The sequence below is a fragment of the Symphalangus syndactylus genome, chromosome 24 (genome assembly GCF_028878055.3).
Source record: "Symphalangus syndactylus isolate Jambi chromosome 24, NHGRI_mSymSyn1-v2.1_pri, whole genome shotgun sequence".
Classification (NCBI taxonomy): domain Eukaryota; kingdom Metazoa; phylum Chordata; class Mammalia; order Primates; family Hylobatidae; genus Symphalangus; species Symphalangus syndactylus.
In genome coordinates this window covers 41,097,165-41,156,887 of record NC_072446.2, presented here as the reverse complement: position 1 = coordinate 41,156,887, position 59,723 = coordinate 41,097,165, and the positions used below count along the sequence as shown (strand labels likewise).

Genomic DNA, 59,723 nt, shown 5'->3' with positions numbered 1-59,723 from the left:
CAGCCTGGGCAAAAGTGTGAGACTCTGTCTCAAAACAAAAAAAAAAAGTTAACCTCTCTGAACTTCAGTTTCCTCTGCTATAAAATGGAGGCAATAATATTTCACAGGGTTGATGTTAGGATTAAATGAGTGATTACACATTAGGCACCTAGAACAATACCTGATACTTGACTTCAATATAAGTATGTGGTGTTATTATTGTACTAGACCAGAAGTTCCCAACCTGGAGGTTCCAGGCATTTCCTCACTACAGCTCTTTTCAATATTTCATAAGCCCTCTTAGGAATCCCTGTTTGCAAAGGACTGCCCGGGGAGTACTGTGATGACTCAGAAAAATGGCCTTGACCAACGTAAGGAGAAATTGAAAAAGATGATTTAATTGCTATAGAACATTTATATGTCAGTATATATTTGTGTTGTATTTTGTTTATGTGTACTTATGTGTATATGTGTAGATTTGTGCATGTTTATATACTCACATTTTATGTATTTATGCATATTTTATGTGTGTTTATATGTATTTTGTGTGAGTACTTGAATGTGTATGTGTACATACATTGATTCTTGCATTAGTTTGCATGTAGACATGTAGGACATGTGTTTCTGTGTTGTTTAGTACCTGTGTACATGTGCATCTGTTCTCAGATCTCCAAATGCCGTAGCCTGAGCTCCAGTGAGCTCAGTCCCTTTGTTCCTCTCAGGTCTCTACATCCTGTGACTCTGGAACATGACAGTTGCTTGATGATTCTTCTATTCAGCTAAGAGATCTGGGCCAAGGCTAAGGGAAGTATGGGGAGCATCGTGGCCAAGAAGCAGAGGCCACTAGGGGAAAACAGGCCGGGAGATAAGGGATGAGGGGAGTCTTAGTCAGAGAGCCAACTTGGCCCATAATTGCTGCCTGGTATCTCCTGGGGCCAACCAAGACTAGAACAGACTGTAGCCTCAGCCTTTGTAATGCCTCCCACATGGGTACAGCCTGGCCTGGCCAGTTCTGAAGACTGGACACCACCCACTCCCTCGAATCTGTGCAGTTGCTTTTGTAAGTCCTTGAAAAGCCACCCACTCCCTGCAGCCTAAATTCCACAGTAGGGAGAGTAGGGAACTATTCGTACTAGTTATCAAGTTCCCAGGAAGGAGTTCACACAGGCCAGGTATTTTTACCTTATCTCGTTTACTCCTCCCACTAACCTATTAGGTTAATAATAGGACAAAAAGATGAAAGAAATAAGAGTCATAAAGTCACAGCCTTTTATGGACATCTTTCACTTCCATCCATTTACACCATCTCCTTCCTTTGCCAGTGAGGTAGGAAAAGTTTCCAGGCAAGGGTAGGTGGCTCAGAGAAAGAAAATATGAGGACCAAGTTGGCATAAAAGTGTGATGCAGCTATTTTAGAGCGGCCGGATTTCAGAGAAATCCTCTACGCCAGCATATCCCCAACTGTGTCCTGTTTCAAACAGTGTTCCATGGAAAAAATAAATGCTAATGAGAATATTTATCCTACAATTTATTAAAATATTAACAGTCACATACCAGCTATGAATGCCCCACACACTCAAGCCTCAGGAAATGCTGTAATTACTTGTTTATTTTAAATGCAGCTCCAAGACACTACTTGCCAAAGTTAGTGAGATGTCCAATGTCGGTTATTATTGGGATTTCATGCCATCCTCCACTTGATCCCACTAAGACCCCATGGTTCTGGGAAATGGGGAAGGATCTGGTCCTTATTCCATGATGATGATCTTTATTTCCTTGCTCTTCATGGTTGGGATATTGCTGATGGACTCCATTGGCTGTTCATTGAGTAGTTTGTGTGTGTGTGTGTGTGTGTGTGTGTGTGTGTGTGTGTGTGTGTGTGTGGTGGTGGTGTTGTTGTTGTTATTGTTTTGTTTTTTGGTTTTTGGTTTTTTTTGAGACAGAGTTTCACTCTTGTTGCCCAAGCTGGAGTGCAATGGCATGATCTTGGCTCACTGCAACCTTCACCTCCCAGGTTCAAGCAATTCTCCTGCCTCAGCCTCCCAAGTAGCTGAGATTACAGGCATGCACCACCACGCCCAGCTAATATTTTGTATTTTTAGTAGAAATGGGATTTCACCATGTTAGCCAGGCTGGTCTCGAACTCCTGACCTCAGGTGATCTGCCCTCCTCGGCCTCCCAAAGTGCTGGAATTACAGGCATGAGCCACCGCGCCCAGCCCTCTGGGTAGTTCTGGGCAGCTGGAAAATTGCTCTTCACCGTGGCTATCTCCACCAACCACCAGCACAGCCATCGAGACCTTCGCTGCTCCTGCCAGGACTATGGCCACAGTGGCTGCCTTCACAGTGACTGCCTTCCATGCAGGCAACTCCATCCAGCACCTGCTACCTCGGGGTGCTTCGTCAAACTCCCTTGGAGCCAAACCCCCATCTCCTCTCCCAGTTCTGAGGAAATTCAACACCCTTAGATGCCATGACATTCCTCTCTCTTGCCCTTGAAGCTAAAATTCCTCATCTCACTTCTCCTGAAATGATACAATTTTTTTTCTTCCAAAAGTTTTATGCTTTTTGAAATTTTATTTTACTTCAAGTTCTGGGATACATGTGCAGAACGTGCAGGTTTATTACATAGGTATACGTGTGCCATGGTGGTTTCCTGCACCCATCAACCTGTCATCTAGGTTTTAAGCCCTGCATGCATTAGGTATTTGTCCTAATATTCTCCCTCCCCGTGCCCCCCACCTCCCAATAAGCCCAGGTGTATGATGTTCCCGTCCCTGTGTCCATGTGTTCCCATTGTTCAACTCCCATTTATGAGCAAGAACATGCAGTGTTTGGAAACCACACAATTTAATTGCCCTCTTTGTGCCTAGTCCTCCCGAATAAAAAATGGTAAGGGTTGTCTTCAGGGGAATCCCTGACCTAAACACACACACACACACACACACAGTTTCAATTCCCCAGTAGAAAAGGAAGGCCAGGATTTAGAACACAAAGTCCTGACTTACTTTCCAAAAATAGGATAGAAAAATATCTTTTCATTCTTTTTGCTGATGTCTGTTCAAATAAAATGAGGAAAAATTATGAGGTAATTGCTACACTAAATTCTTGATACATCACCCTGCCAAAATATTTTTTTAAAAATCATTAAATACATGTAGTTGATCTGATTAATACACAAGACTGAGCAACTTACCATGTGTCCTTGCTTTTTTTTTTTGTTTTTTGTTTTTTGTTTTTTGAGATGCAGTCTCACTCTGTTGCCCAGGCTGGAGCACAGTGGCCTGATCTCCACTCGCTAAAACCTCCACCTCGTGGGTTCAAGCGATTCTCCTGCGTCAGCCTCCCGAGTAGCAGGGATTACAGGCTCCTGCGACCACGCCTGCCTAATTTTTTTGTATTTTAGTACAGACGGGGTTTCACCATGTTTGCCAGGCTGGTCTCGAATGCCTGACCTCAAGTCATCTGCCCGCCTCAGCCTCCCAAAGTGCTAGGATTACAGGCGTAAGCCACCATGCCCAGCCGTATCCTTGCTTTTAAATGAGAATACCAGACAGTGAAGGAAAATGTTGCCTAATTTATGAAAGCACAACTTTTTTTTTTTTTTTTTGAGATGAAGTCTTGTTCTCTCACCCAGGCTGTAGTGCAGTGGCATGATCTTGGCTCACTGCAACCTCTGCCTCCTGGGTTCAAGCAATTCTCCTGCCTTAGCCTCTCAAATAGCTGGGATACAAGCACACGTCACCACTCCTGGCTAATTTTTGGTTTTTGTTTTTGTTTTTAAGACGAAGTCTCGCTCTGTCACCCAGGCTGGAGTGCAGTGGCACGATCTTGGCTCACTGCAACCTCCACCTCCCAGGTTCAAGCAATTATCCTGCCTCAGCCTCCTGAGTAGCTGGGATTACAGGTGCATGCCACCATACTCGGCTAATTTTTGTATTTTTAGTAGAGACGGGGTTTCACCATATTGGTCAGGCTAGTCTGGAACTCCTGACCTTATGATCCGCCTGCCTCAGCCTCCCAAAATGCTGGGATTACAGGTGTGAGCCACCATGCCCAGCCTAATTTTTGTATTTTTTAAATAGAGACAGTATTTCACCGTGCTGGCCAGTCTGGTCTCGGACTCCTGACCTCAAGTGATCTGCCCACCTTGGCCTCCCAAAATGCTGGGAGTACGGACATGAGCTACCACACCTGGCACAACTCTCAATCTACTCATTGATAATGAAATCATTGACTGGTGACCATCACAGTGATGGACGTGACCACCACATATTTCTGTTAAGTTTCTCGTCTTATATTTTTAATATATATTTTAGTATCATTCTGTGCTCATTGCGTATCAAGCACTCTTCTAATGTGAATAAACCTGAAAGAAGGAATTTTCTTGTGAGGCCATTTCTGCTGTCTATTTTACACTAGTTATATATCTCATTAGCCCATCAATTGCTCAACTAATATTGGTTGACTATGCAATTTATGCCAGATTCTGTTCCAGGTACAGAAAATCAATCAGTCATGGTCTGTGTCTTCATGGAGGTTACAGTCTGTCATGAATATGAACACTAAGCAAAGGTTAAGTACAGGTGCAGTGGGTGCTGCAAAGGTGACGTGCAGGATGCAATTGGCAGGTCTGGGTCCAGGATGAAGTGAGAAGTGCAACAGGTACCTAAAGGGTGACATTTAAGGAGGCATTTGCATGAGCCTGAGAGTGAGTGCCTCCTTACGTGTCACACCCTAGGCACCTCCCTCTCCTCACCCTAGTCCTGACCCTGGCTATCAGAAAAGTGAAGGTGGGGTGGAAAATATTCTGGTGTAATATTTGGGGTAACATTCTCTGACAGTTGTCATTTACTGCATCTTTGGACACTCAGTATCTGACCTCCTTTCCATTAGGGAAGCTAGTCTCTATTTTTGTGGACTTGGTGGAAAGGAAGGCTGATCTTCAACTACAGAATACCCTAAAGGCAAATATTCTCTTTTGCCACCTTGAGAGTTAGCAGACAGGTGCATGACCCAGGCTCATCCAACTGGGTGCTCCAACAAAGGACTTGAATCTTAAAAGACTAAATCCAAACCACAGGGAAGATGGAGGAAATACACAGTGGCAGCAGCAATGGCAAAAGTCCAGGTGTGATACTGATGCCCAGTGCTCTGGCAGCAATGCTCGTGGTAAGATCTTGGCAGGCTATTTCTGCTGCCCACTCTGTCTCGGTCTTTTCAAGCCTGATTGTCCAGACTTCTGGTCAATTCTATGAGCTACATGTTATCCTTCCAAGAAATTATCCTTTTTGCTTAAATTGCTTTCTAATGAACTCTTACATTACATCCAATAACAAACGTAAGGTGTTTCATCTTCAAATATGTTGAGGGAATGTTGCTATATTCAGTAAGGACCTCTTGTGAGATTGGGTGCCAGAACGTGGGACAATCTGACCTGGCAGAGAGATTAGAGGGACAGCAGCAAAACTCAGGGTAGAAGGCCTCAAATATGGGAAAGAGGAGGGAGACTGCTAATGAGGGACTGAGCTGAGATAGCAGTCCCAAAAACAGTGAGGAGAGTAAGGTTTGCACCAAAACATCACAGAGGAAGAATCAAGGGGCCTCGATGGCTGACTTGATGTGACAAGTCAAGAAATGAACATATAAAGTCAGTCTCAAGGTAGCATAGAGCTGCCATCAGATTCTTTTTTTTTTTTTTTTCGTTTTTTTTTGAGACAGACTCTCGCTCTGTTGTCCAGGCTAGAGTGCAGTGGCACGACCTCAGCTCATTGCAACCTCCACCTCCACCTCCTGGGTTCATATGATTCTCCTGCCTCAGCCGCCCAAGTAGCTGGGACTACAAGTGACCGCCACCACGCCCGGCGAATTTTTTGTATTTTTACTAGAGACGGGGTTTCACCATGTTGGCCAGGCTGGTCTTGAACTCTTGACCTCAAGTGATCCACCTGCCCCGGCCTCCCAAAGTGCAGGGATTACAGGTGTGAGCCACCGCGCCCAGCTGGCCTTCAGATTCTTGAATGACTGTTCATACACAGACAGATCTTTGTGTACTCAAAATATAGAACAAAGGCTTCATGTAAATTTAACCAGAATTTAGATAAGTCCAGTTTGGGCACAAACAGTATTTTCTACCCCTCCCTTCCCACCCACTCCCCATTGCTGGATATGTTCTATAATGTACTCAAACCCCTGAATGCCCAGATTGAAGAAAGTCCTTTCTTCTTGAATCTAATGTTCATCAGAACCTCAAAAAGAAGCACTTGGATATCTTAGACTGCCCCCTTCCGTACGCTCCCATAAACTCACGCTGCACCACTCCTCAGGACATCCACATCAAGGAAAGAGAAGTTTTACTAAATCATGGAGAGTAAAACGTGGGTGGAAAAAGAAGGCTTGAGTTTCAGGCAATGGTAAAACACAATAACTTGAAAAGAAAAATCTGTTTGAGTGGGAAAGTGACCATCCTTGGAGTTTAACTATTCATATAGGTAGCAAATACTTATTGTGTTCTGACAGTGTGCCAGGCACCATGGAATGGTGAGCAAAACCAACAAGGTCCCTGCAATCATAAAACCCAAATTCTCCTGGAAGAGAGACAAGAAACAAGTAAATGAACAAAATAATTACTGATTTGTGAGAAGTGCTAGGACATACATTTGCATAGTGATATAAAGGACTTCATTAGATATAATAGTCAAGAATGACATTTAAATTAAGGCCTGGAGGATGGGACAAAAACAGTCATATAAACATCAGAGGCAGAGCCTTCTTGGGAAGAGGGAACAGCATGTAGCAAGGCCCTGAGACAAAAAAAGAGCTTGTTGACATCAAGGAACAGAAAGGAAACCTGGGTGACCTGAGTATAAGCAGGAGGCCAAAGAGGTGAACAAGGCCTGGTAGGGCAGGGCCTCCCAGTCCATGGCAGAGTCTGGATTTTATTCTTAATGAAATGGGAAGCCATTGTTTGGTGCAAAACAGAGTAGTGATAGGATATCATTTACCTTTCTGGATTTAGGACTAGATCTGAAAAAAATGAAAATAATTTACCATTTGGCTGCTATGTGGAAAGTTAATTAGAGAAAACAGTTAGGAGACTATTGTAAAAATCAGATGAAGATGACAGTGGCCTGAACTAGATGGAGAGAAATGGATAATTTTGATATGTGTTTTGAAGGTAGATCCACAGCATTTTCTGAGAAATTGAATGCAGAGAGGTGAAATGAGGAATCACACATGACTTGTAGGTTTGGTGCATCTGGGCACATGTTGTTACCATTTACTAAGAAGGGAAATAATAGGGTACTAACAGGGCCTGGTGAGGTGAGGTCCCCATTGGGAGTTCCATTCTGATATGTTAGGTAACCAGATGGAGATGTCATTTAGTGGGGAAGATATACCAGTTTAGACATTAGAGAAAGTTTAGGGTAGGAGCTATGAATTTGAGAGTGATCAGCATATAGAGGGTAGTCAAAGTACCCAGTGAAAAAGAGCAGAGAGAAAAGACAAAAGGAGCCTAGAAACAAGTCCCTGGCCTTTGGAAAGGGAAGGAGGAGCCAGGGCAGAAGACTGAAAATGAATGGCCCATGTGATCGGAGGAAAACCAGGAGAGTCTGCCATCTTAGAAGGCAAGAGAAGAAAGCATTTCAATGAGGATGTCATGGCTTCTATGTCAAACACCTCTTCAGGGGTCAATAAGAGGAAAACAGGGGTGCCTGTGTTGGGTTTGGCAACACTGGAGATAGTTGGTAATCTTTACTAGAAAAGGTTCAATGGCACAGTCAAAGCCAAATTGAACTGAGTTGAAAGGTGAATGAGAAAAAATGGATAAGGTGAAGGCAGGCAACATTTTGAGAAGTATTTTTTTAAGCACTGCAAATAAAGGAGGCATCGTCCAGAGAGGAATGTGGGACTCAGGGATCTTTTTTTTTTTAATCTGGGAGGTCCTCGAACTTCTTTTTATGATAGAAATGATCTGGCAGAGAAGGAGAGAATAAGGAGAATAAATGAATATGAAGTTCTTGAGTAGGGGAGAGGAGACAAATGTGGACAAGTAAAGGGGCCAGTTTCTCAGGTGTAGACATCATTCTTCCACTGTAAACAAAAGGAAGACAGGAGCTGTAGGACCCAATACCGGAGTGTCTAGACTTAGTAGAAAGAAGATGAAGGAGTTGCTTCTGATGGCTTCTATTTTCTTGAAATATGAGGCAAGAAGTGATATTTTGGTGGGGACAGGGAACGGTAGAAGATTGAGGAGAGAGGAAAAATCATGGACTAGTCATTTCAAAGAATGAGAAATCAAGCTTCTTAGGGAAAAACAGGAGATTAGCTGGGCAGTGTTGAGTGGTCTTTGAGGTTGGAGGCCGTGAATTTCCAGTGAAATCAGTGAGACCAGTTGGATTATTTTTTCTAAGAACAATCAGCTGCTGACCTATAGGTCAGGCACAGTGGCTTACGCCTGTAATCCCAACCCTTAAGGAGACCAAGGCAGGAGGATGATCACTTAAGTCCAGGAGTTCGAGACCAGCCTGGGCAACATAGCAAGACCCCCATCTCTACAAAAAAAAAAAAAATTTAACTGCCAAGAGTGGTAGCACACACCTGTAGTCCCAGCTACTTGGGAAGCTGAGGCAGGATAATCCCTGGAGTCCAGGATGTTAAGGCTGTAATGAGCTATGATCACACCACCGCACTCCAGCCTGGGTAACAGAGTAAGCTCTTGTCCTGAAAAATAAAGTTTACCTATAGAGAAGGCAAGTAGGTGGTTGTATTCTACCATGGTTGGGAGTTTGGCATTGATACCATGCAGAGTAGAGCAAGGGAGCTGAGTCTGCAAGAGAAATATTACAGGGTTAAACTGGACAGAAATTGAGTCAGGAGGGTAAGACAATTAGTGAAAAAATGGTAGGGTACAGGGCTTTACTTCAACTTTAAGAGTTATTAACTCTGAGAAGTAGGAGTTGGTGGCAACGTAGCGAAGGAGGATTTAACTTTTTCCAGGCAAAGAATTGCTATGCAGAGCCTAAAAGTAGAAAATTACAAAATGAGATCTACCTAGATTCTACTTACATTTATCAAGAACTGAATGTGTGCTAGATTCTGTGCTGGGCACTTTCCTGTCTGTGATCTCATTTAATTCTCATGACATCCCTATGACTTGAGTAGGAAAGTTCCCCATTTTAGAGACGAGAAATAGAGCAGAGAGGGTTAAATGGTTTGCCTAGGGTCATGCAGCTGACATGTGATTAAGCAAGGATTTGACCCCAGATCTTCTGATCCTGCATTGAACGCTCTTCCTTAGACAGCTTTGGTGATACTTAGGCACTGACACTGAGGCTGAAGTTTGTCATCAGGAAGGTGAACTGGGGACATAAGGCTGAAGCCAGGTCAGGACTCCAATATGAAAGGGCTGAATAGGAGGCAGGCGACTCCAAATAGAACTTTTCAACTCAAGATAAAGAATCAAATTCTTTTAGATTAGTCAGATAAGCAGCAAGAGTTGGGGATATTTGGGATCATGGGGCTGAATGTGGTAAAATTCCTGTCGTCTCAGTTCAGGGTCAGTCCTGGAAAATGATTAGCCAGCAGTTTAATGTCCCATGGCCACAACTAGAGGGAATGGAAAGAGATGGAGCAAGGATCCACAGATGGCCTGATGCCAGCACTGTCCACCACAAGGAAGACTCATAAGAGGCATTGCCCAAGAGCCCCTGAGGGGCAGAACTGCAGGTATGATCAAGGGAAAGTTATAACCTTTGGTGTGGGAGTAGAGAGAAGCCATGGGCCAAGAATGGGTTCTTGTGTTCATCATGGGCTCTTACTTGCCACCTGGACTCCCCTAAAATCCTCATAGATTGAGACCCACAGCCTGGCTCAGCCTAGACTCTAAAGCCATTGCCGTACAATACAATCACCACTAGCCACATTTAGCTATATAAACTTAAAGCTAGATTGAATCAAATTAAAACTTCGGGTCCACATTCACACTGGGCACATTTCAAGTGCTCAGTAGCCACATGTGGCTAGTAGCTACCATATTGAACAACACAGATAGGAAATATTTCCATCATGGCAGAATGTTCTATTGGCAGTGCTTGTCTAGAAGAAAACAGGAATCAAGTAGATATAATGAATATTCTTTAATTCATATCCTCTGGGAACAGCTATGGGTCAGCAGACTAGGAGCTATTTGCAAGGTTTAGATTATTACCACCTACTGGTCCATCCTGTTCTTCCTAACGTGCACACCACACACACACACACACACACACACACACACACACAACCTTTCTTCTTTATTTACTTGTTTCTAAATATAACTAGGTGGAACTATCAGACAGAAACAGGATATTGCCAAGAATGATTTAATAGAACTGCAGGATTCCATGATGTTGAGACTCAAGGTTGGAAGAGAGGTGTCAGACTGCAGAAGTTGATTCCAGGCTTGTATTTGTGTCTGTTAATTTTGGTTTTACAGGTACATACTTGGGATCCACACAGCACTTAGCCTCAGTTTTGCATAATATATAGTATACTTCACTTTCTTCACATGTTGCTCTGCACCTGCCTGACTTACCCCAACATTTCATGACTGAAAACAAAAGGGAAGAAGAGAACAGGGTCAGTTTTGAAAGAAAGCAGAAGGGTGGGAAAGGAAGACACTAAAGCCCAGTAGAGGAATAGGAGGGAAATGAGGAGGTCTGTGGGGAAGAAGCTCTTACACAGGATCCCCCAAGTTTAAGTGAGATTACAGACCACTACGCTTTCTTCCTTCACTTGTGCCCCCTGTTAGAACTCCCAGAGTCCCCCCAACTCAGTGGCATGGGACCTACTGGGTAGCTTCCCCTCCTCGGCCAGCTCCTTGGTGGGGGGAAGAGGACCCTTCTCCCAAGGCTTTTATCTCCCCCATATTATAATGTACCCAGGTGCCCAGTAGCAATTAGCCACCTTTTCTCATTGTTCTTTGGTACCCCCTCTGACCACATAAATGAAAGGTGACAGGAATATTAAATAAACTCATCTGAACATCTATAAGCGCTGTAGGGCACCTGTAAAACTCCCAAGAATATCATACTGCCTTCTTCACAACATCCTGAGACTTTTCTCTGGCCCCAACCAGTCAAGGGAATTAGGAACAGCTACTCCAGGGAACCTACAACCTAAGGAAACCCAGATAATTTGAGGTTGCATTAAAAAGTGGAATCAGAATCCTCAAACAGAAATTGGAGAACCATTTTCCTAGAGGCAACAATACATCAAAATTCAAATCCTTTCAATGAATGTTTTTGAAAAAGTCCCCATTTTCTCTACACTCCATACCCAAGTCTCTCTCTTTACACCCTATCCCTCATATTCAGCTTTTCCAGAGCTAACCAGAGATAAGGTTGGAATGGTCAAGTACTGGGCACTGGGAAGACCATTTGGTACCAGAGAACTCAAACTTCCCCATGACTAGAGAGACTACCTAAAGGCCTCAATGAGCTCTTCCAGGCCATTCTCCCAGCCCAACCTGTCAGACACCCCAAAGTTCTCTGAACATGCATCGGGTTCCCTGACTCCCATCCCCTTCTGGAAATCCTGTTTACCTGGGGTGACCTGGGCCAGGAGCAGGGTAACAGTCAAAAGCAGAAGAAGGAGCTTCATGAATGACGAGTGATCAGGGAGGGATAGGAGGCTTCTCAACTGGTAAAACAGACAGAGGACTCCATTCTGGGCAGTCCAGACTGGTATTTATTGCCTTGAGGAGCATGGCAGAGCCAAGATCAGCGAACCAGAACGGGAACAGTCATTTGAGAGATCAGACAGGCAGGCAAGGAAGGTATCAACCACACTGACTGAGGAGGCTGGGAGAGGGGGAGGGGACGTTAACGAAGACAAGATACGGCCTTGCCTTTGAAGAATTTTATAATACAGCTGGAGAACCAAGAAGGGGAAAAATATTTTCATCACTAATTTGTTTTTCATTAATGAGAAAAAAAGAGAGAGAAAAAGAGATAAGACAGAAAAGGAGTGATACTTCGGTGCGCCTTGGGTTCTTCCCAGCAACAGGGACATCTTAGGATGCCCCATATGTTGATGATTCGTTATAATACCAAATGAAGGGCAGAGCAGGGGAAAATACCTTAATAGCTCCATGGCCATCACCACTGGAAATCAGAATGTCAGTATTCATGGAGTAGAATGAGCAGGAAAGCCATAGCCCTAACTTTTAACAGTATGTATTTAATAGGAACAAGTAGCACCCTCATAGGTAGCAAAAGAAAAGCCATTTATTATTGTTGTGGTCTTTTTTTTATTATTATTACTTTTTTTTTGAGACACTCTTGTTCTGTTACCCAGGCTGGAGTGCAGTGGCACAATCATAGCTCACTGGAACCTCGAATTCCTGGTCTCAAGCAATTCTCCTGCCTTGGCCTCCCAAAGTGCTAGGATTAAAGGCATGAGCCATCATGCCCAGCTTGGTCTTTCTTATACGAACTGGTAGATTGCCCCAGCACTTTGGGAGGCTGAGGCAGGCAGATCACAAGTTCAGGAGGTCGAGACCATCCTGGCTAACACAGTGAAATCCTGTCTCTACAAAAAAAATACAAAAAATTAGCTGGGCGTGGTGGCGGGCCACTGTAGTCCCAGCTATTCAGGAGGCTAAGGCAGGAGAATAGCTTGAATCCGGGAGGCGCAGTTTGCAGTGAGCCGAGATTGTGCCACTGCACTCCAGCCTGGGCAACAGAGCGAGACTCTGTCTCAAAAAAGAAAGAAAGAAATGGTAGATTGCAATCTTGGCCCTACTTCTTCACCCCTACTTGAATTCACACATTTGTCAAGGTCTCATCCTAGGAGAACTCTATTTGGTTTTCCCTTCACTTTGGCCTTGGCATGTGATTTGCTTTGGCTAGTGATATGTGGGCAGAAGTGACGGTGTGCCAGTTGTGAGCCTAGGTTTTAAGAGATGATGAATGTTTTCATTTGCCCTTCTGTGCCTGACATCATTATGAGAAGAACATGCCCCAGTGGTTCAAGGAGGATGAGAGATATGTGGGGCGGAGCTACTCCTGGTGACTCACAGATCTGCAGTGAGAAACAGAGCTGCCCCGGGCACTCCAGCCTCAAGCAGGGCAATCTAGCCAAATATAAAGGATTGCTGTATTAAGCCACTGAGTTCTGGAGTGGAACATTACATAGTAATGGCTAACTTATACACAAGGCCAGCAGATAAATCAGGAAAGAGCCAAGTGCTTTTTAGGACAATAATGGTAAGGTCTATCTTTCTTTTCTTTTTCTTTTCTTTTTTTTTTTTTTTTTAAGACAAAGTCTTGCTCTGTTGCCCAGGCTGGAGTGCCGTGACACCATCTCAGCTCATTGCAACCTCTGCCCCCCGGGTTCAAGCAGTTCTCCTGCCTCAGCCCCCCATGTAGCTAGAACTATAGGCACACACCACCACACCCAGCTAATTTTTGTATTTTTAGTAGAGACGAGGTTTCACCATGTTGGCCAGGCTGGTCTCAAACTCCTGACCCCAGGTGATCCACCCATCTCAGCCTCCCAAAGTGCTGGGATTACAGGCGTGAACCACTGCACCTGGCCTAGGTCTATCATTTCAAAATGGACAGAAATAAAGACATACTAACAAGAGGAATATCTTCTTTCTAACATGGAAGAAAACAACGAGCCAAGAGCAGAGGCTCCTGCCTGTAGTCCCCACAATTCGGGAGGCTAAGGCAGGAGGATTGCTTGAAGCCAAGAGTTTGAAACCAGCCTCGGCAACATAACGAGACTCCATCTCTACACACACACACAAAAAGTTTTAAATAGCCGGGCATGGTGGGGCAAAGCTGTAATCCTACCTACTAGGGAGACTGAGGCAGGAAAATCATTTGAGCCCAGGAGGTCGAAGCTACAATGAGCTAAAATTGCACCACTGCACTCCAGCCAGCTCAACAGAGACTCTGTCTCCAAACACAAAAAAAAGACAAGATAAATTTTCTTGTTGTCTGAAGAAAAATTGATGCTCCAGAGGTCACCAGACTTTTTCTATAAAGGCCAGATGGTAAATACTTTAGGATTTGCTGGCCACAACTATCACAACTACTCAACTCTACAGTAGTTATAGGACAAAAGTACTCACAGACAATATATAAGCAAATGAGTGTGGCTGTATTCCAATAAAACTTATTTATAGACACTCAAGTTTAAATTTTGTATAATTTTCACATCTCTAAATGAAATTTGATTGTTTTCAACTATTTAAAAATGTACTGGCTGGGCATGGTAGCTCATGCCTGTAATTCCAGCACTTTGGGAGACTGAGACAGGTGAATCACCTGAAGCCAGGAATTCGAGACCAGCCTGGCCAACATGGTGAAACCTCGTCTCTACTAAAACTACAAAAATTAGCCATGTGTGGTGGCGAGCGACTGTAACCCCAGCTATTCGGGAGGTTGAGGCAGGAGAATTGCTTGAACCTGGGAGGCAGAGGTTGCAGTGAGCCGAGATGGTGCCATTGCACTCCAGCCTGGACAACAGGAGTGAAACTCCATCTCAAAAAAAGAAAAAAAAAAATGTACCAAGGCAAACAGATCACTTGAGGCCAGGAGTTTGAGACCAGCCTGGATGACATAGCAAGGTACCTCCTCTATTTTAAAAAAATTTGATAAAAAAAATTAAATAAACAAAATTATTGCTGATTTTCTTGGTATCCCCACTTTGGAAACACAGTTTAACAGCTTCTTATAAAGTTAAACATACACTTATCATACAACCAAGCAACTCCACTCCTTGGTATTTATCAAAGATAAATGAAGACATATGTCCATGCCAAAACTTGAATTGTCATAGTAACTTATTTCAGCATAAGAGAAAACAACCCAAAAGTCCATTAATTAGTAAACAGAGAAATTCTGATATCTCCATGTAATAGAATACTATTCAGCAACAAAGAATTAACCACTGCTATGCAACATATGGATGAACCTAAAGAGCAGGCTGGGTGCGGTGGCTCACGCCTGTAATCCCAGCACTTTGAGAGGCCAAGGTGGGTGGATCATCTGAGGTCAGGAGCTCGAGACTAGCCTGTCCAACATGGTGAAACCCTGTCTCTACTAAAAATACCAAAATTAGCTGGGCATGGTGGCAGGCGCCTGTAATCCCAGGTACTCGGTAGGCTGAGGCAGGAGAATTGCTTGAACCCGGGAGGCGGAGGTTGCAGTGAACCTGAGCCAAGATCGTGCTACTGCACTCCAGCCTGGACAAGAGCGAAACACTGTCTCAAAAAATAATAATAATAAAAATAATAATAAATATTTTTTAAAAAGCATTAGCCTGAGTGGAAAAAGCCAGACCAAAAAAGAACATACTGAACCAGCTTATTCACATGAAACTCCAGAAAACACAAACCTAATCTACAGTGACAAAAAACAGATCAGTGGTTGCCTGGGGCTGATGGGAGGAAGAGGGCATTGACTGAGATGGGGCATGGGGGAACTTTCAGTGATGAAAATGTTCTATACGCAGATGTCAAAACCCATCAAAATTTACACAATTATATTTTATATAAATTATACTTCAAAAATGTTGACTTTAAAAAAAACCTGTGCTAGTTTTTTAAATAAGCAACAGAATCAGATAAATAACATAAAACCACTTAAAACATATACACATTTAATGTGGTACACATATACCATGGAATACTATGCAGCCATCAAAAAGAATGAAATCACATCCTTTGCAGCAACATGGATGCAGCTGGAGGTCATTATCCTAAGCCAACTGATGCAGAAACAGAAAACCAAATACCACATGTTCTCACTTACAAGCTGGAGACAAACCTTGGGTACATGTGAACATAAAGATGGGAACCATAGACACTGGGGACTACTAGAGTCAGCAGAGAGGGAGAGAGGCAAGGGCTGAGAAACTACCTATTATATACTATGCTCACTACCTGGGTGACAAGATACATCATAGGAGTTAAACATTGTTGGAGTTGCCTATGTGAGAGATGGATAGGAGTTGATTATGGGGATAAAAGTTAATAAATCAGTAAAATAAAATAAGAGAACGACTTTGTATAAGGCCAACTATGATAAATCTGCCATAAATACATAACCCTCTGCAACATAGGACTAAAATAAAGTGCTATATTGACAAGGGGCTTACTTCTAAAGATCGTTAGTAAGGTATCGGCCCCCTGGACTGGAACGCATTTCCTCTCCTTCCAGAAGGGGCTGCAGAGAGGAAACCTGAGATGCCATTCAAGCAAATGGCACAACTTCCTCCACTCTTGAGAAAGGGGATTGTTTCTGGTTGGAAGGGTAAGATACTGGCTGAGAGCCTTGAAAAATAAGAGAGAGAGTGAGAGAGAGAGAAGAGAGCAACTCATGGGAGCACCATCCTTGCAGAAGTCCTAGTCTAGAAGGTACTTTCTTTATGCATCCAAGGAACCCCCAGTGGCACAGAGTTTCATCTACACTGAATGGTTTTGAGATCTACTTCCCTTCTTTAAAGAACTCCATCATAGCCCTGCAAGTTTGCTCTTGTGAACACTGATAAGCAGAATAAGGCTGCCTAATAAAGGGATGACCTGAATCCATTATGTGCGTGATTTATCAGAATTAATAGTAGTTTTCAGCAGTAGAGAAGACTCTCATAAAAGACCCTTTTCCTATCTGTCACAAAAGACTGTGAAACAAAATGCCTTGATTGCTTCGTGAGCTAAAGAGGACTCCCCACAGCTGAACTATATGCATCTACAGTTCTGGAGTGCCCACCATTCTTAGATTCTGCTTAAGATTCCACATCTTAACTGCTGATATCCAACCACGTTGCCAAGACTCCCATTCCAAGCTCTCCAAGGAAATAATCTGATTGGCTGAACATAATCTTATTCATTATCTAATAGAGATAAACCATTTTAAAAGGATAGAAAACTGTGGAACAACCTCCCTTACTGATATCTGCAAATTTCAGCTTTTCTTTGTTGCCACACATGAAGTCGTATCATATGCTCTCAATAGATGGGGTGAATGCACTTCAGTAAAAAAAGAAAAGGAGAAAAGAATGTATGAAAGCAGAGCAAAAAAATAAGAAAGCGATAAAGATCTGAGGAGAGAATATGTGTTTTCCAAAGATTACAGAACTACAGATGAATCTGCAAATGGTACATTAGGAAAATTACCTGAGGATGAAGAAAGGTAGGATGCACTCAGCAGAGAAAGGTTGGTACTGATGAGTGGACGGTGCTGTGAAGTGTCCAGGAGCCTGGAGTCCACATATTAAAGGTATACGCAGTTACCTGGACCTAAGTCCAATTCAGTGTACTCAACCCCTTTAGGTAGGTTTCTGCAGTGCTGTGGTCCTTAATTCAACATCATTGCCCTCTTCTTGAGCCTCAAGTGGGTACCACTGCCATCTCTGGCTTAGTAGAAGATAGGGTGGTATCCGAAATTCAGAAAACTCAGAACCTGTTCCCTGCCTGGCCATTGACTCTTGCTTTGACCCATAAGTCATAAGTGACCCTAATTGAAGAGTTTGCCCAGCACCCTTCTACTCCCTTCTCAGATTTCTTCCACCCACTTCTGGATAGTTCCTTGCTCCCAGCCCTGCAGCAGGGAAAGGAAATATATCTACATATCACTTCTTTGTAATCTTTGGGGATAGGAAGCATTGGAGGGTAGTGGGCAAAGAAGATGAAACTTCAGGCCCAAATAAGGCTTGGAGATTTTCTGGAGTTCTATTATATTCCAGCTCTCTGGTTCCTGGTGCTATGTGTAACTAGCAATGGTAATGGATAGGTTGGGCTTTTTTCTTCGATTTATTTGAAATGATGTTTGACAATCTATCCATAGGGGTAATGTGGGGAAATGGAAAGAATACAAGCTTTGGAGCCAGATAAATCTGGGTTCAAATCCTCACTTTGCCACATATTAGCCAAGTGACTTTGAACAAGTTAGTTAATGTCTCTGAACTTCAGTTTAACTATCTGTAATATGGAGATGATACTACTGACAGCAGAGGTTTGCTGTGAAGATTAAATTAGGTGATGCTTGTAAAGCTCACGGAATAGTGCCTGGCATAGAGGAAAGCCTCTGATAACTGGTAGTTACTGTTATTTACTATGAATTCTCACCTTCCTTGACTTCTTGAAACATTTGGCTATTGACCTCTTCCCTCCTTGAGGCTCTTCTGGCTTTTCATTGTCAACACAGTCAACGTTCAATACAAGGGACATTAGGATTGGCAGTAGCTCAGAGATCTCTCTGCTCACCGTGATCTTCAGGTTTGAAAATTGCATCTCAAGTCTAAGACCCAGAGGGCTCACCCAGAGTCGAGGCTCAAGGACAGCTCTCCTTTGTGTCCACAGTGTATACGATGTAACTGTGTTCGGGCACCGGTGAAAGATAACAGAGGAAACGCCTGGCTTTTTATCAGAGCATGTTTCCAAGCTTATCGCTTTTCCCAGCTCTCCTTGTCCCTCCCAAGATCTCTTCACTGGCCTCTTCTCTTTACTGTTACCAAATCTTTCCAGAAGTTGCTCTTTCCCTCAATTGTTCATTTGTCTTCTTGTCCAGGAACGAACCACTGCTCTCTTCTTGTCAGATCAGCTTCTCATCCCTCCTCAAGGGCCTTTAACTACTCCACATCCAAAGCTACCCAGGCCATTTTAGGTTTCCTGTGGACCAAGGACAAAGGTGCCAGGAGATGAGGCCAGAAATGTTCAAGAGGGTTTCTGTCCCTAACATGCTTACCACTTATTGAGGAAAATGGAAAACAAGTATTTTTAAATGAGCTTCATATCCCTCAAAAGCACACACAAGAAATGTTTTCTAAATAAATTAAACCTTGATTAAGTATCTATTACGTACAGAGCACTCTCCTGAGCACCAGGAATTCAGAGCAGTAAGGATACTGTCATCTAACAGCCAGCTGTGTTAGGATAAACTATGGTATGCCGCAGTAACCAAAAAAAGAAGAATCTTGGTGGCTTCTAAGAACAAAGATCTGTTTGTCTATTTCCCATACATGCTGCATATCCACTGAAGGGTTGCTGGGGACACTGCCCCATATCTGAGTGTGGAACCCAGGCTGACTAAGTAGCCACTCATTTGGTGCTGATCACCATGGCAGAGGAAAAGAGAGCTCTAGAGAGTCTTCAACTGGCCATTATATGCCCTGGCCTTGGAAGTAAAATGTAACCACCTCATAACTCACTGGCTACGACAGTGACATGGCTCCATCCAACCACAAGAGGGCCAGAAGTACAATCCTACAATGGGCTTAGAATGCAGAAAGCCAGAATTATCGAAACAACGAAAGACAATTGTGGGCGAGGCTGTGGAGAAAATGGAACCCTTGCACACGTTGGGTGGGAATGTAAAATGGTGTGGCCACTATGGAAAATGGTATGGAGGTTCTTCAACAAATGAAAGATAGGCCAGGTAAGGTGGCTCATGCCTGTAATTCCAGCACTTTGGGAGGCTGAGGCAGGCAGATCACCTGAGGTCAGGAGTTCGAGACCAGCCTGACCAACATGAAGAAACCCTGCCTCAACTAAAAATACAAAATTAGCCAGCCGTGGTGGCACATGCCTGTAATCCCAGCTACTCGGGAGGCTGAGGCAGGAGAATTGCTCGAACATGGGAGGTGGAAGTTGCGGTGAGCTGAGATCACGCCATTGCCCTCCAGCCTGGGCAACAAGAGTGAAACTCCATCAAAAGGAAGGAAGGAAGGAAGGAAGGAAGGAAGGAAGGAAGGAAGGAAGAAAGAAAGAAAGAAAGAAAGAAAGAAAGAAAGAAAGAAAGAAAGAAAGAAAGAGAAAGAAAGAAGAAAAGAAAGAAGAAAGAAAGAAAGAAAGAAAGAAAGAAAGAAAGAAAGAAAGAAAGAAAGAAAGGAAGGAAGAAAGAAAGAAGGAAAGAGAAAGAAGGAAGGAAGGAAGGAAGGAAGGAAGGAAGGAAGGAAGGAAGGAAGGAAGGGGAAGGGGAGGAAAGGAAGGAAAGGAAGGAAAAAGGAAGGAAAGGAAGGAAAAGGAAAAAGGAAGGAAAGGAAGGAAAGAAAGAGACTATACGACCCAGCCATTCCATTTCTGGATATATATCCAAATAAACTGAATCAGTATCTCAAAGAGATATCTGCACACCCACGTCCATTGGCATTATTGACCATAGCCAAGATGTGGAAACAAGCTACATCTTGTTATGGATGTCGATGGATCCATCCATTGACAAACGAATGGATAAAGAAAATGTGGTGTATACACACAGCAGAATACTAGTCAGCCTTTAAAAATGAGGGAATTCTGCAATATGCGATGACATGAATGAGCCTTGAGGGCATTATGCTAAGTGAAATAAACCAGTCACGGAAAGACAAATGCTGAATTATTCCAGTTATATGAAGTGTCTAAAGCAGTCAAACTTATATCAAAAAGAGTGGCATGATGATTGTCAGGAGCTGGGGAGTGAGGGAAATTAGGAATTACTAATCAATGAGCAGAAAGTTTCTGTTAAACAAGATGAATAAATTCTAGAGGCCAGGCACAGTAGCTCACGCCTGTAATCCCAGCACTTTGGGAGGCTGAGGCAGGAGGATCCCTTGAGCCCAGGAGTTCAAGATCAGCCTAAGCAACATAGCGAGACCTTGTCTCTATTAAAAATAAAACATTATCTGGGCATGGTGGCATGCACCTGTAGTCCCAGCTACTCAGGGACAGTGGGGAGGTGGTGCTGAGATGGGAGAGGATCTCTTGAGCCTAAAAGGTGGAGGCTACAGTGAGCCGTGATTGTGCCACTGCACTCCAGCCTGGGTGACAGAGTCAGACCCTGTCTCAAAAAATTTTAAAAGATGTTTAAAGTTTTAGAAATCTGCTGTACTACATTGTACCTAGAGTCAATAATAATGTATTGAACGCAAAAAAATTGTTAAAACAGATCTCAACATGTTAAGTGTTCTTACCACAACAAAGTAAAATCTTTGAAAAACTTAGAAAGCCAGAATATTTGATGAACAGTAGTTTTTTGTTTTTGTTTTTGTTTTTCTGCTGGAGACAGAGTCTCGCTTTATCCCCCAGGCTGGAGTGGAGTGGTACAATCTCAGCTCACTGTAACCTCCGCCTCCCAGGTTCAAGCGATTCTCATGCCTCAGCCTCGCGAGTAGGTGGGATCACAGGCACCAGCCACCATGCCTGGCTAATTTTTCTATTTTTATTAGAGACAGGGTTTCACCATGTTGGCCAGGCTGGTCCCAAACTCTTGACCTCAGGTGATCCGCTAGCCTCAGCCTCCCAAAGTGCTGGGATTACAGGCGTGAGCTACCGTGCCGGCGATGAACACTCTTAATGACTACCAAATATATCATCACAGTGGTCAGACAGAATGTCCACATACATAAAAATACTGCAAAGTAGGCTATGTCTAATCAAAATAAAAATATATGTATTACAGTAGAACAGAGCATGGGAACAACTACCCAAGGGCCAGGGCATTCAGGGAGGGGTTCGTGGAGGACCTTCTGCTTCTCCAAGGCTTGAAGGAGAATAGGTTTCAGAGAAACGGTGGAGAAGGAGAGGGTGTGAAAGAGTACTTCAGGCCAGGGAGCAGCGCGAACTGAGGAGTGGTGGCAGGAACACTTGCAAGCCACCTGGAAATAATGAAGATACTGCCTGGCTGCAGCTGCCAGCTCCTGTACCATATAATGTGGGAAAACTGCATAGAAATGAGATTTTTATAGTCTTTGAATGCAAATGTAAAATACTTAGACTTGGTTCTCAGGTCAAAATTAGGGAACTGAGGGAGGTTGAAAAGGCAGAGATCTGCGCCCTTCTTCTCACTTTTTTGTTCGTTTGTTTGTTTCTAGACAGAGTCTCACTCTGTCACATAGGCTGGAGTTCAGTGGCACAATCTCGGCTCACTGCAACCTCCACCTCCGGGGTTCAAGCAATTCTCCTGCCTCAGTCTCCCAAGCAGCTGGGACTACAGGTGTGCGCCACCACGCCCAGTTAATTTTTGTATTTTTAGTAGAGATGGGGTTCCACCATGTTAGCCAGGCTGGTCTCGAACTCCTGACCTCAAGTGATTCGCCCACGTTGGCCTCCCAAAGTGCTGAGATTACAGGCATAAGCCACTGCGCCCAGCCTTCTTCCCACTTTAAACTGAGCAGCTCTATTTTGATCTGTTTGATACACTGAGTTTCATGTAAATTTTTGGTTTTAAAAAGTTTTCTGCTCCTTTAAAAATAATATTTGAAAAACCTTGGTTTTGGAAATACAGAGCCATTTTTTCTTTAAGTTTTTGAGCGTAGAATCTCAGAATTCAGACCTCAGAAGTTGCTGCATCTGACATGTATCAAAAGCAAGAACACCCTCTAAACAACCCTTGCCTTCTCTCTTAAAGCTCTTCCAGCAATGGAAAAATCAATACATGTCAAGATAATGCATTCCATCACTGGACGCCTCTAATTTTTAGGAGATTATATCAATTAAGCCAGAATTTACCTTTCTGTAACATCTACCTATTATTCCTAATTCTGACCTTTAACAGTTCCAGAGAATAAGTTCAAAAATAATTCCATGTCGAGCGCTTGAAGACAGCTATCATGGGTCTGTTTGGTCTTTTTTTCTAGGCTCGTTATTCCAAGTTTCCTCTCCCTACAAAGTAGAGCAGCATATTCTCTTATACTGGTGAGGCCTCTTAGTATACTCTGTTTATCTGAGTCCTCTCCCTTTCTTAAAGCAGGGAGACTGATCCCAAGCAAAAACCTGAAAGGGGGTGTTTTAAGACGGATAAGGCCCAGTAGCTTGTCTATATAGGCCTCCCTTCACATTAGAAAAGAAAGAAGGCCGGGCGCAGTGACTCATATCTATAATCCCAGCACTTTGGGAGGCCAAAGCAGGCAGGTCATTCGAGGTCAGGAGTTCAAGACCAGCCTGGGCAACATGGTGAAACCCTGTCTGTACTAACAATGCAAAAACTAGCCAGGTGTGGTGGTGTGTGCCTGTAATCTCAGGTACTTGGGAGGCTGAGGCAGAAGAATTGCTTGAACCTGGTAGGTGAAGGTTGCAGTGAGTGCAGGTCACACCCCTGCACTCCAGCCTGGACAACACAGCAAGACTCTGTCTCAAAAAGAAAGAAAGAAGAAAAGCCAGTAATGATAAAAACTTAGAAATTAAAAGTTCAAAGATGAAATTTCCGGAAATTATAATAAAATGACAGAGATAAAATAAAAGCATTAGAGAAAATATAAGAAAATCAGCAAATCAGTCAAGGAGTCCAACATATGAAAAATAAGTAGACCAGAAATAGCGAACAGGAAAAACAAAGACCAGGAAATTATCAAAGAAATAAGTAAAGGAAGATTGTCCTAAAATTGAAAGACATGGCCGGGCACGGTGGCTCACGCTTGTAATCCCAGCACTTTGGGAGGCCGAGGCGGGCGGATCACGAGGTCAGGAGATCGAGACCACTGTGAAACCCCATCTCTACTAAAAATACAAAAAAATTAGCCGGGCGTGGTGGCGGGCACCTGTAGTCCCAGCTACTCGGAGAGGCTGAGGCAGGAGAATGGCGTGAACCCGGGAGGTGGAGTTTGCAGTGAACCGAGATCGCGCCACTGCACTCCAGCCTGGGTGACAGAGCGAGACTCCGTCTCAAAAAAAAAAAAAAAAAAAAAATTGAAAGACATGAGTTTGCAGATTGACAGGGCCCACCGAGTGCTCAGAAAAATTGATTTCAGTAATCCTACATGAAATTTAGGCACAACAGCTGGGCACGGTGGCTCACGCCTGTAATCCCAGCACTTTGGGAGACCAAGGCAGGCCGATCACCTGAGGTCGGGAGTTTGAGACCAGCCTGGCCAACATGGTGAAACCCAGTCTCTACTAAAAATACAAAAATTAGCCAGGCGTGGTGGTGGGCGCCTGTAATCCCAACTACTCGGGAGGTTGAGGCAGGAGAATCTCTTGAACCCAGGAGAAGGAGGTTGCAGTGAGCCAAGATCATGCCATTGCACTTCAGCCTGGGCGACAAGAGCAAAACTCCATCTCACAAAAAGGAAAAAAAGAAATTTAGGCACATCAACGTGAAACGTCAAAATCCTAGAGAGAAGACCTTAAGAGCTTTCAGAGAGAAATAACAAGTCACAGACAAAGAGAAGAACCCGAATGGCTTCAGATTTCTCCACAGTAAAGAGGTAGGAGCCTGGACTCAACTCTAGATAGAAAACTGGCTGAAACAGGGAAGAGGCACCAAAAGCACCTTATCATAAGACTCGCCCACCAATGTCGTGACAATTTACCATTGCCATGGCAACACCCGGAAGTTACCACCCCTTTTCTAAAAATTTCTAAATAACCCATCCCTTAATTTGCATGGAATTAAAAATGGATATAAATATGACTGCAGAAGTGCCCCTGAGCTGCTACTCTCAACACACTGCCTGTGGGGTAGCCCTGTTCTGCAGAAGCCCACACGGCTTATGCCTCCATAAAGCTGGTTTCTTCTACCTCTGCCACTGCCTCCATAAAGCTGGTTTCTTCTACCACCGCTCACTCTTGAATTCCTTCCTAAGAATTTGCCCAGCATGGGTAACACTAGATATTGGAAAGGACAATGAGGCAATGCCTTCGAAAGTCTGAAGTAAAATAATTTCCAATATGGATTGACCAACCAAACCACTAACCAAGTATAAGGATAGTACATTGAAGTCAGACATTTTCAGGAAGCTATCAGGAGGTGCTCTGTCCAAATAAGAGTAAATTAAGAAAGATCTAGGATCCAGAAGGCAAGGCATTGATCTCAGGAGAAAGTCAAAAAGAATCCACAGGATGATACAAATAGAGATCCAGGATAATATCAGGTCACCAGGTGTAATGTCAACCAGTTCAGAGTGAAGCAGGTCTGAATGCTCAAGGAGAGAAGTCTCCAGGAAGACAAAATTGATAAAATACCTAAAGGTTCTGAACATATTCAAAGGACATGGCAGACAGCTAAATCCTCATTTTCCATAGCAGAAATACAATGGAAAGTGCCTAAAACTAAAAAATTAAGAAGCAACCATATAAGCATATTAGTAAATAATGATGGAAGAGATGGAAGTGAAATCCAAAGGAAAAAAACAAAAGATGTGAAAGTCATTTTTTGAAAAGCAAGAAATAAGGAAAGAGAGACAGATGACTCCTATATTTTATTATAGTCTTATGTAATACTATTATATACTATTACAGTCTCTTATTCAAAGTTGATTTTTAAAATTATGTAGATGTATGGTTTTGATAAACATTTAAACTAAATATGAAAATTAACAAATATAGAGAGAAAGCAATGGAGTAAGAATTAGATCTGTGGATAAATTTAATTTTCCTGCTTAACTGTTCAACTTGTCAAGGGAAGGACTTGGTGGGAGGTGATTGGATTATGGGGGCAGTTTCCCCCACGCTGTTCTTGTGATAGTGAGTTCGTACAAGATCTGATGGTTTTTTAAAGTGTTTGGCAGTTCCGCCTGGTGCCCTCTCTCTCACCTGCTGCCATGGAAGATGTGCCTTGCTTCCTCTTCATCTTCTGCCATGATTATAAGTTTCCTGAAGCCTTCCCAGCCATGCAGAACTGTGAGTCAATTAAACCTCTTCTGTTTATAAATTATCGAGTCTCGGATATTTCTTTATAGCACAGTGAGAACAGACAAATGCATGGGTAGATATCCAAAGGAAATGAATTCGGTATGTTGAAGAGATACCTGCACTCCCATGCTCATTGCAGCATTATTCATGCTAGCAAAGATATGGAATCAACCTAAATGTCTGTTTATGGATGGATGGATAAAGACAATGTAGTATATTATACAATGAAGTATTATTCAGCCATAAAAAAAGAAGAAAATCCTGCCATTTATGACAACACAGATGAACCTGGAGGATATTATCTTAAGGGAAATAAGCCAATTACCAAACAACAAATACTGCATGATCTCACTTAGATGTGGAATCTAAAAACATTGAATTTGCAGACACAGAGAATAAAATGATGGTTTCCAGGGGCTGAGAGATGTGGGAAATGGGGAGATGTTGGTCAAAGGATACAAACTTTCTGTTATGAGTAAGTGCTGGAGATCAACTGTTACACATGGTGATTGTCTGTGATCATTTGTGCTGCCATAACAAAATACCTGAGGCTGAATGACTTATAAAGAACAGAAATTTATCTCTCACAATTCTGGAGACTGGGAAGTCCAAGATCACAGCTTGTGAGTGCCTGGTTTCTCTGGTTCCAAGATGGTTCCTTGTTGCTGCATCTCCCAGAGGGTAGGAACGCTGTGTCCTCACATGGGGGAAGGGACACATGGGGTGAAAAGGGTAAATTCCTCCTGTCAAGCCCTTTTATGAGGTCACCTAATCCTTTTCATGAGGGTGGAGCCCTCCTGACCCAATCACCTCCTAAAGATCATACCTCTTAATACTGTTGCATTGGGCATTGTGTTTCAACATGAATTTTGGAGGGAACAAAAACGTCCAAACCACAGCAGTGACTACAATTAACAGTACTATACGGTATACTTGAGAGCTGCTAAGAGAGTAGATCTTAAGTGTTTCAATACATTGTTTAAAAAAAAAAAATTGGTAACCACGTGAGGTGATGGATGTATTAATTAACTTGACTGTGGTAATCATTTCACAATGTATTTGCATATCAAATCATCATTTTGCATACCTTAAATATACATAATTTTTATTTCTCAGTTATACCTCAATAAAGCTGTAAAAAAAATTTAAGGAATAGATGAGATTTCCTTTTTCATAAAAAAGGAAAAGCTCTGGGTGTGGCAGCTCCCACCTATAATCCCAGCACTTCAGGAGACTGAGGCAGGAGGAAAGCTTGAGGCCAGAAGTTTGAGACCAGCATGGGCAACAGAGCAAGACCTCATCTCTACAAAAAAACAAAATTAACCAGGCATTAGTCCCAGCTACCCAGGAGGCTGAGTCAGGAGGACTGCTTGAGCCCAGGAGTTCAAGGCTGCAGTGATTCATGATTATGTTACTGCACTCCAGCCTGGGTGAGACAGCGAGACTCCATCTCTAAAACAAAAATAAATAAATAAAAAGGAAAATTATCCAAAATACCTAGCACACAGTAGGTCCAGTTTCCTCTCATGTATATACAACTTTACCCACACCTTTTCTGCTTGAGTTTGATTAGGTATACTAAGAGACAAACACAGAAGTCAGCCAAAGATGTTTTAATAAAGCTCAGAAACTACTGACATCAGACTCGGGGCAAGTTTATCTTCATTTTTGTGGCCTCAGAGTTTAAAGCACTAATTCTTTGTATGGTGTGGTAAATGTGGCTGGTCTTTGGGCTTCAAACAGCATAGTTTACCACTCACACAGAAAACATAGAACCTTTCGTTCTTCAGGCATTCGTCACGGCAGGAGCCACGAAAATTCCAACATTTCTCAATGCTGCCTATTACAAAAAGAAAAAAGAAAGGAGCTGATATCAGTTATGAGGGGAAATGGGTCCTGGACTGAGAAGACTAACAGAGGGCCAGACAGAAGAAGGGGGCTGTAGAAGAAGGAGACATTCCCTCTAGGTATCTAGGGTGGTGAGATAGTCTATCACCATATTGAAACTCAGGAAATATCCAGTGAAACCCATGAGCCCTTTCTAAAGAATCTACTAGAAAAAGAGCTGTAGACAAGCAAATGAGAGGAGCATTGACACAGAACTAAATATTAAATATAAAGATACTTGCAGAACCAAAATGAGGATTTTAAAAGAGGTAGTAAGTACATAATGGCTATATGTTCTAACAATATAAATAGAGTACAACATAAAAATGAGAGAATAATGGTGAGAGCATATGCAGACATCTTAACTAGTTTGAGTAATCATGACATTATGGTAGAATTGATATTATTTTACTAAGACTATTGCATATGTAATGAGAGATCAATCAAATGAGTAAATCATGGGGTATTCTATCATCCCCTGTGACCTTGAGAACCAGAATTCTCAATACAGAAAAGAAAATGCTGATGTAATATAAAAGTTGATTCTGAATTTGAGTTCTGAACTTGAATTCAAAATGCCAATATGAACTCACAAGTATTTTATATTTAAATAGATAAAATAAATAGATGATTGACGGATGGATAGATAGATTGAAATTTTTCCAGCTCTGGTCACTGAGAAAGTCTAGAAACAATGACTAACTAGTAGAAATTAGTATCCCTAGTACACATGCTGTAATCTTAAAATACTATCTCCCAGTAAACTTTTTTTAAAAAACAGCACTTCTTGGAGATATGGTGGATTCCAGTTCTTGGGCAGTAAATTAAAAGATGATCTTGAAACATTCTGTTGTACCAGATACCAAGAAAGCCATCAAAGATTAATAGGGATATATCTAAAAGACTTACGAGCCAAATTAAAGATACTCCTATTGGCCAAGAATAACCTTCTAGTTATTTAACTAAGCAATGACATGTCCACTATCCCCTAAATCCAGCTGCCGTCCTGAGAAGAAGGGGGCGAGGTGAAAGTAGAAATGCTAAAAGACTGAACATTTTAAAGCAGAATGAGCTAATCTGAGAGGCTCTTTTAAATCAAAAAAGATGAATACAACTGTCTTCTGAAGTTGCGTACATCCCTGTGCCCTTTCTAACTCCCACTTTTCCTACCAGCAGGATGGGAGTTCCTGGAAACATTCAAATGAATTACAGAAAATTTAAAAAGCTATATTTGTTGTACATCAAAATTTCAGTGTCCTCAATGTTGATCCCTCAACCTAATTTATTATTTTAAATTGAGAAAAGAATAAACTGAAACTCACAGGCACCAAGTAGTTTGCTGGGGGCATCACAGAACTTGAAAATGGTGAGGCAGGTTCTAAACCAGGATCTGGGGACTCTTTCCTCTTCCTCCAGACAATATTTCACATTACTCCCTGTCAACCCATCCTCCCAGGCCCTGGTGTGCCCTGACCAAGACTCACTGTCTACTCCCAGCCCCTCCCCTAGAGAGGTCTAGGTTACCTGGAATGACTTGGAGGAAGAGCAGCAGCACAGCCAAAGTTACCAAAAAAGTCTTCATGACTTCAAGTAGCCCACAGAGTAGGCTCAGCTCTGGTGAAGTGGCAGGAAATGGAGGCGAACTCAGGACTCTCTGCTGCCTCTAATCAGCTGGGAAGTGTGTCACTCACACGTGCCACTATCTGCCCACGGGTACAGTTTGCTCTGGGACAGCCTGCCTTTTTCATGCTCAGTCACCATCCCAACACCCCCGCACCCACAGTGTGGACCCCATACCCCTGAGCTCACACGCCTCCCTTTGTCCACCATCATCTTTTAGGGACCAGCAAAAATAAATCATACAACACCCAGAAGGATACTTTTTAAAATGTATGTCAGCCCTTGTTATAATCCAGCTTAAAAATCCTCCAAGACTCCACATCACAACTAGAAAACAAAAATCCACAATCTTTACTATGCCCTACAAAACCCTATATTCTCTGGTTTAGAAATCCACCATTATCATGGTTCTAATGTAAATTAAGCAAGCTCCTTTTTTCAAACGCAATTCCCGGTTTGAGAGCTGAGAAGTAAAGAAGAAAGGACGATCATTCATATCTTAGGGAGAATGTGTCTATTGGATTATTTCCTAAGAAAGAAAGCCCCAGTACCTAAAATCCTCAGTTTCAGGAAGCATTTTGGCATGGAGGGTGAGAAAGGACAAGCTGAAATATTCAGCTCATTGTCCTGGCTGTGCCAGTTAGTGGCTGTGTGACCTTGGGAGAGTCACTTCCCCTCTCCGGGCTTTAATCTCACAAATGAGCAGATTGGAGCAGATGGGCTGTAGGGATTAACTCAATCCTCATATACTATGGTTCTTTGGGTGTGAAAAGCCATGGAAAATGGAATGCCTAGAACTCTAGGTTTTCATCCCCAGCCTAGGCAACACTCATTGGGTTTACACCTTAGGATTCTCAGGGCTGCCCTCATCAGACTCCAATTCTCTTTACACAATGGGGTCAGAGGCCTCTTCCCCCGATATCTACACCCAATATGCTATATGGTCCTTGCAAAACACAGTCCCTCTTTGGGCCTGCTTCTTGTATAGTCAAAGAGCAAAACTTTACTCTGATTATTATAAAAGCTTAATATTCTCCCTAGAGCCCTCGAAGGGGTCTCATCACACCAGGCAGTTTTGGACGTGAGATCCATTAGATACTGATGAAAGAGGAGGGAAGACCTTGTTCTGTCTGTGTACCTCTGGGCACATCTCAGACATCACAACCTGTTCATGGTGGACCAAAACTCCTTAGGGCCAAATCTCATCAGGAATTAAAAACAACAGCAACAACAAATTAAAGTGACATCAAGCTATATTCTTCACCTATCAAATTGACAAGAAGCTCTTTTTTTATAATGATAATCTCAGAGTTTCATAGGATCAAGGACCTAGTTTCTCAACAAATGGTATCCTTGTCTTTTCACTTTTGCACAGAATGCAATGTCCAGAATAAATGGTAGGGGTCATCTGTGGTATCCTGAATAGGAAGCCTCAGGATACCACGGGAGGAGTCTCAGGAGCTGTCTCTCCCATGTTTGTGGCAAAGGCCGGCCTACCTATCAGTGAGTCCTTTGGGTTTATTGTCATCTTAGGTGCTACAGGGGCTGTCACGCCTTCCCCCAGTTCATGTGTGGCCACTGGCAGATCCTACCTTTGACAACACCAGCACCTTCAACTAGGATGTGGTGGAGACCCAGATAAAGGTACTCCAGCCTGGATATGCTTCTGGACAAAGTGTAGATGGTCCCTCAGCGCCATTCCCATCGGTAGCCCAGAATCTCTCCTTCCAGTTGGTTTCATAGACTCTTGATGCTGTCCAGACCACAGGGATATTCAGCCTTAGGGGTTTCTGTGTTGTCCAGAGCATGATAGGGGCCTGCTTCGTAGCATCACTCAACATTAACTCTTAATGTATCTTTTTTCAATATTTATTCAAGATTTTAAAGATGCAACAGGAATGCCTTCTTTCCAATGACTTACTTGGCTGTAGTTGGAGATGGGGTTAGATGGGATGGGACACTCAATACATTTTCTTTCTTTTTCATTGCTCAGAGGTAAACTCAGTGTCCAAAAGGAGGCAAGAGAATGCATTAAGAATTTGCTTGCCTAAATAGCCTATGGTAGATTTTTCTTTCCTCAGAAATGGGGAAAGAACAAAGGTATAGGTGTTTCTATTTGAACAGAAACAACGACACTCTTGTTCATTGCATCATGAGCATCTAAAGATATACTAATGCCTTTGTCATAATAAATTTGTTATCATGAAGTGTTAGTTTCCTAGCACTGCCATAACAAAGTACACTTGCCATAACAAACTGAGTGGCTTAAAGTAATAAAAATTATTTTCTCTCAAAGTTCTGGAGGTCAGAAGTCCAAAATCAAAGTGTTGGCAGTGTTGCTTCCTCTTTAGGGCACAGAGGGAGAATCTGTTCCATGCTCCTCTCCTAGTCCATGGTGATTGCTAAATGATCATTGGCTTGTAGCAGCGTAACTCCAATCTCTGCCTCTGTGGTCATACAGCATTCTCCCTGTGTGTCTCTGTCCAAATTTCTCTTTTTTTTTCTTTTTCTTTTTTTTTTTTTTTGAGACAGGGTCTCACTCTGTTGCCCAAGCTATAGTGCAGTGGTGAGATGTCAGCTCACTGCAACCTCCACCTCCTGAGTTCAAATAATTCTCCTGTCTCAGCCTCCCAAGTAGCTGGGATTACAGGCACCTGCCTCCACACCAGGCTAATTTTTGTATTTTTAGTAGAGATGGGGTTTCACGCTGTTGGCCAGGCTGGTCTCAGACTCCTGACCTCAAATGATCCACCGGCCTCAGCCTCCCAAAGTGCTGGGATTACAGGCGTGGGCCACTACCCCCGGCTGAAATTTCTTTTTTCTTATAAGGATACCAGCCACTGGATTAGAGCTCACCCTTATCCAACATGACTTCATCTTAACTTTATTACATCTGCAAATATCCTTTTTTTTTTTTTTTTTTTTTTTTTTTTTTTGAGATGGAGTCTCTCTCTGTCGCCCAGACTGGAGTGCAGTGGTACAATCTTGGCTCACTGCAAGCTCCGCCTCCCGGGTTCATGCCATTCTCCTGCCTCAGCCTCCCGAGTAGCTGGGACTACAGACGCCTGCCACCACGCCCGGCTAATTTTTTTGTATTTTTTTAGTAGAGACGGGGTTTCACCTTGTTAGCCAGGATGGTCTCGATCTCTTGACCTCGTGATCCGCCCGTCTCGGCCTCCCAATGTGCTGGGATTACAGGCGTGAGCCACTGCACCCGGCCCAAATATCCTATTTCCAGATAAGTCACATTCACAGGCACTTGGTGTTAGGACTAGAACATATATTTTGGAAAGACACACTTCAACCCACGACAGATTTTTTTTTTTAATTCTTATTATGAGTGAAACTGAACATCTTTTCATATGTTTAACACCCTTTTTTACCTTTTCTTGTGGACTGTCTGTTCTTATTTTTGTCTATGTTCAAATAATTTTTTAGTAGTATCTTCCTCCTCTTTGTATTTTTTTGTTCCCCGTTTCTAGAATTCTTATTTTTCAGATATTGGGCTCTCTGGACTGATTCTCTAATTTTATATATGTTCTCTCCTGATTTCCATCCATTTGGCTTTTTCCCTCTAGTTTCTCAAAAATTTTAATCAAATTTGTCTTCCAGCTTTTCTATTAATCTTTCTTTTCCATTTTCTGCTATTATATTTTTTATTTCTAAGAGTTCTTATTTACTCCCTAACTTTTCCTTTTTATAATATCTTATTCTTGTTTCATGGTTGTAGTAGCATCTCTAATTTCTCTTGAGGCTTTTAATAATGTTTTCCTCTCTGCAAAATCTATTTCCTATAACTTGTTTGTTGGTTGGTTGGATGGTTGATCTGTTTTACATTAGATGTTTGCCTCTCATCAGTGATCATATGGCTAATGATCCTTAATTGTGTACTTACATATAAAAGTGTGCCATTGCAAAGCTTATTAGAAACTCAATGAATGATTTTGTTCTGTTTGGTTTGGGTATCTAATTTTCATAATAGATACTTTAATGGCAATATTTGTGGTTCCTTTGTTTGTTTGTTTGCTTTGTTTTGCTTTGCTTTTTGAGACAGTCTCGCTCTGTCACCCAGGCTGGAGTGCAGTGGTGCTCACTGCAACCTCCGTCTCCTGTGTTCAAGTGATTCTCCTGCCTCAGCCTCTTGAGTAGCTGAAATTATAGGTGTCCACCATTCTGCCCGGCTAATTTTTGTATATTTAGTAGAGACAGGGTTTTGCCATGGTGGCCAGGCTGGTCTCAAACTCCTTACCTCAAGTAATCTGCTGGCCTTGGCCTCCCAAAATGCTGGAATTACAGGTATGAGCCACTGCAACTGGCCGATATTTGTTAATTTTTAAGAGTGAGAGATTAAAATGCTGATTAAGCACATGAATGGGGCTTACCAATTGTGACATTGACAGTAAGGTGATTTGACTGGGTCATTTAGTGGAGAAATGCCAGTGTCAGTTTTTTTAGGATCTTTTCTTCTTCTCTACTAATCTCCTGCTGGGAATTCTGAGAGCTAAGTGGAGAATGAAGCCTGAGGGCTAGATAGTTTCTCAACAACCAATAATCTCCTGCTGGGAATTCTGAGAGCTAAGTGGAGAATGAAGCCTGAGGGCTAAATAGTTTCTCAACAACCAATATACATGCTTCAGCTAATCCTCCCATTTTCTGCTTACTCAGTTTATCTTCAGTGATGCTTGGAATCCCCAGGTTCAGAGAGCCTCTGTTCACCCTTGCTATAGAAAGCCGTTAAGTCTTTTTTTTCAGGATTGGGGTAGTATAGTATGATAGGTATAGAGTGAAGGCTGGCTGCATGAAAAGGAGAAGGAATAGAGTATCTAAGGATTTGATTCTTAAACACTATTTCAACCAAACCTCCTTATTTTAACTCCTCCACATTTCTCCCTATTTCTAGATGTTTATGGTGCCACTAGATTCTGAGCTCTTATTAATTTTGTGGTTTAAATTGGGTTGGTCCTTTGTTTTCCCCACTTCCAGCTTTAATTCAGTTTTCTTTAGACTGCTTACTCATTTCCAGCTCATCCAGCTACCTTCTATCTTCTAAATTGTTGTGTCCTCTATTTCATTCTCCTCATATTTATTGGCTTATGACTTTAAAAAAAATGTTGCTATAATTGCTGTCGCTTAAGTGGGGTTTGGGGAGCAAATAACTAAAAATATTTGTATTCAATCCACTATTCTTACCCAAAAGTCAATGGTGTGCTTTTATAAATTGTATTTTATTTTAATTTGTGATGTTTAAAAATGCTATTGGCTGGGCGCGGTGGCTCACACCTGTCATCCCAGCACTTTGGGAGGCCGAGGCAGGTGGATCACCTGAGGTCAGGAGTTCGAGACCATCCTGGCCAACATGGTGAAACCTCATCTCTACTAAAAATACAAAAATTAGCCAGGTGTGGTGGTGGTGGGCACCTGTAATCCCAGTTATTCAGGAGGCTGAGGCAGGAGAATCACTTAAACCTGGGAGGCGGAGGTTGCCGTGAGCCAAGATCACACCACTGCACTCAAGCCTAGGCGACAGAGCAGGACTCTGTCTCGAAATAAATTAAATTTAATTTAATTTAAATTTAAAATGCTATTAACATTGTTTTTTATTTCTAACCAGAGAGTGTTAATTTGGCATATTATATTAACTGATTTTCTAATTTTAAATCCAACTTGCATTCCTAGGATAAACCCAACTTAGTCACAAAGTATTGACATTTTTACATATTTCTGGACTTGCTGTGCCAGTGTTCCATCTAAGATTTCCACATCTATGTTTCTAAGTGAGATTGGCTTTCCTAATTCTGTACTCTTCCGGTTTTACAGTCAAGTTATGCTGGCCTCATAAAATGAATGGGGAAATACTCCTTTTCTTTTTTTTTTAAAGCATTATTTATACAAATGCATTTTATTGTTTTAAACAGAACAAAAGAAGAGGCAGAAAATATTTGCATACAACAAATCCTAGCTTACAAATGTAGTTTTTTTAGCGGTGATGTCTCTAATCACCATTCAAGGATTTTTTTTTTTTTTTTTTAAATTTGCTTCACTGTGTCTTGAGCCCTGATATTGCAGAAAAGCACATCTGGCATAAAGTGTATACCAGTGTCTCAAACCACTGGAAGAACCAGGAGAGCAAACAGGATTTTTCTTAGGGGAAATACTCCTTTTCATCTTCTCTCGGAAAATTTGTGTGAACTGAAATTTTTGTTATTATTATTTATTATTTGTCCCACGAATGTTTGGTAGAACTTGTGGGTAAACTATCTGGGACTGGGACTTTCACTCTTGACCAAGATGGAGTGACAGGGACTATATTGATCTTTCCACCTGAAACAACTAAACAATCAGGCAAAAAATATAAATCGATACTTTCTAAAACATTAGACATTGAGGAATGGAGGACAGTGTTTCTTGAGATATGATAAATAAACAGTGTGAGCTCTGTGATTGCCCCACCTTATTGCCTTGAGAGAAATTTCAGACTATAAGACAGGAAGACAGGAGGCGGGAAAAGTCACGTTTTTGTGTTTCTTTTTTTCTCCTTTCTTGATCTCATATTTGAATTGTTTTTCTCATTCCACTTTTCCTTTCTGCCATTTTAAAAGTTACACCTTCTATTTATATATCTAATGGTATGTTTTTCAAATCTTTTTGACCATGACACAGTATATTTTACATAGTGATCAAGATATATATATTATGATATATAAATGACATAGAATCATAATATATATGATATACATATATTGAATTATCATTGAATTCAATTATTGATTGATTGAATAAAAAGTTCTATGAGACAGTAGTTGCTTTTACTGAAAGCAATGTCTTGTCTATTTTATCCTACTCTATCCTGTTTATCACTTTCTAAAATGATTTCTTGACTGTGATGGAAAGACTCTAGGAGTCTTTCCCCTTATCCCTGCCTCCTGTTACTCATGCATTTGAGATCTCCTTCCCTTGAGTGTAGGTAGGACCCGTGACTTGCTGTTAACCAACAGAATACAGGTGGCAAAGGTGATGGAATGTAATGTCTGTGATTACATTGCATAAGATTATAATCTATCTTGATAGAAGTCCCTCTCCCTTGCTGACTTTGATGAAGCAAGTGACCATGTTCCATGTTAGGGAGGCACACATGACAAGAAACTGAGGACACTCCCAGCCAACATCTGGCAAGAAACTGAGACCCTGGGTCTTACAACCTATAATGACTTGCAGGCTGCCAACAACCACATGAGCATAGAAACATATTCTTCCCCGGCAGGGCACAGTGGCTCATGCCTGTAATCCCAGCACTTTGGGAGGCCAAGGCAGGCGGATCACAAGGTCAGGAGATCGAGACCATCCTGGCTAACACGGTGAAACCCGGTCTATACTAAAAATACAAAAAATCAGCGGGCGTGGTGGCGGGCACCTGTAGTCCCAGCTACTCAGGAGGCTGAGGCAGGAGAATGGCATGAACCAGGGAGGCGGAGCTTTCAGTGAACAGAGATCGTGCCACTGCACTCCAGCCTGGGTGACAGAGCAAGACTCCGTCTCAAAAAAAAAAAAAAAAAAAAAAAGAATTGGACAAAAGAGACAAAGCCAAGAAATTGGACAAAGAGAATCTGAATGATGAAAGAGTCAGAGGGCAAAGTTGTACATTGCCCAAGCGTTCTGATAGAGAACTTAAAGATGAAACACTAAGGCTGGGCGAGGTAACTCATGCCTGTAATCCCAGCACTTTGGGGGGCCAAGGCGGGCGGATCACTTAATGTCAGAAGTTAGAGACCAGCCTGGCCAACATAGTAAAACCCCGTCTCTACTAAAAATACAAAAATTAGCCAGGCATGGTGGCGGATGCCTGTAATCCCAGCTACTTGGGAGGCTGAGGCAAGAAAATCACTTGAACCCAGGAGGTAGAGGTTGCAGAGTGAGCTGAGATCGCACCACTGCACTACAGAGCAAGACTCCGTCATAAATAAATAAATAGATAAGCCAAAGAGACCTGAAGGTGAGAGCAGCAGAGACTACAGGGAGAGGGGACGGGATTATGAAAGAGATCAGGAGCACATACTTTGAGAGAGACAGAGGCTGAAGCAGCAAGAAGAGTGCCGTAGGCAGAAGGAGTTCTATGAGAAAGAGAAGACTTTTAAGAGAAAAGAAGAAATGAAAAAAGAGAAAGAAGTACTTCAGGATAAAGGAAAGAAGGCTGAAAGCGCAAAATCAATAGGCAGCTAAGAAAAAAACTGAAAAGAAATAAGTGGTCAAGAAAGATTGCATAAAAAACAAGGATCCAGCGACATAGCTTTACCAACCAGGAGCTCGAAGCCAAAATCAACTCTCTCCCCTGAAGACAGCACCAAGTCTGGAGATTCAGCAATAGAAAAAAAGCAGGAAGGTGGTATTAGCCATAGAAAAGAAGGAGGAGAGGAGTGATAAGTCCAGATGGCCTTAGATGTCCTGACTGTCTAGGCAGCCAAGGAGCACATGTTAAGCAATCGGGAAGTTCCCTCAGGGCAAAGGAATAGAGAGAAAGGGGATCTCTGTACTGGTGGGGTACACTGCAGAGGAGTAACTTTTACATCAAAGCAAGAATCTGATTGGTGGTTCAGAATTGAAAGTATAATTTCATTGTTTTTGCAGTTTCTACAAATTAATTTTAAAGTGTCAGAAAAAGGTGATGGCTAGGACATGCATTGCAATTTGCAGAGGAAAATGTCAAGTGAGGACTCCATTATGTATCACATGAGAGGAAAATAAGAGCTGGTTCTAAAATCAAAAGCTGTTGTTCACCCTGAATTGAATTTTCTTAATTTGGGTGGAACAGAGTCGTTCTGAAGTCTTGTTCTGATCTAGTTCTATTGCATTGTTGATGATAACTGTTGACTTTGTTTAGTGTAGAAGCAACAAGCATGTCCTTTTAGTACAAGTACAGTGAAGAGTAAAACAAACTTTCATTGATGCAAAAATTTAAATAGTGACGTTACTTCTGTATCCAGTGTCTTAAAGTTTTAGGATTAGTTTTAGTTTTGTGTTTGCTTACATGAGCTTAGTATAAAGAATATTTTAAACATCTCATTTTGTCTTCAGCATTTTTTCTATTAAGAGGTAAAATGTAGGCCTTGCTTGACTCTTGACAATCCAGTGTATGTTTGATCTTAGATCTCATAACCTGAGTGCATCTCTTCTCCAGGAAGGAAACTGCACCAATGTCTGTTCTTGTTAAATGGCAATTTTTAGGGCTGGGCACAGTGGCTCATGCCTGAAATCCCAGCACTTTGGGAGGCCGAGGCAGGAGGATCACCTGAGGTCGGGAGTTCGAGACCAGCCTGACCAATACGGAGAAACTCTGTCTCTACTAAAAATACAAAATTAGCTGGGTGTGGTGGCACTTACCTGTAATCCCAGCTACTCAGGAGACTGAGGCAGGAGAATCGCTTGAACCTGGGAGGTGGAGGTTGCTGTGAGCCGAGATGGCGCCATTGCACTCCAGCCTGGGCAACAAGAGCTAAAGTCCATCTAAAATAAATAAATAGCAACTTTTAGTCTCAGCTTGTTTTGTTTTGATGTCAATAAATAGTAACAGCATTCAAAAAAAAGGCAGGCACGGTGACTCACGCCTGTAATCCTAGCACTTTGAGAGGCCGAGGCAGGCAGATCACCTGAGCAGGTCAGAAGTTCGACACCAGCCTGGCCAACATGGCGAAACTCCGTCTCTACTAAAAATACAAAAATTAGCCAGGCATCATGGCGCATGCCTGTAATCACAGCTACTCAGCAGGCTGAGGCAGGAGAATCGCTTGAACCCAGGAGGCAGAGGTTTCAGTGAGCCGAGATTGCACCACTGCACTGCAGACTGGGTGACAGAGCGACACTCCACCTCAAAAAGAAAGGATTTGGGTATCATCTAGGTAGTGTGAATTTTGTCTGCAAGCCCATGTGAGGGTTTAATTATATTTACAAGTCCTTCTCCCATCTCCGTTTAGTGTTGAGACTCAAGATAGGCCATTTTCTCTATGATTCTCTCAATGGGGCATGTATTCTTATTTCTAATTCACCTTCACACTGATGTCATAGCCCTTTGAAGTCCAAGATTTACACAGAGGGGTCTCCACTAAAGGTTCCCCAATTTAGCTTTCTTTTCTGCTTATTGCATCACTTAATGTTATAAAAACCAATAGAGTATGGGTTAAGTTGCTATAATTTTTAAAAAATCAAAATACAATGACTTAAATAGAAGAAAGTATATTTTCTTCTCGCATGATGGTTCAGAGGCAAGTAGCCCAGGGATAATGAGACAGCTTATCATCCTCCACAGCCAACTTTCATCCCATTTTTTAATAAGTGACTACTCCAGTTTTCTTGATTCCCCAAAACAATAGGAAAGGAAAAAGGAATGTAGGGCAAGCAGGTACCTTTTGTAAGACTATGACCAGGAAGCCATACACATCACTCCAGCTCACATCCCGCTTGTTAGAGCTGACTTGCATGACCACACCTACTGGATCTTACCCAGCCATATGGTTCTAAATACCTCTATACCCTGAAAACTCCAAAATTTATATTGATAGCCTGAAGCTCCTCTCCAAGTTTTTCTGACTCATAACATATCTAACATGATACCTCCATTTGAATGTCTAACATGTCTGAGGTGGTTTTAAAACATAACTGAAAATGGCCAGGTGCAGTGGCTCACGCCTGTAATACCAGCACTTTGGGAGGCTGAGGCAGAAGGATCACCTGAGGTCAGGAGTTCGAGACCAGCCCGGCAAACATGGTGAAACCCCATCTCTACTAAAAATACAAAAATTGCTGGGTGTGGTGGTGCATGCCTGTAATCCCAGCTACTGCGGAGGCTGAGGCAGGAGAATTGCTTGAACCTGGGAGGCGGAGGTTGCAGTGAGCCGAGATTGTGCCACTGTACTCCAGCCTGAAAGACAGAGGGAGAGTCTATTTAAAAAAAAAAAAAAGCCATAATTGACAATTATTTGATATGCCTCCATCAAGGGAAGAAATTTCCCTCTTCTTGAATCCAGGCATGTTTGTGACTGCTTTGACCAATCGAGTTCAGCAGAAGTGATGCTTTCAAGGCTTGGTCTAAAAGGGTCATACAATCTCCTGTTTGTTTGCTGTAACCCTCACTCTTGGACCCCTGAGATCCCATGTAAGAAGTCTTCCCACTCTGCATGAAGCCCAAGCCACATGGAAGGATCATGTGGGTGCTTTGGTTGACAGCCCCAGATAAACCCAGCCTTCAGGTGCCACACATGAGTGAAAAAGCTTCCAGATCCCACCACCCTAAACATTCAAGTCTTCTCAGGTGAACTCTCAGGTACTGTCATTAGATAATGCTTTCTGTACTATTTCTGCACGTCAGATTTATTAAATGATTATGATGATGTTATAGTATATTAATCATAAACAATTCATGTATTGTCCTAAGCCTTTTACCTACATTATTCCCTGTGACAATTCAGTGAAATAGATAACTTTAAGATCTCTTTTTACTTATGAAAACTTTAAGTCCATAGAGGTTAAGCAACTTATACAGTGTCAGAAAGTTCACAAATGGAAGATCAAGCACTTAACCCAAGTCTGTCTTGACTTCAAAGTTTATTCTTCAGAACAAGCATCCAATAGGGGCTCTATAAAGTCAACATATAGTGACAATTTGTGACATCAGAATTAGTGGTTAGGAAAAACTCTCCCAGGAGGTTCCTATTTGAGCTAAAACATGAGTGGGAGGAATGAACCAGTCACAAGAAAATCAGGAAGAACATTGCACATAAAGGAAATAGCAAGCACAAATGTCTTGAAGTAGGAACACGATTCGTGCATTTAAAGGAAAGAAGGAGAGCCAGTGTGGCTGAAGAGTAGTGGGAGAGGAGCAATTGCTATGAGATGAGGTCAGAGAAGTATGCAGCAACCAGATCATGTAGACCAAGAGGAAGAGTAGGAATGTATCCTAGTGCAAAGGATAGCCATCAGATAAATCAACATCTAATTCACATTTTTAAAAGGTAAGTCTTTAAAAATTCATATTTTTAAAAGGTGCGGTGGCTCATGCCTGTGGCTCACACGAGGGCTCCCAGCACTTTGGGAGGACAAGGCAGGAGGATCACTTGAGGCCGAGGGTTTGAGACCAGCCTGGCCAACATGGCAAAACCCCATCTCTCCTAAAAATACAAAAAAAAATTAGCTGGCATGGTGGCGTGTGCCTGAAGTCCCAGCTACTCAGGAGGCTGACGCACGAGAATTGTTTGAACCTGGGAGGCAGAGGTTGCAGTGAGCCAAGATCGCACCACTGCACTCCAGCCTGGGCAAAAGAGCGAGACTCTGTCTCAAAAAATAATAATAATAATTAAATAAATAATAAAAAATAAAAGGTAAGTCTAGTAGCTCAGTAGAGAATGCAAAATCTGAAAGCAAGATGGAAACCCTACCTGAATATCTTGAGCTGAGAGTGAAGGCGATTTGGCTCCCCAAAGGAAAATCAAGGGGCTGTCACTAGAAGAAAAGGAAATCACTGCTGAGCATACAAGGGTCCACTGCAAAGCCTTAGAAGTAAAGTTTCTGGATTGCAGGGCCTGCATGTTTTAAGGATTTTGATATTGACAAACAACCTCCAAAAAGTTTGGATTTGGATTTGGATTTCCATGATCAAGATATCGTTCTTTCCCTGCATCCTAGAAAAATCTAGGATCATCAATAAAATAATACTCTTGGCTAGTGTGGTGGTTCACACCTATAATCCCAACACTTTGAGAGGCTTAGGCAGGCAGATCACTTGACGTCAGGAGTTCAAGACCAGCGTGGCCAATGTGGTGAAACCCCGTCTGTACTAAAAATACGAAAATAACTTTTTTCTTTTTTTTTTTTTTTTTTGAGATGGAGTTTTGCTCTGTCTCCCATGCTGGAGTGCAGCAGTGCGATCTTGTCTCACTGCAACCTCCGCCTCCTGAGTTCAAGCAATTCTCCTGCCTCGGCCTCCTGAGTAGCTGGGATTACGGGCACATGCCACCACGCCTGGCTAATTTTTGTATTTTTAGTAGAGATGGGGTTTCACCATATCTGCCAGGCTGGTCTCAAACTCCTGACCTCAAGTGATCCACCTGCCTTGGCCTCCCAAAGTGCTGGGATTACAGGCATGAGCCACTACACCTGGCCTAAAAATACAAAAATTAGCCGGGCATGGTGGTGTGAGTGCCTGTAGTCCCAGCTACTCAGGAGGCTGAGGGACAAGAATTGCTTGAACCCGGGAGGCAAAGGTTGTAGTGAACTGGGATTGCACCACTGAACTCTAGGCTGGGAAATAGAGCAAGATTCCATCTCAAAACTACATATATTTTTTTCTTGCCAATTTGATTGGAGAAATGATACCTCACCGTCATCTGAATTTGTTTTTCCTTGATTCCTGGTGAGGTTGAGAAGTAGGCCTTTCTGACTCACCATGAACAGGCTATGATGTCTGAGGTGTGCCTGGAGGTGCACATATAAGTCTCCCTCTGCTCCCTTGACATCTCCCTTATCCCCTGCCCATTGTGGTTACACAGCTACTCCAGAGTCCTCAGGAGGACTACAAAGGCTTCAAAACAAGAGCAAAACTGCTATACTGACTATGCAAGGAGCAGGCCCAGAGATGGATAATGATTTTGCAAGACCCACACAGTGCACTTGGGAGTTGGGGTCAAGAGAAAAGACCTGTGATATAAGTGGTTCAGAGACTTGGGGGCTGATAACAGCAGCCTAGAGAATCCTTATGTGAAAACCCAATTACCCTGCCCTGTTTTGGTGTTGAAAACCTGGACTGCTGCATTCTTTTACTTCTGTGTCTTTTATATAGAGAACCATATAATATGATGGATATATTGATCCCTACTGCAAATCTGCCCCAAATCCTTAATTGAAGAGATTGAGACCCACAAAAAAAAAAAAAGTAATTCTTCCAAGGTCACATAGAAAGCTAGTAGCAGAGTCAGGACTAGTTACCCAATATTTTCAACTCTGCTGTCACTCTCAATACAAAAATCCTCCATATATCCTGGCATTTCAGGCAGTAAGAGAATCTCTTCTTTTAGGGAGAAAAGAATCCAACAGATACATTATTTCTCCAGGCCTGGGCAACAGAGCAAGACCCTGTCTCCAAAACAACAACAAAAACAAAAAAACAAAAAATAGTTTTTAAAATTAAGAAAAAAAAAAAAGAAATGAAATGAGCCTCCTTACCAAAAATGAACAGCACAGAAAAGGTGGACTTCTAGGCTTTCCACTGAGTCCCTTCCTAGCCAGTGTCTCTTCTTCTCTTCATTGTAAGGGTTTTAGAAAGAATTATTTACACTTGCTGACCTCACTCTTTCACTTACCTTTCAGTTTTCAACCCCATTGATTATTTTCTGCCCCTACAGAAATGGCTTTCACTGTTGTTGTTGTTTTTCCCTTGTAATCCCTCTGTATGCTTTTATACCCTTGACATCTGTTTCAAGCAGGGTCCAGTCAGAGAAACAGTAACTACAGGATGCAGCTACCACCCGAGGGCTGAGGGAACTAAAGGAAAGAGAATGCCTTTTCTTTTCTTTTCTTTTCTGAGATGGAGTCTCGCTCTGTCGCCCAGTCTGGAGTGCAGTGGCACGATCTCAGCTCACCGCAGCCTCCCCAGGTTCAAGCGATTATCTTGCCTCAGCCTCCCGAGTAGCTGGGATTATAGGTGTGCACCACCATGCATGGCTAATTTTTGTATTTTTAGTAGAGATGGGGTTTCACCATGTTGGCCAGGCTGGTCTCGAACTCCTGACCTCAAGTGATCCGCCCACCTTGGCCTCCCAAACTGCTGGGATTACAGGCGTGAGCCACCGTGCCTGGACAAGAATGAGTTTTCAAAACCCGAGTTCAGAAGAGGGATTCTGAGTGGTTGGTTCTCAGATCTCTGAGGAAGGGGAAGGATGGCCCTAGGGGGAGGTCCACTGCATGTTAGAACCCAGCAGGGGGCTGTGACAGACAGGCTGGTGCTCGGATCTTCATCTCTTTCTGCCATTTTCCTCTCAGTTTTTGCTCCGGTTATGTCATATTTCTCATTTTCAACACCAACATGAGCCTTTGCACGGACATTCCTCCACCTGGAACCCCATTTCAGCTCATCTACCTGTTGCTTTGTATTTATTCTTCAAAACTCTGCCATCTTCCCTGACCTTCTGGAGCCAGTGTTTGTGGCGCCTCCTGCTGGTCACTGGGTTCAGGCAGTTTGGAGCTGGGTGGAAGGACGGGTAGTATATTAAGTCTTGGGCCCTGGACCTTGTTGGCTGACCTCTCCCTGCTGACCTAAATGACAAAGGAAGGCGTGCCCAGTCAGAGTGTGAGGGCTGTACCCGTGGGCAGCTGAGGGAGTGCGAGCCACAGGCCGGGCACTCTCCCTCTCCCATTAGCTCAGCCGTGGCATCGGACTTGCAGCTTCACTTTGGGCTGCCTTAGCCATGAAGCTCCTTTTGCTGACTTTGACTGTGCTGCTGCTCTTATCCCAGCTGACTCCAGGTAACCTGAACCTCCTTAAGGAAGGGGCAGGGCTTAGAGACTAAGTCCTGGTCAGGGAATCCCAAGGGCTAGAAGGATGGGCTGCAGGTTGGCATCTGGCACCACATATAGGAGGCAGGAGGCGCCTCACCAGCAGCAGGTGCCAGCTGATAGATGACAACTACGACATCCAGAGCTGCTCTCAGTGGTTCCATCCCTCCTCTTCCTGCCCAGCTCCAGGGAGTATGTGGGGGTGGCCTAGTGTGTGAGGAGGAGTGGGAGGGGTGAGCAAGAGAAGCAGGAAAGAGGAGAGGCAGATATGGCCCTTTTGCAAAATAATCCCCAGAATGAACGAAACTTTGTGAAGATCACAGCCACCTTAATGGGAGAGAAAGCTCATTTGTACTGTAGCTGTCTCTGGACCAGACTCTGCACTGGAAGCTAGGACTACGGAGATAAATGACATGGCGCCAGAGGAGGTAACTGGGGGAGACAGTTAAATAGCATTTACAACCCAGGGTGACACGTCTGTGACAGTGGGAAACCAGGGGGCTGAGTACACATGGTCCAGCCCAGGCTGAGGGAAAGGAGAGTCCTCCTGCAGGGATATCCTGAGTCCTAAAAATTGAGTCGAAAATAGAAGAGGAAGGAGAGGGGAAAGCAGAAGGGTGTCCCAGGCAGAGAGGTCAGCCTATGCAAAGGTCTGGATGTGGGAGAGAGCATGGGAGCGTCGGGGACCTGCATAACATGGAGGGGTGGGTTAGGAGAGAGGTGGGGGCAAAGCTGAGGAAGCATTCAAGCTCCAGGTCTCAGTGGGCCTCAAATACCAGGTGAGGGACCCATGAGAAGGTTTAAACAGAGAAGGACCCTGGTCAGACCTACCACCCACCAATTTCAGCATGAGCCACCTATCTCTTCCTGCTCATCTGGTAGAAGTTTCTACCCACCTGAGGCTGTCGGCTAACCTTTCTACAGTGTCAGAAACGTGTGAATTTCCTAAACAAGCTGACCTCAGTTCTTGTGTCTTCCTGAGGCCCTAAAACACCACTCACTTGGAGTAGAGAGGAAAGCCCAGACCCTGGGTTAAAACCTGCGCCATCATTTTCTGATTCTGTGACCCCCAACAAGAAGCTCAGCTGCTCAGAGTATCAATTTCCTCATTTCTCAAACTGCAATAACATCAAGTGTGTAATAATATCAGGTTGAGGGAACAACATTGAACACACTGAAATTTTGGTCTGCAAAAGAAATATGGCTTCTTTATTTTCCATAACTCACCAAACTTTCCCAGGAACTTCCATCCTGACTGTGGGAGTTAGTGGTGGGAGGAGCAGGACTACAGAGATAAATGACATGGCACCAGGGGAGCAAACTAGGGGAGACAGTTAAATAGCACTCACAACCCAGGGTGACAAGGCACATAGGGGCTGGGCCTGAACTCAGCAGTTCAATATTTGTCTTTTCTGGTTTAAAATGATTTCTAAGCTAATTCAATCTCTTTTGAATAAGTGTTGATTCTTTCAGCATGTCTCTTTCTTCCATCACCCCTTCTCTTTCCTGGGATAGTATCTGGTTACAGGAAAAGTAACTTGATATGTCATCAAATAATTAATTGCTTCATTCAGTAAATACAGTTGAATGGATTTCTTGTTCCAAGCACTGTGGTGGGTGCTAGAGGTAGAATTGTGAACAAAACAAGATAAGCAAAATCTCTGTCCTCTTGAAGCTTACCTTCTACTGGAGGACCCAAAGAATTTGAAAATTAAATGAAAAATATGATATGTCAGATAATGAGTACAGTGAGCAGAATAGGCAGGAAAGGAAATAGTGAACACTAGGGGGAGGGGAAGGTGATTTGCTTTTTTTTTTTTTTCTTTTTTTTTTTTTTTGGAGACAGATCTTGCTCTGTCACCCAGGCTGGAATGTAGAGGCACGATCTTAGCTCACTGCAACCTCCAGCTCCCGGATTCAAGCAGTTTTCATGCCTCAGCCTCCTGAGTAACTGGGATTACAGGCGCCTGCAACCAGGCTTGGCAAATTTTTGCATTTTTAGTAGAGATACGGTTTGGCCACGTTGCCCAGTCTGGTCTTGAATCCCTGACCTCAAGCCATCTGCTTGCCTCAGCCTCACAAAGTGCTGGGATTACAGGTTTGAGCCACCATGCCGGTCTTTGCCATTTTTAAGGGGGTGTTCATGGAATGTCTCACTGTGACCTGAGGGAACAACTGGGATGAGCATGTGGATATGGAGGGAAGGAAATTCAAGCTGGGGAAAACAGCAAGTGCAAGGGCCCTGGGATAGGAACATAAGGAGGTGGGGTCAGGTCCTGGGCTGAACCCTTACTGACTTCTGGGATCATGTCCCTCACTGGACGTGGTCAGTGAGTGTCCTGCTAGCACTTACTACTGGATTTCATGACTGATGAAATCTCTCAGCCCTTTTGGGGTCCCCACTGACTCGACCCTTCGTCTCAGCCAGATCTTCCATCTGGTCCCCAAGTTAAGGCTGTTCGCACCCTCCCTTACTGCCTTCTGCACTAGGGGTGTACTCTTGGCAGGTTCCTCACTGGTTTTCCTATCTCAGCCAGAGACAAGGGAACCTGGGGACCTTCTGGGTCTATTTCATTCAACAGAGAGCTGACAGCGATGTTCAGCCACTTCCCTCAGCCATTTCTAATCCCCCTTCAGGTAGCACCATGTGGTGCTATATCCATGCTAAAGATAAGAATTTCTCTAAAGAGCTACCAGTTTCCCTGAGCTGTGCTCTAAGAGGCAGAGAGTAAGTGTCCTCTGCATTGGCAATTTCTTTCGACCAATCTGGGCATTCATAGCAAGAGACTCTCTTGCCCCTACCTTTCTCACATTAATTATCTCTACTTCCTGAGTGTTCAGGTCAACCAGTAGACTGCTAGCAGGAGACACACGAAAGGCCTTTGTCCCTAGCTTGTTGGTGGGTCCACCATCAGGCTGGCAGAATGAGGCATGGGTTCTAGCAGGGCTGTCAGGCCCACTGCTGCTGCGGGAGCCGGATTTAAACTTCCAGCTTCCCTGGAAATTATGGGCAGAGTATTTCCCCTCTACTTCCTGTTGGGTATGGTAGTGGTGACAGAGGTTAAATGGAGGCTACTTTAGCCGGACCCTCAGCCTTAGCCTCCTACAGCTAATGGTGAAGTGGTATTGTCTGAACCCCCCAGGTTCACCTAATAATGTATAAAGGAGCTCTTTGAAATTTGGAAATCCCTGAGCTTCCTTAACAAATGTTGGTCCTTAAAAGTGTCTTTCTATGCACAACCCTTATCTCATCTAAGCTGAGCAATGAGTTTGTTGTTCTGTTGTTCACCATTCCCCCAAAACCCAGAAACTCTGCCCAGTTCTGCTTTTTGACAACCAATGGATTTTATGATTAAAGGGGATTGAAATATGCATCACTTTAATATTTTCAAAATATTGTCATACTCACTGTTAGGTTAATTGTGGGAATGCAGAAGACATATGTAAAGCCCAGAAACCCAGCAGAGATGAGATTTAGGTGGGACACCTGCCCTTCCATTATACATCGTCACAGCACCCTGAGTTCTTTCTTTATAATTTTCATCATACTCTAGTTAATCAAATATCTGGGTATCTATTTTTTAATGGCTCTTTCTCCCCTCATTAGACTGGAAGTTCTCTGAGGGTAGGTGTCTCACTCATTTATAGTTTTATCTCCAGTGTATAGGCCTCTCAGTGTGTACATGTGAGTATTTCCCTGGTGTAGACATCTGGAAAGGAATTGCTAGGTAAAGACTGTGTACAGTTTTAAAATGTGTAAGTTATTGCTCAGTAGGCTCCACAGATGCTAAAAAAAGTGTATGAATGTCATTCCTCTCACTCACCAATAATTCCTCTTGACACTCTTAAATTAAAAATTGAGATTTTGTTGTTAAACAGTGGCTTTTTCCTTATCTTTTAGTAAACTAAAACACAGAATCACAGATGCTGCACACCACATCATACAAGTGTGCAGCTTAATGGAGGTTATAAGTGCACATCTTTGTAACCACCATGCAGGTCAATGGACAGAGCATTGACAGTCACCCCAAAAACGTCTCCACCTATTCCATCCATCACAATTGTCTTCATCTCCCAAGTTAAGCACTCTCCTGACTTTCATAGCAATCAGTTCTTTGCATTCCTTCACAGCCTCATTGCTAGGGGTGCATCCCTAGACACCCTATTTATACTGTTAAAATCTGATATCTCTTTAGATTCCTTGAATTTTTTAATTTACTGGTTCCATTTTCATCTCTTTCTTATCTTTACAAGTTATCTGTTGAAAAAAATAAGTCATTTGATCTATAACTTTCCACAATTTTGCTGATTGCATACTCAAGGTAAAATTCAATGTGTTCCTCTGACCTCTGCATTTCCTGCAAATTGGCACCTGTATCCAGAGGTTTGATCAGGCTCAAGTTCTCCCATTTTGGCAAAACTTTCAGTGGTGATACGTTCCTTCATTAGGAGGCACATAATATCTGGTTGTCTGTCTTTTAGGACAATAGGAATCAATGATGCTCAAAGCCTAGGTCCATTAATTTTTTGGCCATTTCAAAATGATAATATTCTATTAAGTGATATTCTTTATTTAGCTGGAACAGTCATATGAAAAAGATACTCCTCGTTGTCTACTATTTGATTTCTTAGCAGTATAGTTCATATAGGAAAGACAATACATGCTTGATGATTTTTCTTTATTTATGAATCTGCACGATAACGATCTATTGTCCTATCTCCCCAAATTGCGATCAAATAATTTTTTTTGTTGTTTTGTTTAGATGGAAGCTAACTCTGTCGCCCAGTCTGGAGTGCAGTGGCACGATCTTGACTCACTGCAACCTCCGCCTCCCAGGTTCAAGCAATTCTCCTGCCTCAGCCTCCCAAGTAGCTGGGATTACAGGCGCACGCCACCACGCCTGGCTAATTTTTGTAATTTTAGTAAAGACAGGGGTTTCACTATATTGGTCAGGCTGGTCTTGAACTCCTGACCTCAGGTGATCCACTCCCCTCCGCCTCCCAAAGTGCTGGGAGTACAGGCATGAACCACCACACCCAGCCGACAAAATAATTTTTATATCATTAAAAATGCATGGATTTAACTATACTTAATGAATTTGCATTCATTACGATCTTTATTCTTACGGAAACTGAAATTGTCCCATCCGTGGCTAGGGGGAGCCTCTTTAATATGATCTTTGAGCCTTATTTTACATATCCCTGGTAACCTTTGATAGCTTACTTGTGATCAAGTCCATCTAATAAAGACCACAAGGACACACTAGCAGTCTGACAGATCTATTAACTTACCACAGCAAAGGAAACTGCAAACCAAAGGGCCTGTGGGTGGTTGGGGGTGCAGGAGGAGTCACCAAACCAGGAAACAAATAGGGTTACTGTAGGATGACGGGAAAGGGCAGATTCAAGTATAATGTAAATGAAGCAGGGTCTGATAGACCTCAAAGCAAGGCAGGGCCACAGGGCAAAGTGTAAAGGAATTAACATCAGGCCTAGGCTGAGAAACGGATTCAGGATCCCGTTTCCACAGAAAGTACAAAATGAGGAGAGTTGTGGAATTTTGTATTCCAAAACCCCTTATCTGACACCAGCACCTGGCTCTGAAATCAAGGATGCTTTTCTGTACTGAAAGGCTCAGTTCCTGGGGGAAGAATATATCGTTTCCTTCTTGCTGATATGATTTCAAATACAAAGTTTCCGAGAGCTGTGATTAGAGAAAAGAGGGTTTCTCAGTACTTTGTTCTTTTGTTAATTAACAAACGCAGTTTCACAGGTTCACATTGGCTATCTGGAGTGACGAGATAGTCTAGGCTGGTCTTGTGCAGTTCCTGCGCCAGGTCTTGAATTAGTTCTGAGTTTTACAGCAGACATCTTCACCCCAGTCTCACCTCAAATAAAAACATGCCAATTCGCACATTGTGTAAGAACCTTAAAACAGTACACTGTACTTCCATTTCACCTCTCCCAGCCTTTGTGCTATTGTCATACATTTCACTTCTACATATGCTAAGAACTCCGCACTACAATGCTGTTATTTTACTTTAAACAATTATCTTTTAAAGAAGTGTCTCGGGAGGCAGAGTCTGCAGTGAGCCGAGATCACGCCACTGTGCTCCAGCCTGGGCGACAGAGTGAGACTCCATCTCAAGAAAAAATAAAAATAGGCCTGGCACGGTGGCTCACACCTGTAATCCCAGCACTTTGGGAGGCCGAGGCGGGTGGATCACCTCAGATCAGGAGTTCGAGACCAGCCTGACGAACATGGAGAAACCCCGTCTCTACTAAAAATACAAAATTAGCCAGGCGTGGTGGCGCACGCCTGTAATCCCAGCTACTTGGGAGGCGGAGACAGGAGAATCATTTGAACCCGGGCGGCGGAGGTTGCGGTGAGCTGAGATTGCACCATTGCACTCCAGCCTGGGCAACAGAGCAAGACTCCGTCTCAAAAAAATAATAATAATAAAAATAAAAATAAATAAATGTTTAATTGAGAACAAAAGTTGTTTACATTTACCCACATAGGTGTCAGTTCTGATTCTCTTTACTCCTTTATGTAAACATCCAGATTTCCCTCTGGTACCATTTTCTTCTGCCTGAATAACTTCCTTTAACATTTCTTGTAGTGAAAGCTTTCAGTGATCAATGTTCTCCGTTTTCAAATACCTGAAAAAGTCTTTATTTCTCCACTTTTAGAATATTTTTCCTCTGCAAAGAATTTTGGGCTTTTTCCTTTTATTACTCTAAAGATCTCTCTCTGCCATCTTCTAGTGTGCAGTTTCTGACGATAAGTCTTCTGTTTTTGTTTTTTTTTTCTTTGAGACAGTCTCACTCTGTCACTTAGGCTGGAGTGCAGTGGCGTGACCATAGCTCACTGCAGCCTCGACCTCCCAGGCTCAAGTGATCCTCCCACCTCAGCCTCCCTGGTAGCTGGGACTACAGGTGCACAACAACACACCCAGCTAATTTTTTTATTTTTATTTCTTTGGAGAGACAGGGTCTCACCTAGGCTGGTCTCAAACTCTTAGGCTCAAGCAATCCTCCCACCTCAGCCTCCCAAAGTGCTGGGATTTCAAGTGTGTGCCACCACACCCAGCCTCTTCCAGTATTTTTACCTTTTCTCCTATGTACATAATGTGTCTTTTCTTCTGGCTTTTTAAAGATTTTTTTCTTTCACTTGATTTTGCAATTTGGTTATGATATGCCTTTGCATGTTTCTCTTTTGGTTTTATTCAGCTTATAGTTCACCGAGGGTCATGGTTCTATGGGCTTAGAGTTTTCATCAAACTTGAAATTTTTCAGCCATTATTTCTTCAAATACTTTTTCTGCCCCTCCCCTCTCCTCTCCTTTTGGTATTCCAATTACATGCATGTTGGACTACTTGTTATTGTCCCATGGGTCACTGACACTCTGCTCTTTTTTCCCCTCATCTTTTTTCTTTCCATGTTTCATTTTGGATGATTTCTGTTGCTATGTCTTCAAGTTCATTTATCTTTTCTTCTTCAGTCTAACCTGCTATTAATCTCACTAAGTATGTTTTTCATTTAATATTTAATGTTTCATCTCAACTATTCCATGTGAATATATGCATATATATGTTTTTTTTTTTCTTTGAGAGTTTTGCTCTTGTTGCCTAGGTTGAAGTGCAATGGCACAATCTCGGCTCACTGCAACCTCCACCTCCCGGGTTCAAGCGACTCTCCTGCCTCAGTCTCCTGAGTAGCTGGGATTACAGGCATGTGCAACCACGCCCAGCTAATTTTTTTGTGTGTTTTTAGTAGAGATGGGGTTTCTCCGTATTGGTCAGGCTGGTCTTGAACTCCTGACCTCAGGTGATCCACCCTCCTTGGCCTCCCAAAGTGCTGGGATCACAGGCTTGACCCACCGTGCCCGGCCATGAATATTTTTTACATCTTTATTTCTTCTCATCATGCTCATGGCTTCCTCTACCTTTTTTACTACTTGGAGCATATTTATCATAGCTGTTTTATCATCCTTGTCTGCTAGCTTCATCATCATCGTCATTTCTGTGTTGGTTGATTTGTTTTTCTCCTGGTTATGGGTCATATTTTCTTGCTTTTTCTTTTGTATGCCTGAAAAATATTTTTACACTTTCGGTTTCTGTATTTTGTTACACTCCATTAAAGAGTGTTAGATATTTTTCTAGCATGCAGCTAAGTTAGTGGGAATCAGATGAATATTTTCAAGACTGACATTTAAGCTTTGTTAGGATGGGTACAGGGTATTCTTTAGTCTAGGGTTAATTTAGCCCCCACTACTAAGCCAAGAGCCTTCCGAGTACCAAATGCTGCAGATTTTACAGGGTCTTTCCACTCAGGCAGGTGGAAACACAAGCTATTCCCAGACCTGTGCAATCACTGGCAATTGTTCTGCTTACTTCTTTTTGGTGTTTGGCATTTTTCCCCCCAGGCCTTTGGTAGTTTCCTCTTGCACATGCACAGAAAGGCACTTAACGACTAGAGGGCGGGCCAGACATGGTGGCACATGTCTGTGGTCCTAGCTCCTCGGGGAAACTCAGGTGGGAGAGTCCCTTGAACTGGTAGGAGGAGGTTTGCAGTGAGCCAAAATCATTCCACTGTACTCCAGCCTGAGTGACAGAGCAAGACTCATCTCAAAAATAAAAAATAAAAATAAAAAAAAGACAACCCACACACATAAAGGCTTTATTCAGCTGATGTACCAAGGTCACTCTCTCAGTCAAAGGTGGGGAGCAAAAAAACAGAGTAAAGGAAAAACAGTGATAGATGAAAAGAGTCAAAGGCAAAGGAAACAAGGAACCTTCTATCTCATCTGTTTCCATCCTTTTACAGACCTTTCAAATCCAGAGCCTACTTCTTAGGACTGACACTGTCTCCCTTCTTTCTGCTTTGTGTCAGGTGGCACCCAAAGATGCTGGAATCTTTATGGCAAATGCCGTCACAGATGCTCCAAGAAGGAAAGAGTCTATGTTTACTGCATAAATAGTAAAATGTGCTGCGTGAAGCCCAAGTACCAGCCAAAAGAAAGGTGGTGGTCATTTTAAGTGCTTTGAAGCCTGAAGCCATGAAAATGCAGATGAAGCTCCCAGTGGATTCCCACACTCTATCAATAAACACCTCTGGCTGATCCCTGCGTTTGCCTGTTAGTGAACCCTAGCAGCTCCCAGGAGTGCCTTTCAGGTGGTTTGGGACGTCAAAACTGTTTTCACAATAATAATAAGACTTTTTTACTTTTTTTTCTTTTTTTGAGACGGAGTCTTGCTCTGTCACCCAGGCTGGAGTGCAGTGGCGCGATCTCAGCTCACTGCAAGCTCCGCCTCCCAGGTTCATGCCATTCTCCTGCCTCAGCCTCCCAAGTAGCTGGGACTACAGGTGCCCGCCACCACGCCTGGCTAATTTTTTTTTTTTTTTTTTAAGTAGAGATGGGGTTTCACTGTGTTAGCCAGGATGGTCTTGATCTCCTGACCTCGTGATCTGACTGCCTCGGCCTCCCAACATTTTTCACTTTTTTAAGATCTCTCTTTCACAGGTGTATAGTGGAATTTTCTGGAATCTCCATGACATATAATGACATAATTGTTCTGGCAGCTGACCAAAGATGTGCTTATGTGCTCTTGTGTAGAATTTTTTAAGGTAGAAGGCTTAGGTATAAGTATGCTCATTTTCAGAGATTCATGCAATTTGTTCTCAGTAATTCTACTGTCCTCTTACAAACTATCTTTGGTTATATTATTAACTGTAATAATTAATCTCTATACCTTCATTATTATCTAATAAGTCATTACTTGGAAATCCCACAACTTACCTTGTACCACAAGAAATAAGAACACTTTTGTCGTCTCGGTTTGCAGAAGTATTTTGTTCTAATTTTTTATTTTTTATAGAGATGGGGTCTCACTTTGTTACCTAGCCTGGTTTTGAACTCCTGGCCCGCCTCAGCCTTCCAAAGTGCTAGGAATACAGGAATGAGCCACCACTCCCACGAGGCCTTGCAGAGGTATATTAACAACAGTCCTAGCTGTCTAACAGAAGAAACGACAAGCTCTCCCTTAGGGAAAAAATAACACCTATTCTAGTCTCTATAGTTCTCTTAAATACAATTTCTGACATATATACAATTTTAAAATTATAAGACATGCACAGAAGCAGGAAAATATGACCCATTATCAAGAATAAAAATAATCAATTAGAAGCAGACTCAAAGATGGTGATATAGTTTAGATCTGTGTCCCCACCCAAATCTCATGTTGAATTGTAATCCCCAGTGTTGGAGGTGGGGCCTGGTGGGAGGCGATTGGATCATGGAGGTAGATCCTTCATGAATGGTTTAGCACCATCCCTTTCGTACTGTTCTTATGATAGAGTTCTCACAAGATCTGGTTGTTTAAAAGTATGTGGCACCACCTCGCTCTTCACTTCCCTCTGCTCTGACCATGTAAGACAGGCCTGCTTCTCCTTCACCTTCTGCCATGCTCAAAAGTTTCCTGAGGCCTCCTCAGAAGCCTTCATGCTCCTTGTACAGCCTGCAGAACCATGAGCCAATTAAACCTCTTTTTTTTTTTTTTGAGATGAAGTCTTGCTCCTGTTGCCCAGGCTGGAGTGCAGTGGCACGATCTTGGCCTCCTGTGTAGTTGGGATTATAGGCGTGCACCACCATGCCCAGCTAATTTTCATATTTTTAGTACAGACAGGGTTTCATCATGTTGGCCAGGCTGGTCTTGAACTCCTGACCTCAGGTGATCCACCCTCCTCGACCTCCCAAAGTGCTAGGATTACAGGCGTGAGCCACCATGCCTGGCCTAAACCTCTTTTCTTTATAAATTACCTGGTCTCAGGGTTTTTTTTAATAGCAGTATGAGAACAAACTAATACAGATAGAGCAGTTGTTGGAATTAACAGACAAACTTAAAATAGCTATTATAAATATGTTAAAGAAATTAGAAGATTGAAAAAATGAATGAAAGGATGAAGAATTTAAATACACAGAAAAATAGTGTATTGTTTTCCACTGCTGCATTACAAAACCACTCCAGAACTTAGTAGACTAAAATAACAACTATTTGTTATTTTTCACAATTCTGCTCATTAAGTGGTTCTTCTGATATTCTCACGAGGTCATTCATGCTACTACATCTCTCTTCACGTAGCCTCTCCACCTCAAAGAAGTTAACCTTGGCTTCCTCTATGATGGCTGGGGCCAACAGCCTGCCAAAGTGCTAGGAATACAGGAATGAGCCGCCATTCCTGGCCTTGCAGAGGTATATTAACAACAGTCCTAACTGCCTAACAGAAGAAAGGACATGCTCTCCCTTAGGGAAAAAATAACACCTATTTTAGTCTTATAGTTCTCTTAAATACAATTTCTGACATATATGGGTAAATCTCAACATCCAGCATTTCTCAAATTTCTGTTTGTATTACATTTGCTGAAGTCCCACTGGTAAATCATATGCCAGTCACTGTGAAAGAGGACTACATAAGGGCATGAATACTAAGAGGATGATTCATTGCATGATGGAAACTCTAAGAATAAATTGGGCCTTCTAAACTGAGACATACTAAAATTAAGAATTTATTGGATGGTAAGCCAGGCGTGGTGGCACATGCCTGTAGTCTCAGCTACTTGGTAGGCTGAGGCAGGAGGATCACTTACGGCCAGGAGTTTAAGTCTGTAGTATGCTATGATCATGCCTGTGAATAGCCACATGTGCACTCCAGCCTTAGCAACATAGCGAGACCCCACTTCTTAAAAAAAGGAATCTATTGGATGGGTTTAACAGCAGAAGACAGGGCATTGTAGAAGAATGAATCAGTCAACTCAGAGACAGATTAGAAATATACAAACCAAAGCACAGAGAGAAAAAAATGCAAAACAAGCATAACAGAGCATGAGAGACTTATGGGACAATATCAAATAATCTAACATATATATAATTAAGTCCCAGAAGAAGAGATGGGAGACCAGGCACAGTGGCTCACATATGTAATCTCAGCACTTTGGGAGGCTGAGGCAGGAGGATCACATGAATCCAAGAGTTCAAGACCAGCCCGGACATCATAATGAGACCTCCTGTCTATTTTTTTTTTTTTTCCAGATGGGGTCTCACCATGTTGGTCGTGAGCTCCTGGGCTCAAGCAATTTGGCCTGCCTCAGCCTCCTAAAATGCTGGGATTACAGGAATGAGCCACCATGCCCAACCCCCACCCACCTCTATTAAAAAAAAATTAAAGAGGGGAATGAGGAAGAAGAAATATTTTGAAATGATAATAGCTGAAAATTTTCCAAAATTGTTGAAAGACATCAATCCACAAGAAATTCAGTGAACTCCAAAGCAGCATAGACACAAAGAAAATCAAACCTGCTAGGCATGGTGGCTCAAGTGTGTAATCCCAGCACTTTGGGAGGCCGAGGCGGGCGGATCACCTGAGGTTAAGAGTTCAACACCAGCCTGGCCAACATGGTGAAACCTCATCTCTACTAATAATACAAAAATTAGCTGGGCATGGTGGCACACGCCTGTAAGCCTAGCTACTAAGGAGGCTGTGGCAGGAGAATCACTTGAACCTGGGAGGCCAGAGGTTGCTGTGAGGCGAGATCCTGCCACTGCACTCCAGAATGAAACTCTGTCTCAAAAAAAAGGAAAGGAAAGAAATCAAACCTAAACAGATCATAGTCAAACTGCTAACAATTAAAAGAAAAAGTGCTTCTCAGTACCTATGAACATTTCATACAAAACATGTTCAAGAATTTGTGGAAAAAGTTAGAAAACCTTATTGAAATACAATATAGAAAGCCTAAATTAACAGAGAAACATATCATGCTTATGAATTAGAAGTCTCGATATCTTAAAGATGTCAATTCTATACTAATTATTCCCTAGATTCTATAAAATTCCAATAAGACTTGTTCATAACTTGTTCAAAATTGTGTATATGTAAACAAATATTTTGTTAGGGACATAAACATATATAATAAAACTTTCAGTAAAAGCTAAGGAGATATTAAATACAAATTTAAGATAACAGTTACCTCTAAGAATATAGCAATAGGAAGGGGTAATGGTGATTTTTTTATCTGCACAGTAGACAGTGAAGTGTTCTGGATGTAAGGTTCAAATTTGTCTTTGTGATAGCTGGTGTTACTAAGCCACCTGGAGGCAATAGTGCTGCAGTTTAAATATTTAGGATCCTGGATGGGGAGGTGGGAGGGAAGGGCTGGATGAATCTTCCAGGATATCAGCAGTGATTCCTGGAGTCTTCCAGTTAATGGCACCCAATAACTAAATGGGCAAAAGATGCCTGGGAGATTGGCCTGTGAGAACATTGAGGACTTGGGGATGGATCTGCTATCTCCACGTGCAAAAGGATTTGTTAATCTGGGAGTTCCTCTGAGATCTAGCCCTTGTCCATCTCTTTGGTTGCCTTTTTTTTTCTTTTTTTGACACAGAGTCTCGCTCTGTCACCCACGCTGGAGTGCAGTGGCGCGATCTCGGCTAACTGCAAGCTCCGCCTCCCGGGTTCATGTCATTCTCCTGCCTCAGCCCGCTGAGTAGCTGGGACTACAGGCGCCCGCCACCACGCCCGGCTAATTTGTTTTTTTCTTTTTTTTGTATGTTTAGTAGAGACGGGGTTTCACCGTGTTAGCCAGGATGGTCTCGATCTCCTGACCTCGTCATCTGCCCACCTCAGCCTCCCAAAGTGCTGGGATTACAGGCATGAGTCACCATGCCCAGCCTCTTTGGTTTCATCACATACCACTCAGTTACTCCATCTCTTCCCTTTAATTTCTGTTTTCCTTTAGCTTCCCCCCCCCGACCAAAAAAGAAAAACATAGTTTATTTTTCACATCCTAGGTTCTTTATTTAATAGCTTTATTGAGGTATAATTTTTTTTTGAGATGGGATCTTTCTCTGTTGCCCAGACTAGGGTGCAGTGTTGCAATCATAACTCACTGCAGCCTCAGCCTTCTGGGCTCGAGTGATCCTCCCACCTCAGCTTCCCAAGTACCTGGGAATACGGGCGTGCACCACCACACCCAGCTAATCTTTTTGTATTTTTTATCGAGACAGGGTTTCTCCATGTTGCATAGGCTAGTCTTGAATTCCTGGCTTCAAATGATCCTCCTGCCTTGATCTCCCAAAGTGTTGGGATCACAGGCATGAGCCACCCCATGCAGTCTTTCAAGGTATAATTAACATTCAGTAAACTGCACATATTTAAAGTGTAAAAGTTTCTAAGTTTTGTCATGTGTGCACCCATGAAATTATCACCAAAATCAAGATAATAAACATATCTGTCCCCCTCAAAAGTTTTCTTCTGCTTCTTTGTAATCCTTTCTTTCTTTTTTTTTTTTTTTGAGATTTTTTTTGCCCAGGCTGGAGTGCAATGGCACAATCTCAGCTCACTGCAACCTCCACCTTCCAGATTCAAGCGATTCTCCTGCTGCCTCCCGAGTAGCTGGGATTACAGGCTTGCGCCACCACACCCGGCTAATTTTGTATTTTTAGTAGATACAGGGTTTCTCCATGTTGGTCAGGCTGGTCTCGAACTCACCTCAGGTGATCTGTCCCCCTCGACCTCCCAAAGTGCTGGGATTACAGGCATGAGCCATCGCACCCGGCCTGTAATCCTTTCTTAATACTGCTTTCTGTTTTCCCTCTGCATACTGTCCCGAGCACTGATGAACTCTCACTGCACTGATGAACTCTACCATAGATTAGTTTACATTTTCTAGAATGTTTAACAAATGGAATCATACTGTCTGTACTCTTTTTTTGTGTGACTTCTGTCACTCAGCAAAATTGGAGAGTCATCCTTGTTGTGATTATCAATAGTTCATTGCTTTTATCTCTGACTGATATTTCATTGTAATAGTCCATTTGTTAGTCCATTCACCTGTTGGTGGACATTTGGGTGTTTCCAGTTTTTGGCTATTACAAATAAAGCTGCTATAAACACTCACATACACATGTTTTTGTGGACATATGTTTCTCCTGGATAAATACCTAGGTGTGGAATGGTTGGATCATCTAGCACATTTGTGTTTTACTTTTTCTCTTTTCCTTTTTTTTTTTTTTTTCTTGAGACAGAGTTTCGCTGTTGTCACC

The 59,723-nt window shown here is 42.7% G+C and overlaps 2 protein-coding genes across 3 annotated transcripts; one reads left to right on the top strand and one right to left on the bottom strand.

The window, feature by feature from the left end:
- Positions 1-10,328: 10,328 nt before the first annotated feature.
- Positions 10,329-18,316, bottom strand: DEFB121 (defensin beta 121). Of its 2 annotated transcripts, none has more exons than XM_055266581.1 (2): positions 18,100-18,316; positions 10,329-10,569 (listed from the first exon to the last, which is right to left on the bottom strand). In XM_055266581.1, the coding sequence occupies exons 1-2, from the start codon at positions 18,119-18,121 to the stop codon at positions 10,397-10,399; spliced, it is 195 nt and encodes a 64-aa protein (XP_055122556.1). In that variant the 5' UTR covers positions 18,122-18,316; the 3' UTR covers positions 10,329-10,396. The 2 variants fall into 2 exon arrangements, with proteins under 2 accessions (XP_055122556.1, XP_055122555.1); XM_055266580.2 differs by lacking the exon at positions 18,100-18,316 and adding an exon at positions 11,564-11,684.
- Positions 18,317-44,414: 26,098 nt separating this feature from the next.
- DEFB123 (defensin beta 123) lies at positions 44,415-53,743 on the top strand. The gene is made up of 2 exons (XM_055266172.2): positions 44,415-44,589; positions 53,515-53,743. The coding sequence occupies exons 1-2, from the start codon at positions 44,532-44,534 to the stop codon at positions 53,658-53,660; spliced, it is 204 nt and encodes a 67-aa protein (XP_055122147.1). The 5' UTR covers positions 44,415-44,531; the 3' UTR covers positions 53,661-53,743.
- Positions 53,744-59,723: the final 5,980 nt, after the last annotated feature.

Coding starts and splice junctions, on each gene's coding strand:
- DEFB121 (XM_055266580.2), bottom strand. CDS start 11,621: ATGAAGCTCCTTCTTCTGCTTTTGACTGTTACCCTGCTCCTGGCCCAG. Junction 10,570..11,563: donor CCTGGCCCAGGTCACCCCAG/GTAAACAGGATT, acceptor TTTTGTTTTCAG/TCATGAAATGTTGGGGTAAG.
- DEFB123 (XM_055266172.2), top strand. CDS start 44,532: ATGAAGCTCCTTTTGCTGACTTTGACTGTGCTGCTGCTCTTATCCCAG. Junction 44,590..53,514: donor CTTATCCCAGCTGACTCCAG/GTAACCTGAACC, acceptor GCTTTGTGTCAG/GTGGCACCCAAAGATGCTGG.